The 70,273-nt window shown below is 50.8% G+C and overlaps 3 protein-coding genes and 1 pseudogene across 3 annotated transcripts in view; 1 reads left to right on the top strand and 3 right to left on the bottom strand.

The window, feature by feature from the left end:
* Window positions 1–16,125, bottom strand: part of Megf6 (multiple EGF like domains 6) — an 89,486-nt gene extending 73,361 nt beyond the window's left edge. Inside the window, 3 exon segments of the mRNA XM_037203359.1 lie at window positions 4,452–4,561; window positions 8,986–9,120; window positions 15,756–16,125. Of these exon segments, the coding sequence (XP_037059254.1) occupies window positions 4,452–4,561; window positions 8,986–9,120; window positions 15,756–15,874 (364 nt within the window). The 5' untranslated portion in view covers window positions 15,875–16,125.
* Window positions 16,126–30,304: 14,179 nt separating this feature from the next.
* On the top strand, window positions 30,305–33,705 carry Tprg1l (tumor protein p63 regulated 1 like). Its single transcript, XM_028860251.1, has 4 exons — window positions 30,305–30,644; window positions 30,737–30,913; window positions 31,697–31,850; window positions 32,528–33,705. The coding sequence occupies exons 1-4, from the start codon at window positions 30,370–30,372 to the stop codon at window positions 32,720–32,722; spliced, it is 801 nt and encodes a 266-aa protein (XP_028716084.1). The 5' UTR covers window positions 30,305–30,369; the 3' UTR covers window positions 32,723–33,705.
* Window positions 33,706–34,262: 557 nt separating this feature from the next.
* On the bottom strand, window positions 34,263–47,695 carry Wrap73 (WD repeat containing, antisense to TP73). The gene is made up of 12 exons (XM_028860250.2): window positions 47,541–47,695; window positions 44,072–44,224; window positions 43,143–43,259; window positions 40,973–41,045; window positions 38,931–39,034; window positions 38,297–38,383; window positions 38,026–38,160; window positions 37,850–37,927; window positions 36,430–36,535; window positions 35,414–35,539; window positions 34,794–34,985; window positions 34,263–34,567 (listed from the first exon to the last, which is right to left on the bottom strand). Exons 1-12 carry the CDS (start codon window positions 47,607–47,609, stop codon window positions 34,425–34,427), a joined length of 1,383 nt encoding a protein of 460 aa, XP_028716083.1. The 5' UTR covers window positions 47,610–47,695; the 3' UTR covers window positions 34,263–34,424.
* Window positions 47,696–66,260: 18,565 nt separating this feature from the next.
* LOC114685623 lies at window positions 66,261–66,380 on the bottom strand (annotated as a pseudogene).
* Between the last annotated feature and the right edge of the window lie 3,893 nt (window positions 66,381–70,273).

The raw sequence follows: 70,273 nt of genomic DNA, 5'->3' as shown, positions 1-70,273 counted from the left end.
GCTGTGTGGATGCCCAGGGTCTGGTCAGCCTTCTGAGACCATGTTGGTGTCTGAGGGCCTTGCTGTAGCTGGGGTCAAACTGATCTGGAAGGCCTGTGCTGCCACCAGGGCCGGGGTGACATACCAGCTTGAGCTGGTGCCGAGGACCATGTCTGGGTCCATGTTCCTGCTGCAGCTAAGGTCTGTGTTGATGTTCAAGGCATTGCCACAGTAGGTCATAAGAACCATGTATGTTGGAATCCGAGAGCCATGCTGAGCTGGGCCCGCCCCTCACCAGCCCTGGGATAGCTGGCCCTGCCTCCCCCATCACAGCAGCAGGAGAGCTGCTCTACCCCTCACGGGAGAGTTGCCCCCTCAACCCCCCACACACACTTGGGAGAGCAGGCCCCACCCCTCACCTGGGGGCGGGCAGTCTCAGTGGCCTCCACCAACCAGCTCAGCTACCACCCAGACTCCGGGCATCCACATGACATCCATCATGACAGCTACCCCATCTACGTAACCTGCCGGAGCGTGTGAAGGTCCTGCGTTCCAAAGGACCTCCATGACTCAGGGCAACAGCAAGGTATCTGAGAGGAGTTTCGGTGAGGGTCCAGTGATGATGGTGTGACAGAGGCCTTCAACCAGATCAATGACTCATTGCAATGAACATTTTGTGGGTGGAGCTGATTGGGCAAAAGGGTGTCACCACAGCTCCCGGTGCCACTAGGATGAATGAAGAGATGTTAGAAAGATGGAGGAGCAAGGTGGCTTTGTCTGTTTTGTTTTTAATTAATTTGTGGGGGAGTTCCTCTTAGAGGGGACACTGCAGGGATGGGGGGCAGATATGGAGGTGAATGGGACTGGGGTACATGACATGAAATTTCCAAAGAATCAATAAAGAATTATGTGGGTTTTTTTTTTTTTTTTAAAGAGTGGAATCAGAGACATGGGAAGCAGGAGGCAGCCCAGCAGAGAGCCAGGGTCCAGCCGCACCCACGTCACAGGGCCACAAGGGCTCTCGGGAAGCCTGGTAATTATCCCTGACACCCCACCCAGCACTTTTTCTTTCTGGTCACCTCCCAGCCACAATCCCATAAATGGACCTGGGAGAAATCACAGCCCGATTAGCAGCTTCCTGCCATTCTCTGGCCTCGATCACTCCATCAACCCTACACAAATACCGTGAGGTTCCCCAGCACCCTCAGGCTGACACTGTCCTCCTACAGTTTCCAGGTCACACGAAGCAAGGAAACTTCACAATGGCTGGGGAAGGGCTGGGGTTAGCAGCCAGAGCACTGCCCTTCCCTGTGGAGGGAGCTAGAGGTGATGGAGGAATGGGAGGCATAGCTCAGCCCTTGAAATAAACGAGCATCTCTCTCTCCTGCATGAGGACTTCTGGCCCCACCTAGTTCTCGCCAGTCCTAACTGGCACACTGACTGGGAGGGACTGTGGACAGTTGCTATGTTCACACCTGACCATGGGAGTCAGGGCCTCTAAGGGTTCCAGACACTGAAAAGAATCTGAGACCTCCGCTCTAAGACAGAAGCCCTACCCACCCACACCTGTCCTAGTCTCTCGCTCACAACTGTGGAAAGCACACAGCAGAGATGGAATGAGGTTCCCCGAGGTCTCTAGCCCACAGGATGGAGAATTGCAGGGCCAGGTTGCTGTGAGGGAGCCTGTGCAAGTATCTGAGATCAGTGGACCTCACAGGAGGGAGGAACTATCCTAAGCAGCTAAGGCATTCTGTCAGGCCGTCCCCAGACTCCATCCCTGGAGGTCACAACTTGACACAGATCTACCTGAACCCTCAGCAAGTGACCCTGTGTGCTATTGCCCCTCTGCCAACAGGTATCTGGACCTCTTATAATAATAGCTGGACAAGTGGACACTGCTTGAGCTCCTACTGTATACCACCAGTAGTCTCTACAAGGAGTTACTCATTGCATCCATGGTTCTGAGGTGGGCATTGTCAGACCTGTGTCACCAGCCCAAGCCAAGGCCTTGGGGACTGACACACCATAGTTCACAGGGGTAGGGAGGGAACTAAGCCAGGGCTTCCTGCCTCCATTCCCTGGCTCTCACGGGGGAGGTGTCTAGCCCATTAGTAGCCACTTGTCCCACATTCCTGCCTGGGTCAGGCAAAGGTTACAAGACCACTCACTTAAGAGAGGCCCCAGGCTCTGCCCGGCTCATTGTCTCCACAAACACAGCCTCAGAGAGGCTGGCATGGTGACCATGAGGCTGTGTCTCACAGCGTGATGTCAGCTCCCAAAGGACAGCTGTGAGAGGGTAACACAAACTTGATGCTGTGGGGCAGACACCATGACCAAACCCCACCCTGCCAACCAGCCACCCCAGGGTTCCCCTCACCTGCCTAGCCTCAACGCTACACCTCCTCTCATACTAACTACAACATCTGTGTCTACTTACTATTAGCATCCTCACCAGACCAAGGGCTCGCAAGGCAGGTGCTGTCCCTGCCAGACCCCAGCCCCAGCCCCAGCAGTGAGCAGCTACTAGAGACAGCCCGAGAAACTGGCAGACCAGGGAAGGAGTATGTGGCCACCAGGGAACATGCTGTATCTCCAGCCCCTAGGGAAGGGACAGGCAGGTTCACACCTACACCAGCCCCTCAAGGATGGGAACCAGACTGTGGTAAACAAGGAAGGCCAGGGAAGAGCATCCGGAGACAGAGATGCTGGATCATAAGCTCTGCCGCGACCATTAAATAAACAATGTCAGACACGTAACTAAGAGTCCTTCATTGAAAACAAGCCTCAAAACAAACAACTAAGGAAGCCCGGGCTCTGGGTGGAGATCCTGTGATGGCTCACACGCCATGTGACAACCAGGACCCCATTGTCACTACTAGTTGCCCAGGGAAGGTTCCATAGAGGCCACAACCTCACCAGGGCTGGGCGGCCCTGCTCCCATACCCTCTTCTGCTACAGACCAGGAGTTACAAGCAACCCGCGCTCTCTACAGGTCCAAGTATGGGTGACAGCTGACAGGACAGGCCCAGCTCTCCCATCAGCCAGACTGGGGAGGGAAGAGTGGTCACGGCCGTGCTCACGGCACTGCTACACTCTGGGTCCACTCTGTCACGATGACCTCACTTCCCATAGGAAGCTGCCACCTATGCCTCGACTCCACCACACAGCAGGGGGCAGGCAGCCTGTGCAGATGGGGCGAGCCTGGCTCGGCCTGCCTCTGCCCACCCTCACCCTGGGATGTTCACCAGACCTCAGCTCATGACTCAGAGGGGACATGGGGCTACAGGTTGTCCCGTTCCCTTTCCCCACCCACCATCCTGCCCAGAGCATCCCTGTCCACCTGTGCAGTAAGCCTCGGAGCCCCATATCCCTCCCACCCAGCCATGAATGCTCTCTGCTTCCCTGACGTCTCATCCTAATATTAGCACTTCCTCTGGCAGACCCAGGGAACCCCCAGCTCAGAGCAGAAACCCAGGGGCCCTAGACTTTGGTATCTGTGCCCCATTCATTATAAGCCACAGGAAGCAGGGGACATGTCAGATGCCTTCAGAGAGCCACCGAGGGAAGGGCAATACTGGTATTGGGCCAGAACACCCCAACCTGGAGTGCTGGACTGCTTCCCAGGCTTGTCACCTCCAAGCTGGCCTCCTGTCCTCTTCCCTCTGCTCCCTTCCGGAGAGTGACTCACTTCCCTCCTGGAAAAAAAAAATCACCAAGCATCCCTTCTCTCTTCCCTCTTTCTCACTGGAGTTCACCTCAGGATGAGCAGCTAAGTCTCCAATGGTAAAGCCCACCACTCTTAACCTTCAGTGTGGGGAGTGTGTCTCCCAGCCACCCCAGTGACTTTAGGAAGCATCTTTCTAGAGGAACCACTCTTGCCTGCTGACCACCTGTCCCCACAACACCTGCCGGCCACCTGTCCCCACAACACCTGCCGGCCACCTGTTCCCACAACACCTGCCAGCCACCTGTCCCCACAACAAACACCTGCCGGCCACCTGTCCCCACAACACCTGCCGGCCACCTGTCCCCACAACACCTGCCGGCCACCTGTCCCCACAACACCTGCCAGCCACCTGTCCCCACAACACCTGCTGGCCACCTGTCCCATACCTGCGGGCCAAGGCCTCTTCAGCAGCCGCCATAGCCATGCTCCACGGGCCTGTTCCTTTGTCCCTGGCATTACCTTCTTCCCTCCTGTGCCAGCACCAGGCCAGCTGCCTCCCACGGTTCAAGCCAGACTATGCTGGGACTCCACTGCCCCTTCCGTCTGAATTCTATCAAACAGTCTTTGGCAGACAAACTGTGGGGCTGAAGGTCGCTGGGCATCCCTAATGTGGCTGAGGGCAGGGGCTAGGAGTATGGAAGCCATGGGTCGGCACCCAGAGAGACAAGGCCAGGCGGATGCTCCCTATTGGACATGCCTCTGTTCAGAGTCTGCCCAGTACCAGTTGAGAGAGACAGGCACTCACCTGAGAGGCAGCCCTCCTGGCCAGGCTTCTGCCTCCACCCTGGGCAGCACCTGAACACAGTGCGGGCCTCCGTGGCATACACTTGCCTATAGCTCATATAGTAGACAGTCCTGGAACAGAAGAGAAAGGATGTGTTGATCATTACAGGGCCAGCACTTGGGCTCTCAGAACACCCCCAAAATAGGCCCTCACTAATGCAACCTGAGCAGGCTAAAGTGCCCAGGGAACTGATACCCCACACACCAGTGCCTGGCTCCTTCTGTCCCTCAAAGTCTCTGCCCTCTTCACAGTATGGCTTAGTAGCCCATAGGGCTACTGGAGGCTCCATCCTATCTAGGGAGGACTCGTGTGCCCACCTTTACCTGCCACACAGACTCCCTTCCTTGCTCTAGTGACCAGTAAGGTAGATGGCTGCTGCTCCCAGCTCCCAGCTCCATCTAGGCTGACATGGTGCCTGTCACTTCTGATACTGAGCTTGAACACTGACTCCCCCAGGGTTCTGGGGGCTCTGAACTCGTTTTTTGTGCCTGTATGGCAAATACTTTACCAACTGAGCCATGTCCCCAGACTCCTCCAACATCACAACAGTTCTAAGAAATGGACACAGAACTCACAGCCTGGTAAGTGCCCCTGAGCCTAATGACTGTGAAATTTCTGTTTGTAGGGACAGACCAGGAGTGAGACATAGACCAGAGACAGAGACCGCGTATGAGAGGCAGGTAAAGAGAAGATGGCGACTCCAGTCTCCCCAACTGGCCTGCAGCCCGCGGTGTCAACCGCCCTTAAGGCCGTAGGGTCCACCCTCCCACCCAGACGCCAAGCCAACAGCCACCAGGTCAAGGGCCCTTAAGGCCCTGGGAATGGTCAGGTGGCCCAGGCTGTGTCTCTAGGCAACAAACTAGGCTGTGCTTTCTGGGGCCAGTACATGGGAAGCCATGTGGCCCTGGGCTCTGCCCAATAAACAAGGCTGAGGCCACTTCCCGGAAGCATGTGTTCCTGCACAGGCTCTGCACACAGAAACTCTGGGAGTGCTTTACAAAATACCACCTTGGCAGGACATGAAACCACTTGCCTGGACAGAAACCGACCACAGTGTGAACAATATTTGGCAGCGACAGCACACTAGAGCCTGGCCATGGTAAATATTTATCCCCTTGCCTGGGCCGCAGACAGGGCTGGGCTGTGTGCGGCTCCCCTGGACACTCCTCCACAAGGCCCCCTGAAGGAAAAGATTCTTGGAGAGGCCAGGCAGCCATGCGAACCAAACTCTGCTCACCTTCAGACAGCACCAGCTCACATGGGCTATCTGTAGGGCTGGAGGCTGCTGGGACCATGTCAGAATGGGGGCCACTATACTCCTCACTCTGGGCTTTCCAAGAGGGTCACAGGCCCTATGATTTGAATGCAAGCCACCTTCCATTCCTTCTCTTTTCCTTCCTTTTTCTGAGTGACTCCTCCTTGCCCCTCAAAGGACCTCTTTATGTAGCTAGAAAGCTCTTGATGTAGTCCAGAGAGTTCCTAGCCTGGTGAGTTGGTTGTCTGTCTAGTCTGTCAAGACTCTCACATGACACCCTTGAACCCCCTCTGGCCTCTCAGGTGTCACCACAGCCTCACCTGTTATTGATGAGGCCACATACTACCACCAAATGCCCATTACCTCAAGACAAAAGATGGTGGCAAGAGCCACCAGGTAATGGCCACATGTGGGGCATGGCCTCAGCAGTCACCGTAGCCTTAATAGAGATGGGAAAACTGAGGTCAGAACTAGTTCTCAACCTGGCCATGAACACTCAGACTGAGGGCTGGAATCCCAAGTCCATCCTGTGATGTTCTGCCTGGCCGGCCACACAAGAGCTCAAGAAGAGAGCCCACCCCCACCCACTCCCCAAAAAACTAAAACAAACAAATCCCCAGGGGTTAGGGAAATAGCTCAATGGATAAGAACACTTAGTGCACAAGCAATAGGACATAAGTTCGAATCCCCAACATCCATGTAGACAGCTGGCCGTGGCTACTTGTAACCCCAGCACTGGAAGAGGGGGTTAGCACAAGGAGCTCGCTGGTCAGCCAGTCTAGCCGAAACAGCGAGTTTCCAGCTCAGTAAGAGAACCCACCTCAAGACAGTAAGGAAGAGCGGGATAGACAAGGACATCTCTGACCTCCACGTGCACAGACGGTCACACCCAACCATAAGTATCCTGCACACTCACATGCATGCACCATACACACATATAACATATCAGAAAGCAAAGGACAGAAACAAAGAGGCCTCCATACCAACATAGCCACACCACGACCAAAGCCGGAGGTCACAATGTGAAGTGACGTCCCTCGGGGCTTGGACACCACCTGAGCCTACTGTTGGCTGAGTTACAGGCTCAGCCTGCTGTGGAGCCAACAAGGCTGACAATAGAGCCCACTAGCAAAGTCTGTCCCCTGTCCCAGAGACCACTCTGTTGTCCCCCACATCCCTGCAGTTAAACTTGATGGTGAGGTCCTATTCTGACTTCATTCCCATATTAAACACCTGGGCCACTCAGACCAACCTCAGACTACATCCCAATGTGGGCTCTGTTCATGAGCCTAGGGAGAGGGACAGGTCCTATGGTTCTGGGTGGAGGAAAGAAGCAATATCCCACTGGGTCAGGCACACTGGAGGAGGGAGGGTAGTCTCAGGGCTGCTTCTTAAGCGATGTGCGGGGGCCACCACAGCAGGACAGCACTGGAAGATGTCCAGATGAGGACTGGGGGAATTTCCCAGGGCTTGGGAGGGACAGCAAGGACTTCAAGACCTCAAGCATGCCTGTGTTTGCTGTACACTGGGAGCTGAGGTGAGCCTGGTTAGTGTGTGTACTGAGTTCTGATCTCCATGAGCCGGTGGGACCCCTCATCCTCTACAGGCACGACTCAGGTACACCTCAGAGCAGGATGGGTGAAGGAGGGAGGCAGGCCTGTGTCCAACAAAGACGATGGCCTCAACCATAGTAGACAGCTGCTCATCCACAGAGCTCTGGTCCCCACCTGGAGCCTAGAACCCAAAATGCCACATGGGACCCCTACTCCCACCTGGGGCTGAACTTCTATGTTCTAGGCCAAAGGGTGGGTGACAGGTACCAGATGCCTTGAGCTGGGCAGTATGATGGGGGATCCCAGAACCTGGACTCAAGCCATTTTGAGATATCCAGAAAACCCTGACTCAGACAGTAGGGCAACTGCACCATCCCCCATACCCACCCACCCATGTCTGTCCCCCCAACACACAAACACAGTCAGGGAACTGGGGCCCTCCCAGATGTCAGGACTCTTGAGGACATCATGCCAGGAAACTGGAGGTCCTCAGCCACTTAGGAAACCCTGCCACATCAGGTCCCTGCCAACCTATAGGTCCCTAGCCTCAGGGCCCCAGTGGCTTCCAGCTGCTTCCGGAAAGAGTGTCTTTCACAAGCTATGGACAGGGAAACACAGCTTTGAGTACCAAACCCTGCGTCACAAACATGTGCACCCATGACCATGTGAAGGCCGCAAGGAAAGGTACAAAATGGGGACCTCTGAGAACGGGAGACCTCGCCTTCCCCTCAGGGTCCCTCAGTCTCCTGACCTGCAGCCTGTCACTTCACAGGGAGGGACTGTGCTGTGTTTGGCAGACTTGAGCAGCATGCCCCATCCAGGTCAGCACTTCACCCCTCACACCTCAGCACCTACTGCCTCAGACATTACCACGGTTGTCCCGGGCATGGAGATAACAGTCCCTGAGAAACAATGATTCTCCACTGTACTTTTTCCATCTCTGTTCTGCTCCAGCCCTAATGGACAGCAAACAAATACTGAATTCTGGAACAGTCCCTGGAGCTCCTAGATCAGGCAGAGCAGGCCCAGGTGCCCCATAACCCCGGACCCCACATGAGCAGCAGCAGCAGGCAGCTCATGAACTCCAGACCCCACACGAGCAGGTGACATTAAAGGCTGCTTCTCCCTGCTGAGCACCCTGCCCAGCTCAGGACTTATCCCTTTCTTCCTCAGACATACACCTCCACCTAGCGAGGGCAGCAGCCAACTCTATCATTCCCTTACCACCCAATGTTTCCACTCCCATACCGCTCCCTACCACGGCCCAGTTTCCCTTCAGCCCTGCAGAGAGAGCTATGCAAAGGCACTCCTTGAGTTTGATTTTTAAATAAAACATTGAGCAATAGTTTTTTGCAGGCTTGGGAACTAGGCCCAGGGGTCAGGTGGCAAAAATCTCCAGCTGGGACCTCAGCTGGCTGAGCAGGGCTTCTACCTTCTGGCCAATCAGTACTCCTCCTCCCCTGCAAAGCCCCACCACCACCAGGGCTCCTCCCCACCCTCAGAAGTGACCAGGGCCTGCCAAGCAGGCCTGCTAGAGTCTGGGGGTAAGAGACCATATCCTCGGTGAGAGGCCTCAGGTGGAACCAGGGTGGGGCTCCAGCCCTGGCTGTCTGAACCTAACGGTCACTGCTGCTGTGCTCCTAGCCGAGAACTGTCCGCCCATTAGACCAGGATCTCTGCCACATACCTGCGCTCTTGGCCAACACACCATGCCTGCTGCCCACAGCCTGATCTCCACACAGGCACTATGCGGCTGAAGGCTTGCACACAGGGCTGACGGTGGCCCACCAGGGTCAGCTTCTGCTCGGCACACACATGGGGCCTGGAAAAAAAGGACAATGACATTTAACTTCTCTACTACCAACAGCTGGCTGTCACCAGCCATGCCTCCACACCTACACTAAGTATCCAACTATGGCTAGGCCACAGCACAATGCCCACCTGGCATCCACTCTGGACTCCAGGACAAGGGGACTGAGAAGGAATGATGGTCACAAGCATCTTCTGCCGGGATCCTGTGCTGCACAAGGCACTGCCCCAGTCCCTAAGAATCTTCAAGGTAGGTAACATCACCCACTCCCTTTAAACAGCCCTTTTTGGCGCTCAGGCTGGTCCCCAAGTCCAGGTCCCCAGAATAATGCTCTCTCTACACCCTCCTTCACTCCTGCCACCCCAATGCCTCCCTTGTATCCTCAGGATACACAGGAGTATGTGGACATGACCCAGGAGTAGGGATGAGGACAAGTAGGAATTCGGAAAGAGAAAACCAGAAAATCTGGTCACTATATCCAGCCATACCAGGGCAGTGACTCTTTTTATGACTCTGATCTCCACTTGTCCCAGAAGACAGCCTTGGGGAGCACAGAGTGCTAAAGGTGGGCAGCCTAAGACAGCCCTCCAAGCCCACCAAGGGTAGAAAAGGCTCCAATCCTGTGAGGGAAAGTCAACTGGAGAAGCACTCTGGAGGTGCTCATCAGGTAATGGACACAAAGCTCAGGTTCACTCAAGCCTGTAGCCCTGAGGAACCAAGTTGTGGGACAGAAGACAAGACCCACTACTATTGGACCAAGCCTGGGAAGCAGGTGAGGATCCCATATGTCCCAAGGAACAAAAGGGGACATTCAACCTGCATGGCCAGACTCAGAGCACAAAGGGTTACCAGTACACACACATGGAGCAGAGTCATTTTCCAATCTGTTGGGTACCACAGAGAGCCTGGCAATCCTCTGCATAAAGCCCTTCCTTCTTCTCGGGTATACTCACGCCCACACTAGCTGAGGTCCCTACTCCACCAGGGGATATAGTTGAGTCCTTAAAAGGATGTGTGTGTGTGTGTGTGTGTGTGTGTGTGTGTGTGTGTGTGTATAGATGCCCCTGACCTCTGCCTCCACCCCATGCCCAATGAGGCACTCCTTCCCCAAATGGCCTCAACATTCCCAGTGACTGCTGGGTGCTGTCCAAAGATCACCACTTAAGAGACCACAGCCAGGCGGTGGTGGCACACGCCTTTAATCCCAGTACTCAGGCGGCAGAGGAGTGGATCTCTGTGAGTTCGATGCCAGCCTGGTCTACAGAGCGAGATCCAGGACAGGCACCAAAACTACACAGAGAAATTCTGTCTCGAAAAAATGGGAGAGAGAGAGAGAGAGAGAGAGAGAGAGAGAGAGAGAGAGAGAGAGAGAGAGAGAGAGAGAGAGACCTGACCACACCAACCAGCAGCTCTGACCCCAGACCATCCACCCCCAGACGGATGTTCTGACCGAGAAGCCTTTATTTTTTGTTTTTCCCCTGGCTCTGCTGTGTGGGAAGCCACCTCCTTGGGGAAGTGTATGGACCACCTGCAGACAAGATGAACATAGAAAAATAAACATCAGAGGCTCCCAGTCTGGAGCATAGAATGTACCTGCCCAACCATGGCATCAAGAGCTCCCAGCCTGGAGCAGGGTCTGCATCTGCCCAACCATGGCATCATTAGGGGCTCTGTTGTAGCCCACTAGGTTTCCTAGTGGCTGTACCAGGAGGACGGTATAAGAGGTTGTTTGGACCACGAGCCTGAGTATCAGGTGTTTTTAAGGGTCTAAACTTGACTGTAACTAGCAAGGGGGGTGTGTCTTTTGCTCCACTCCTTGGCATTGTTATAAACAGACCTTTGGAATAATGTTCTGAGCTCATTGGAATAGGTTCTAGGTCCTCTTGAGGCTATCCTGTATTTTCTATCTGTTTCTCCCCCCTCTAATCCTTCTATTTAATATTTCCTGCTGCTCCTACTCAAGAGCACTCTGGGGAAATGTGGGGGTGGTGGGTAGCTCCCCCCATGGGGCTCCCAGCCATGGCATTAGGGGCTCCCGGTCATGGCGAGCAAGGTCTGCACCTGCCCAGCATGACACCAGGCCATCTAAACCCTAACTTTCCATCAGTCACAGGCAAGGCAGAGTTAGCACCACAGCCATAGGCAATCCTAGGCACAGGACTGTCATTAACATGTCCTGAGACTTCCCAGTCCCACGACACCTTCCCCAGTCTCCCAAACTTCCTATCTAGGGTAGAAGCTAGCCTTACCAAGTCTGGGGTGACTGCAGGACAAGGACTCTTGGGTCCCAGGACAAAGCAGTGGGATCTGGAATATGCTGTGGACCCCACATGTACGCTAGAACTGTGAACTCAATTCTCCATGGCCCGGTGGAACCCCAGACAGGACTGAGCAGCTGTGAAGTCCCAGGGCCAGATTTGAAAGATTTTTACCACCTCATAAAGACATTTCCCCAGGGGGACATGCGACCACGGTGACCATGACAACCAGGATGGCCACAACCACCCCACATGACACCTCCTCCCCCACACTGCTGTCAGGCACCTTTAAGCATCACCCCATGGGGATGCCCCTTTCACCACCTGAAAGGAGGTGACAGTGATTTTTCCTGAACTGTCTTAAGATCACCTGCTAACCAGACGTGGTACCTGGACCAAAGACCCCACCTCTTCCTGAGCTCTGCTTAGATTCTGTGCTTCTCAGATGGCTAGCTAAGGAATGGGGGACCCTGATTTCCAAGAGCCTGTTGTGGGCCGAGGATCCCAGGCTGAGAACACAGGGACAGGCTAGAGTAAAGGTTTGTACAAGAGCAACAGTCCCCACACAGGAAAAGCCCTCCTCGGCATTCCCTGGCCAGGGTCCTGGCCTTCACTTTGCTGTGTGCCTATAGGAGAATGCCCTCTATGGAACCCCTGAACATATGCAACTTCCTTTGAACACACACCTGCCCCCCCCACACACACACACACACACACGTGCCCTCTGGCTAGTGGTAAGTGTAGCTGACTGGAAGACCAACAGGTGGGGCCTAGAAGGGACACTGGGTGTCTGTCTCCCAACCACGTAGAAACCTCCCTGTCGAGCGGTAGCTGCTCCACTGTGGTCACACAGAAGCCCTTACTGCATGTTCACTCTGCTCACCCTCTGACCCCCCTGCCCCTGCTCTGTGCAGCTCTAAGGCCCGAGAGAGCAACACAGCTGGTATTAGGACATCCGTGACAGGTAGAGAATGCCCCCAGCCCCAACCATGTGAGGACGGTCTGCAGGAAGCCACATGGACAGAAGACCAGCCCAGAGGCTTTGAAGCTCTTACAAGGGCCCGATAGGGTGGCTAACTGACACTAATGGGGGCCTGGGGAGGCACATGCAGGACTCAATGCCTCTCCTAGGAAGTGCAGGCAAAGGTACGTGGTGGAGGATGGGGAACCTAGGGGAAGGGGAGTGAAGGAAGAGACAAAGAGAAGCCTCAGCTCAGGCCCCAGAAGAACCCAGCAAACACTCAAGCTCCTCTCTGAGCCGAAGGTGTCTTTGTGTTTCTTGTAGTTGCATGCAGCTTCTCACCAAGGTGGGAAGGGCAAAGCCCAAACCACAAGGTAGACCCAGGGCCAGCAGAGGGAGGGGACGTTAGCCCAGCTGAAGAACCATCTGTTGAAGCATGGAATGGGGGTCCGAGAAGCTGGCAGTCTTTGCAGGAGCTAGAGGCCAGGGACGCTCATGGCAATGGCAAAGCACCCTTTACCAAGGTGTGGAAGTGGGAGGCACACTGTCTCTATAACCAGCCTGGCACGTCTTCAGGAGGATGATTTGTCTATACCTCCCTCATTTGGCCTCATGGCTCACCTCTGAGCATACTTCTCCTGGGTACAGCTGGCACACTGGGGTAGGAGCCCAGTGGCTTTCTGGGTCACCGTAACACTGTGTGAAGGCAGGTCGGAGACCCTCAGAGGCCTCCCACCAGGCACAAGACCGTCCACTGTGACCATCACAGGAGGTCCAGCACACATGCACTTTTTCCACGCTCTGCCCCCACTGCACCTCCTGTCTTCTGGGGCATCTGGCCAGCCACCATGTCAGCTTCCCCACACCCTGAAGAGGGGCATCAGGGGCTACTCAAGAGATAAACTGGAAAAGGCCTCAGCCATGGAGAATGTGGGTGTTTAAGCCCTCAGGGCCAGTAGGCCCAAAGAGCTCCTTGCAAGATAGAACTTGAGCTTGGAAGGGCCTACGACCTGCCTGGGTTAGGAGGGTCATCACCATTAGCAGGTTTCTCAGCACAGCTGCCCAAAGGGGCTCCAGCCTGGGAGAAGCCCTGTGTTTTGAAGCTGTGTGTGAACTGTGGTGCAGCTTCAGCCAGGGCATCCCCTCTCTCCGTCCTCAATGGGGCAGCAGGAAGCCCTTAAGCAGCCAGGTCAACTTCACAATGCTCGGCAATCATTCCCATCTCCAGATCAAACAGGCAAGCCATGCTTCCACAAAGCTAGAAAGTCACTCAGAGGCAAAAAAACCACAAGCAGGTAGCCAGGCTCTGCCCACTGAATCTGAGCACCCCCAGTCAACAGCAGCCAGAGAATCACCCACATTGTTCCAGCACATTCGTGAGGGTCTACAGGTAACTGGGGGTGGGAGTCAGAGCTGCCCTACCCCTAGAAACCACAGTGACTTACACACCAGCGTAGGGCTACGGGCAGGAGGACAAAGTACTACAAAGTCAGCAGCTATCACTTCAGGAAAACTGGCCAAAGGGGTGTGGCAGCCGTACCAGGCCCTGCCAGCTCATCAGAACTCCTGGGGGGGGGGGAGGCAGCAGGACAGAGAGGGTCAGCCAGGAAGAAGTACTTTCTAGGGTCCTGGCTGCCTTCCCAGCCCTCCTCCCCTGCTCCTCTGAGTGTTGAGAACTAGGAGTAAACCTGCAAAGTCACTTCTGGAAGCTGGTCCTTATGGCTTCCACCTGCCGCCTGCTCAGCAAATCAAGAGCTCCTTCTCCAAAACCCAGCAAGATATCTCCACCAGTGTGGCCAAATGAAACTCCCCCGCACTAGCCAGCCAGCTAGAGCCCATGTGCAGACGCCGGAGAGATGCAGTTCTTTCTGGGGAAGACAGGCAGGACTTTCGACTAAGCTGGAACTCAGACTCACCCAAAATGGACAATCTGAGGACAGGGGCCTACTGGAACACAAGAGCCAGGAGGTGGGGGCACAAGCCCCAGAGACGCAGCTCCCACCGCGGGAAGAAGGGAAGGTGGGCTCTGGAAAACGCATCAAGCAGGAAGGGACAGGCTCTCCTCCCACCCATTCACAACTAGTTCCAACAACTTTTTCAACAGCTAAAGACTTCCTGGGCCCAGGTGAGCAGGACACAGGCAGCAAGCCCTTGGCTCCACTCCCAGGGAGATCAGCTGGAGCAGACAGAGCTGGGTGGAGAATCCATAAAGGGCGACGGACAGTTTCCATATGTTCCAGATTGCATCCATCCACCCAGAACCCCAGGAAGGCTGTGCCTGCTGCCCCTCTCAACCATGAAAAGGGACAGGCAGGCTGGCAACCCTAGCCCACCATGCTAATTGCAGTAATCGTTCTGAGGCTGAAGCTCCTTTTGGGCAAACTCACAGTTAAGAGAAATGAGCAGCAGCCAGGGCCGCAGGCTGCTTCCATTCACGGGTGAGAGGCCCCAGCTCAGATCAGTTCTCCTATGTAACAGCCACAAGGACCAAAGCAAGACCCAGGGTGGGAGTCCTGAGAGCACCTGCCCCAGCGGGAAGCTTGTCCTCTCATTCTCCCAGGGAGCCAGGGCTCTGTCCTCAAGGCCAAGTACATGGTGGATCCACTAGTGCCAGCCCTGGACAAGGGCAGCAAGTCCCTTCTCTGGCTGAAAGGACACTCTAATTGGCAGAGAGGAAGCCCCAACTCAGGCCTGAAGGGTCCCCGTCCACTCCCCATGCAGCCCCAGCAGCTTTGCCAAATTTACAAGGCCCTACCTTACATCTTGCAGGGAAGGGCCGGGTGGGGGCCGCCGGCCCTCTCATCCCTGCACCTCATCCACTTGGGCTCAGTTCGCACCGGTTTTCCTTTGAGGCCAACAGAGGGATCGCTTTGCAGTTTAAGAGAGACCGCTAACCGGCCTGTTGGGGAATCATCTTTCAAAATTAAATCCGTCGCCGCTGGCTCCCTGACCCTCTCTTCCTGCCCATTCTAGTACTAAATTCCTTCTCCCGAGGCCCCAGAGCGCACGTGTTTAACACACAAACCAGTTCTGGCAGCCCCCTCTGGGCACCCCCGCCCCTGCGCAGGCCCCCAGACCCCAGGAGACCAGCTTGGGGAGGAAGTGGGACCAGGCTGCTTCCTCTTGGCCGCCTCCAAGCCGGTTCCCCAGCTGGACCCTGCGCCGCAGGGGCTTGGATTCCTCACCTCTCCAAACTTTGGCATCCTCCTGCCTAAGTCTGCAGGACCCTCACTGCAGAGGCGGGAACCGGGAGGCTAGGGGCTCTGTGGCAGTCTCGAGGGCCCCAGATCCAACCCGAAACCCCACGTCTAGACCATCCCCTCCTAGTTAAGGCAAAGAGCCCATTGTTCTGGGGCCCCAGGGACAAAGCCCCGAGCTCTGTCCGGGTCAGCGTCGCTGCCGCGAGCCTCGCGACTCGCGCTACTCACATGCTCGGCTGCAGCGGGCGCGGGGGTCCAGGCGGAGCGGCTGCAGGCACAGCGGGGAGCAGCAGCAGAGCCAGGGCCACCGCGCGCCAAGCGGCTTTCGCCTCCGCCCGGACAAGCATCGTGCGCGCGGTCGCGCTCCCACTCGGTCCTCTGCTCGCCGACTCACAGGCGGTCCTTGCAGCTGCGAAACCCCGTCTTCACGCGCGCCATGCCCTGGAGGACAGCGGGCGCCGCAACCGAGCCGCACCAGGTGCGGGGCGGGAGGTCGCCGCAGGTGCGGATGGTGCAGCTGCCCTGAGCGCTGAGACCTTCGCGCTCCGTTCTGCAGACACTTGCCAGCAGTGATGGAGAGCGAACTCGGAGCGGGACGCCCCAGAAGTCAGGCCCGCCCGCCGCACGCCCCCTGCCCGGACCCCAGCCCCCTCCCGCCCCGGCTCCCGCCCCTTTTCGGCCCCACCCCCAGCCCAGGCCACGCCCGTTCCGCCTTCGGCCCCGCCCAGACCGTCCCAATAGAGGGAGCCCACTTCCAGCCCCGCGCCAGCCCCTAATCCAGCCCACAAGACTAAGCTCGTTTCCCTGTGCCCGATATCTAGCTTCATTCGAGCATCCTCTTGGCGTTCCCTGCGCACCTCCGGCCAAGAGTCCCAGGTCTGGTCCCATCCAAGTGACCAGTCCTGTCCGGTCTGAGCGTCGCACACCTCTCAAACACGGCTGAACCATGACCCTGGACCTCGGCAAACGCATCCTTGGCTTCTCCTCTCCACCGACTCTGCATTCACCTTCCCTTGGCCCCTCATTCCGCGCTCTGCCTCCGCTGCCTAAGAAGCAGGGAGGAATCTGGGCACCTCCTTTGGGTACTGACATTATTGGTAACACACGGCCTGGGCATTTGTATTCCTAGTTCTGTGCTGAGTGCTTTGGGACGGCGGCATGGGGTGGAGTGGGCGTGTAGGTCCCACCAGGCGGCTGCACAGGGGTCTAGCAGGCGAGGCAACTCCCTGCTCCGGCCTATTTGCTGTCCTTTAAGCCTGGTTTGGGTTTGATGTGACTTTCTCCAGGGCTAGGGCCAGACTGTTCAGCGCTAGACATGGTGCCTCTGAGGCTAGGATTTACCAGACACTCAGAGGGACTCCTTTTCAAAGCTGAGCTGGGAGAGTCCCAAAAGGGGACCTCTTTGTGTGAAGATCAGCCCCTGCTTCTCTTCCTGGAGAGATGCGCCTGCCTTTACACGATTGGTAGGCCTAGCCTGCCATTTTTTGAAGACCTCCCTCCTCCACCATTCCCTGGGGAATGAGGTGGGTGTTCCAACCACCCCCTCCCCAATGGCAAGTGCTTGAGGGGATCTTTGGCCAATGGACCTGGAAGAGGAGATGCAAAAGCGTCCCACTCCCGATTCAGAAGGCTGCAGTTGCATTAATGGGCGTGGGAACTGTCAGCTCAGACCTGCTGCTAACCCAAGTGGAGAACCACAGGGCAAGGGAAGGGGCAGAGTCCCCTGCCTCAGCTTACAGGACTATAGACTGCAGATCTGAGCACTAACCACAGGAGCCTGGCCTCAGGGAGGGAGGAAGGGGAGAGAGAGGGGTGGGAACAGGGAGAGAGGGGGAGAGAGAGAGAGAGAGAGAGAGAGAGAGAGAGAGAGAGAGAGAGAGAGAAGAGGGGGAGGGAGGGAAAGGGAAAGAAGAGGAGGGGAGGGAGAGAGAGAAGAGGAGAGAGAGAGGGAAAGAGGGGGAGGAGGGGGAGAGGGAGGGAGAAGGAGGAGAAGGGGGAAAGGGGAGGGAGAGAGAGGGGGAGAGAGAGAAGAGGAGGGGGTAAGAGGGAGAGGGGAGAAGGGGAGGGGGAAGAGGAGAGGAGAGGGAGGGAGGGGAGGGAAGGGAGAAAGAGGGAGAAGAGGAGGGGAGGGAGAGAGAGGAGGAGAGGGAGAGAGAGAAAAGGGAAGGAGAAAGAGAAGAGGAAGGGAGGGAGAGGGAGGGGGGAGAAAGAAGGAGGAGGAGGAGGAGAAGAAGAAGGAGAAAGGGGGAGGGAGAGAGAGAATTGGTCCTGGAACTTGCTACCTGATTCCCCAGACAGGACCCTAGCTTGCCCTTCACTGTTCTGTTCTGGATCTTGCCCTTCTGCCCGAACTCATCACCGGACCCTCCCTGGATCTCAACAGCAGAGGCTGACCCAAGCCCTCTGGGTGACTCTAAAAGTACCAGCCTCCCAAGTGTCTGCACCCAAGAAATCGTGGAATGCCCCACCTCAGCCAGGGGCCTCCCCAAGCCAGAAACTGCTGCAGGTCCATCTGCTGGTCCTTCTCTGCACCTCTCTCTCCTGGAGCTGCCTTTCATGAGTGCACAATCAGTAGGGTGTGCATGCATGGATTAGGACCCTGGAAAAGATCACTGTCTCCTCTGCTAAACCGTGCCCTGGGGCCAGGATCTGGGGGTGGGTGGGTGGGCGAAAGATGCCTCCACCTCACAATCTTCTCTGCTCACCAGAGGGAAGAAGGTGGTCCTGTGTTAGAAAGAGAATCTCTAGGTGGGGCAGGGTCTGCTCTTTTAGTATCCTGAATCCTATGTGGGGACCTTATTGAAAAAAAAAATTATACAAAAGGAAATGATTTTGCTATTTTTACAAAAGTACATGGCTTCATGCATAAATTTCTAGACCTCCTCAACTTGACGATTTCCCTGGGTCAAAGCTTTATTGACCTTAGGTTATTCCAGCTCTGCTCATGCCCTGTCCAAGCACCAACTCCCTGCCATGTAAAGAGTCCTGGTAGGTGTCAGGTGGTCAGTCAGACATGAGTCAGGTGCATCCTGTTGGAGTCCTTGTGGTTAGGCTATGATACCTGTACACCTTCTTCCATGGCAGATGTATCCATTCCCAGGTGTCATTTAAAGTAGGAGGAATATACATAGGCAGAGTGGGTCTGTCCATTATCCCCAGAGTCCTTGTTCCCAGTCAGGTGCAGGTAGGTGGACCCTGTAGTATGGAGCTCACATCTTCAAGCAAAGCCCATCACATAGACTGGTGTTGGCTAGAGTCTCACCCTGGCCCCAGAGACCCTTTCCTTGTCCATTCTGGCTCCTATGAGAGTGTATGAGCATCTGCTTGCCTAATGAGTGTCTAATTCCCAACACAATGATGGAGTAAAGAGGACACGTAGAGTCTGTCATTTTAAACGTAATCAGAACCCAGGGATACACTCGGTTAGCAGAGTGCTTGCCTAGCATGCATGATTTTCTGGGTCCAATTCCCAGCGCTACACAAACAAGGTGTAGTGCTACACACCTGCCCTGGGGAGGTAGAGGCGGGGAGAGCAGAAGTTCAAGGTCATCCTTAGTTACGTAGCAAGTTTGATGCCATCCTGGGCGACATGTGACCTTATCTCAAAACAAACAAATAAACAAACAAACAAACAAACATCAAAACTCCCACAAAACTAGAAATCATATGGCACATGTTTCATACACTTTTATAACTCACAACAAACAAATTCTTTTTACAGCTACTAAATTAAACATAACAAATATTCTCCAAAAATTAGCTACCTTGTTGCTTTTTCATGAAGTGACAGCTTGTAGGACATAATTGTTTCAAATGATGGGCTGGAGTGATAGTCAGAACACAGTTGATGAAGCAGCCTGGCTCCATGAGCTGTGGACTCAGTCTGTCTCCACATCACTGAGAACTAAGCACAGGAGCGAGGGGAAGGGTCACGCTCCAAGTTCATTAAGTACTCGCATGGTAATATCCTTACGTAAATCTGTGTATAAAAATAAATGAGCGCAGGCAGCGGTGGCGCACTCAGGAGGCAGAGGCAGGCAGATCTCTGTGAGTTCGAGGCCAGCGAGCTCCAGGACAGGCACCAAAACTACACAGAGAAACCTTGTCTCGAAAAAAAAAAACCCAAAATAGATAGATAGATAGATAGATAGATAGATAGATAGATAGATAGATAGACAGATAGATAAGCACTTGGCTTAGAACAATGGCTATGTGTTCTGTTGTTGAATCTGCTGTGTGTGCAGTCCATTCCAGTGTCTGCCGTTAAGAGAGAATATGGCCAGCTACCCAGTTACCTGGCTACAACTGATACCACATTCTCTCCTAGCTGGACACAAACAGCACCTGTTTCTGAGTGTTTCCAATGATTCCATCCCAAATTATTGTACCATTTTTCTTCTTTGCTGGAACAAGACAGCATAAGAGCTGGCCACTGAGATGCCCATGATAGCTCTGGGCGAAGGCTTTACATCGTTGTATGTTAGGTCCGTGAAGTGTGTAACTTGGTTTTCCCTGCAAACAATATCGGTATTCTTTTTCTTAATTTTTATTAGACTCTTTCACTTATTGGGTAGCACATGTGTCACAGTGCATGAGTGGGGATCAGAGGACAATTGGATGGAATTGGTTCTCTATTATGTATGTCACAGGGATCAAACTCAGGTCATCGTGCTTTTCAGCAGTCACCTTTACCTGCTGAGCCATCTTGTTGGTCCTATAATGGTCATTCTTGGTCATCCTTCCAAATTAATTTGGAGGTTAATCTATTCAGTTCCTGTCAAATTGCATTGGAATTTAGCTGCACTTGCCTTAAACCTGTTAATTTAAGAACTTCAGGATTATCTACAGTAACTGGACTGTCGACACAGCACCCCCTTGTGGGTATTGGACATATTGAAGACTACAGTGCTGGCTTCAGGAGGCTGGTGGCTCACTCAGTTCTAGCCTTTATTGAAACTAGCCACATGACACTTTGCACTTTAGGGTCTGCTTGGTCCATTCATGGGGTACAGACTGGATTTACCTATCAAAATCCCGAGCTTCTGGGGCTGGAGAGATAGGTCAGTGGTCAAGAGAGCTGAATGCTCTTGCAGCTTCCCAGCACCCACACGGTCACTTACAACCCTCTGTAACTCCAGCTCCAGGGGATTCCATGGCCTCTTCTGAGCCTCTGTGGACACAGGCACACATGTGGTACACAGATATACATTAAGATGAAACAGTAATACACACACACACACACACACACACACACACACACACACGGGCACACACACGGGCACACACGGGCACACACACACACAGGCACACACACACACAGGCACACATATATATTTGGTTCTGTTCGAGATAGAATTTCTCTGTAGCCCTGGCTCTCCCAGAACTCTTTGTAGACCAGGCTGGCCTTGAACTAAAATATCCACCTGCCTCTGCCTCCTGAGTGCTATGACTAAAGACGTGCACCACCACACCCTGCCTACGTATATATTTATTCAACCATGAGCTTTCAAGGAGTGTTATGTAGCATTTACATCCAGGCCAGAGCCCGCTGCCACAGCACACACCTCCTGGGATCCTAGATTTTTCCCTTCCTTAGCCCACCCTGTCACCACACCTCCCATCCAGCAGTGTGCTCAAATGTCACTGAGTCATAGCTGTGGTGACACTGAGTTGGACTTTGTTTGGCGGTCCATCCCAAATAGACAAGAGTCGTGGCGGTAGTTCCATTTTTCACACCTAGAGAACAACTCCTCTCATTTTCCTAAAAGCACTTTTCCCCCTCACTAGCCTTGGCTGTCCTGGAACTCCCTATGTAGACCAGGCTAGCCTTGAACTCACAGAGCTCTGCCTGCCCCTACCAGCTGCTTGGATTAAAGGCCTGGAGCATTGTGCCCCGAGGAGACAATACTTTTCATTGTTGTTATTTCATTCTCTGTTGGAAATAATTAAAATAGTCTTTGGCTGGAGGAAAAATAATGTAGGGAGGGAGAGGACTCAAACCACAGTGCTAATTTCCAAAGCAAACCGCTCCCTCCTTTCCCAGAGCCATGCTGGCCGCCCTGCTCTGCAGCCTGATGCATCTTGCAGGAGCTAGAAGAGAGAGCCCGACAGACAGCAACCCAAGGCATCCCCTGCAGTTACAGAGACATCAGCTGCTGAGCCAAAGGCCATCACCCCAAGAAAATAAGCTAATGTCTCATCTGAGTTTTCATGGCTTTTTCTAACAAGTGCAAGGCCAACCTAACTGACATCAGAGGTTGTCTCCACAGCCGGACATAGTGACACCTATGTGTGATCCCAGTGCTTTATGAAGGAGGCTGACGCAGAAGGATTGGGAGTTTGAGGCTAGCCTGTGCAACATGGTAAGACCCTCTCTCAAAATGCAAAAAGAAGCAAGTGCCCAAGGTATCTTCATGTACTCAGGTGCAACATGCTGACCACAGCCACCTATTTCTGAAGATGACATCATTAGTGATAACCAAAAATTTGGCAAAAGCCAGAGACAGACAGGGATATTCTCCAGAGACCAAAGCATACACCTGGTGCCTGCCCAAATGCCAAACAACTCCTTTAGAAGCCTGTGGCTCACCAATTCTCACCTCCATTTCTAAAGCTCTAAACCTACTGTGCGAGAGAAATATATGCCACTCGCATGGGCTGTGGCCCAGCATGGAGTTAGGGCGTGGGATTCTGCCGCACGGACCCAGGCTGTCTGGCTTGCACCAGTCACTCTATTTCTGTGCCTTCTGGATCGTGAGCATGATATGGAACACAACAACCTTCCTGGAAGCTGGCTCCTGCTCAGTCATTGAACCTCCAGCCTGCACAGCTTCAATGAGTATATAGCTACTGTCTTAATTACGGTTTCTACTGCTGTGATTAAAAACACCATGATCGGGCTAGAGAGATGGCTCAGAAGTTAAGAGCACTGCTTGTTCTTCCAAAGGTCCTGAGTTCAATTCCCAGCAACCACATGGTGGCTCACAACCATCTGTAGTGAGATCTGGTGCCTGGCCTGGAGGGGTGTGTGCAGACAGAACACTGTATATATAATAAATAAATAAATCTTTAAAAAAAAAACACCATGATCAAAAGGAGAAGGATTTATTTCTACTTACAACTCTCAGGTCACACTCCATCACTGAAGGTCGGGGTAGGAACTCAAGGCAGAAATCTGGACACAGGAAATGAAGCAGAGGCCATAGAGAAAGGCTGCTTACTGGCTTGCTCCCCGTGGCTTGCTCAACCTTTCTTATATAACACAGGACCACCTGCCCTGGGGCGGCACCACCCATAACGGGCTATACCCTCTCATCAATCAAGAAAAAGCTGCACAGGCTTGCCCACGGGCCAGTTTGGTGGGGCCATTTTCTCAATTGAGGTTCTCTCTTCCCAAATGACTCTAGCTAGTATCACTTGGAAAGAACACTAGCCAGAACTGCTGCATGTGGTTTCTGAACATGGGTGTGCCTGACCCACCCCAGGCCCTCACTCATCACCTTATCTTTACCCTTTACCAAGGGGCAGTGAGCAGGATGGAGGAAGGTCCAGGGTGGCAAGAGTGTTATTAGCCATCACTACAAGCAAGAGCGACATCCATTCACATGACAGACTGAGGTATTGGGGAGATGATGGCTCATCTGGATTGAATAGCTTCCCTAGGAAAGTCAGACCATATCCTCATCCCCGAGTGAGGCCTGATTTGGAAATAGGGTCTTTGGTGAAGTTACCAAGGGGTTTCAGATTATCATCCTAGATTATCAGAATGGGTTCCAAACCCAACAGGGATCCTTGTAGGGCAGAGGAGACACGAGAGGACCTATCAGGGAGATGACTGGGTTGGTAGGGACTGCAGAACCACCAACGCTGGAGAGAGGTCTGGCTGTCCCAACCTCAGGCTTCTGGGGTCCAGGGTTCTTGTGCAATGCACCTCCGAGGGCTTAGAGGCTGGCCTGGGGTCACTTGTACAGCAGCAGCAGAACTCTACCTCAAACTGTACCCTGGGCAGACTCTTCTGTGGAAGTCTCACTTGAAGAAGAGATAGATGTCCACAGAGGGCCACTGGCTGCCTGCCCTGGGGCAGACAAGATACCCAACCTCTCTCTACAGGGTCTTTCCTGGGCCAGCCAAGGTTCCTTCTGAGGCCACATGGGGGACATGGAAGTCTACTGGTAGACACACCTTACATGTACAGCCCAGGCATGTCTTAGGACTCTCAGCCTTGCCTGCCATGTCTTTCAGAATCAGAGAAGGTGCCTCAGACCCTTTCAAGATTTCAGTGTGGACGTGGGGCTGTAGCTGTTGGCAGAGTGCTTGCCTCTCATACACAAAGGCCTGGGTTCAATCCCCAGCCCTAGATAAAACATGGGATATATGAGAATTAATCTAAAAAAATAAAATATCTCCAAGCCCAGATTCCTCCCACTTCCCAATTCCAAAAGGGAAACCCACAGAGGTTCCTTCTAATGCCACATGGGGAACATGGAGGTCTATTAGTGGACATACCTTGCATAAGACCAGGCCTCCTCATTAGACCAGGTGGACACTGGAGCTCTAGTGGTTCCAGAGAGCCCCTCTTGGACTCAGTGGGACATGGAGCAAAAGCATCATCCTGGTGGCATGGTGGTTGTGGGAAAATTACCACAGAAACACACCGGGGGCAGTAGTCAGGCTGACTGCCCATAAGGCCACACTGTCTGGAGCTGGCGTCTGTGCCCATAGCCCTGTGTCTTAGTTGTTAGGAGCTGGTTTCTCTTGCGTGTGTGCATTTGACTAATTTTTAAATTTGTGTGTGTGTGTGTGTGTATACATGCACAGAGAGTGTGTGGAGGTCATGAGACAATCTGCATGAGCTACTTCTCTCCCTTCCACTATGTGGGATCCAGGAACTCAGGTCGTCAGGTGTGCAGCAAAGACCCTTACCTGCTGAGCCATCTCTCCAGCCTGGGAAGAGTGGGTCCTTTGTCAAAGTTATCTCTGCATACACTGGGGATGCTTTGGGTCACCGTCAGAAGTGCCACTGCAGAGCTTGTGACAGTGCGAAGACCGTCTCCTGTGGACAACTTCCAGTGGTGCTTTTCCAGGAGGGCAGACCCAAGAGACGTCCCCTGTGCACAACCCAAAGTGCAGCTGGTGTAGGAAGGACCCACACGCACAAACACATCAACCCTCCAGGCTGCCCACAGATCTCTATCTATGGAGGAAGGTGGTACCAGCTCCTGGAGGAGCCCTGAGAACCCACCTCAGGATCCTCACGGGCATCAAAGGTGGGGTTCAGTCTTGGGGTGAAGCATCCCAAGTGGCAGCATGTGTGAGGCCTGAGATCCATTCACAGTACCTCAAAAAGGTGAGGGAGGAGACCCATTGATATTCCAAAATGGTAAGTCACAGCGTCAGGAAACCAAGATGAGAATCCACTCTTTAAGGCTGGGGTTCTGAGTCTTCCACAGGAAGATAATGGCTTCACCTAGGGCTTTAAAACACCCCATGCCTGCCAAGCTGTGAAGCTATGGCCTCTCCAGGAAGGCTGAGTGTGGGTAGTTGCGCCATCTGCTGACCACTTTGAGAACAGCCTCTTAAAAGTCCCAGGAAAAAGCTCCTGGGCCTCAGTGTCAACCAAGCTCTGGAGCCCCCAAATCATATTCCCCTAGTCAGTGACTGGCCCTGCTCCTGACCTGTGTGTACGTGTGGGTATCATCTAGATGTAAGCTCCTGACCTGTGTGTACGTGTGGGTATCATCTAAATGTAATGCTTCATCACTTGCACCTGCATGAGGCCACCATTACCAGACGAATTAGGTACCTTCTAAAGATACATTCAAATCTGTGACTAATCAGTCATCTTTGGAAAAGTCTTTGATGATGATCAGGTAAAGAAGAGGCTGTTAGGGTGGGCCTGTGCCGATATGTCAGGAACTCTTACAAAAGACAAAGTGAAGGCAACTATGGAAAGACTGTCAACAAGGAGAGGCAGCCACAGGCTGAGGGACACACAAAGAGGCTGGCCACACCAGAAGCTGGAAAGGCAAAGGAAGACATGTGTCCTCAGATGTCAGAAGGACCCCCCCCTCGCCCCTGCCCCCCCACTGTGGTTCTGGTCGTCTGGTCTCAGGCCTCACTGCATGCTTCTGTTGCTTCCAACAAGCCAGTTTGTGGTCTGTCCTGGCAGCCCCACATGAGATATAATGGTCCTTATTCACAGTGAGAATACCGGAGACTTGGTAGTAAAACTGAGACATTTATTTTCACTTCTGCAGAAGCCAGGTGTCAGTGTGCAGATCTGTCACGCTGTGAAGCCATGGTTTTTGTAGTCCCCAATGTAGAAAGATTCCTCCCTTTCCCCCCATAGTCTGGTGTTGCTGTCTCTCCTGCTTGTCTAGCATGGGTCCCCCTCCCCCTCCTCCTGGGGCCAGGGATTCGCCTCCTCTTTTCTGATACATGGCCTTTGTATTATAGAAGATTGTCTGGTTTTTCAACCTGAAGATGAACTGAGGGGGCTAGACAAGCAGGCTCCAGCTGCTTGTGCCCTCTGCTGGGGACAGGTGCCGAGTACCTGCTTAGCTATGCTTCTTTGAAGAGCTCTAAATGCCTCATACAGAAAATGGATCGTGATGATTTACCTCTTACACCTAGGATGCGGGACACAGAATAACATGTACTTATCTTCTTATATGCACTTACTTAATCATCTGCTCCTCCCTTGTCAGCTCTTGGCTTTTCGGATGCCCAGCTCATTCCCCATATCCAAAGAGACAGGATCTTGTGTAGGACTCTTATGTCATCATGGCTGCTCCTACAGTGTCCCAGAGACCTCAGCACTGTGAACTGGATTCTTTGGAGAAGCCATACTATAAAAGGTCTTGCAGGCTGACTGACTAGCTCTCACGACTATTAAGACAGACTACAGGTCCTGAGCTAAAAAGGTGTTGGGCTGTTATTCACTCCTGAGTCTAATCTAGGCCTTGGTGACTATTGGCCCATATTGTCTTAGCAGACCATTGGCTCCACCAACCCAGGCACACTGCTGGTAACCCTGTGGGAACAGCTCAGGGACACCTTACAGGGCTTTCCTCCGTAGACTTCTTCCTCTCTGACCCAGGAACCTGGGGGTTTCTACCAACACCCACATACCTGTGCCAATCTGGCCTGCTTCTGCATTAGGGGGAATGCTCCTGGCAAATGCTCCCTCAGGGACTATTGCTGTATCCCTTGTGTGCAGACACCATGGCCCCAAAACAAACGTGCACACACACACACACACACACCTCCACACTGTCCCTAATCAGTATCTCCCCCCCCATCCCTTTCTTATTCCCTGCTATTCTAAACCATCTTTACCAAGCCTCTAGCCCCCCCCAGAACCCACAGGGCAAGGGTCTCTGGATGCTCCTCACTCCTCTCCATATCAAACTGCTCCCAACCTAGTCACTCTGCATGTTGTCCTAAGCAGAAGAGGCCATTTTCCCCCTCAAAGCTAGTCTTAGCCCTTGCCTCTGGGTCAGGATGTCCTGAGTGTCCACATCCTGTTGTCTCTCTAGCAGGAAGGAGTTCAGGGTTGGTTTGCAGGTGGCTGAGCTGGAGCTCGGGCTCGGCTAGCCCCTTCCCTGCAGACTTGGCCAGGACTGGCTATCCCTAATCCCACAACCTTGGTCCCCAAAGCTCAGGGTCCTTGTCCACCCAAACACTCAGGCCCGGGCAGAACATTCTCACACACATTCTCAACTACCCCCTGCTGCTAGTGTGTGACCTTGGGACAAAGGCCGCCCTTCTCTGGAGCTTGGGTAGAGCACATAGCGGCTGTCCCCCTGCCGTTCCTCCCTAGTGTGTGGCACTCAGGAGCCGTGTTCACTGCAGGTGGCAGCTCTCCTTCCCACTATCCAGGAGCCCAAGGCGCACTGGTTCAGGAGGGTCGGTTCTAGCTAACCCTGTGTTGATAGGACAAGACCTGCCCACAGACCTTGGTAAGGATACTACCAAGGTTCAGCTTAGCAAACCAATGGATTTACTAGGTTAGAGGGCTATGGGTGAGGGGTTACTAGAGCATGGGCAATTCACAGGCAGCTGCATCACTGAAAGACCACCCTCACATGGGTGACGACTCCGAGAGCTGGAACCCTGGAGCTTTCTGAATGGTTTGCAGGCAGCCAGGCGGATATGAGTTTCCTCTCTTCGGCAGTTTCTTATGCTTATGTAACCTTGTGAGGGACAGAGCTTTACCTCTGGTCAGTTTCAGGGACTTTCTGAGTGTTAATGAGCTTCCCCCCAGATTCCAGAGGGAACTGCTCCACAGCAGCCCCCGCCCCATGAAACATGGAAGGAGGGAGGCCGTCTGGAACCTTGCTGGACCACGGCAGAGGCTCGGTTAAGACTGTAAAGCCTAACAATGGGCACAGGGTAGCCCAGGCGGTACAGAGTACAGAGCAGGCGAGGTGTGGATGTGACTCCCATCACCATCTTAATCACTACAGCTGCTATCCCAAGAGACACTCGAGGACCAGCCTACTGAGCGCCCCATACTGCGAGGAGGTGGGAGAAGATAGGTCCTTGGAGTCTCACCCTAGATTCTGGCCAGAGCCTTCTGGGCCTCTCTCTGCTGTATTCTGTCCCAGCTTTGTTTCATCGATGGAGGTACTACAGAGTGTGTAAGGTAAACTGGGGTGGGGGCGCTTCACCCATGTTGGGGTGGTCTTTTTGGTGATGCAGCAGTTTGGGGGTCATCTACATCCCTACAAGTAACCCCTCATCTCTGCTCCTACAACCAAGCCCAGGAAAATCATTAGTGTGCTCAGCTGCACCTGTGCAGACTTGTTATTCTGCTCCGTCATTAGTGCCCTATCTGGGGTGAGCACACCCCAGGAAAAGTTACAGCCACACAGTGCTGGTTCACTCAATGCTCCCAACGGCCACTGAGACCCCACTGAGACAAGGACACAGAGGTACAGAGAGCTGATGGGAGACAGAAGCAGAGGGCCAGGGTTCTACCTGCCTCTCCATAATGAAAGGTGCACAGGAGGCTGGCAATGCTCACAGCCCCACTAACTCAGGCTGCCCAGGCAATCGCAGGAGCTGGTCTGGGGGTACTGGCTGACAGAGGAGGGCTGGGCCTACAGGGAGAGGACAGGTGTGTGGGTGTGTTTGGGCCCCCATCTGCAGGAGGAAGCGGCAGCTCTGTCACACTTTTCATGGTGTGCAACCTTAGCACCTCTTGTTACAGCCAAGTCTCTAGTAATGAGTGACTATGGGGGAATGCTGTACGGTCTCCAGCTCCACGAGGACCCAGGGACAGAAGGTCTGATTGGTCCATGTACTCTATATGGAGGGACTCTGCTCGTATTGGTGTCGTGTGGCTGCAGGCACTTACAGGACTGCTCCAAAGCTGTCTCCCAACCCTAGCATGCACAACAGCGGGAGGAACTCTGCCATGGTTAGAGCTGGAAGTGCCAGTCGTACGCAAGGGGCTAGATCCACAAACCTCCCTACCGTGTACAACTTCCACACATACCTGTGCACACAGACAGACGCGGAGCAGAATGCCGGGTGCAAACAGGACACAGCAAAGATGGTAACAAACGCAGAGCCCTGGCGAACTGAAATCTCTCTCAGGGGCTGTTTTGAACCAGGAATCCATAACTGAACACAGTAAAAAGGCTTTGAGGGTGAGGAGGAGTAAGCGGGAACATGAGAGGGACAGTAAGTCACAAGTGACCACTTAGGTGAGCATTTAATCTGTCACAGCCCTTGGAGCCTGTGGAGACAGTGCAATGGAGGGTGGCATGGGGGTCAGGCTCTCGGAAGGACAGCTGAGTCTAGGACTGTGTCCAGCATCTGGACAGATGGAGTGCCCTGGGTCAAGAGCAGGCCAGGAGACATGCCTGTTATGAAGTGTTTACACACACACCATCCACTTAAAGGGAGCCATTATCCCACCAAGAACCTGCTGGATCTGATGAAGTGGGCTAAGAAGAGCTTCTCTCCCAGGGAGAAGCTGCAGGGCCCAAGAGCATCCAATGGTGTTTTCTTCCAAATCCCTCACAGCAGCACTAGTCTGTGATGTGGTAGCTTACTTGTGTCCATCATGCCCAATACGAGCAAATGCCTGACGTCCATCTGATCTTCACACACCGAGATGTAGCCCTGAGATATCCAACCACCACAATGTGCATACCCTAGAAAGCCACACACCCAATGTGCCCCTGGATGTCCATGTCAACACCTTAGGTACCAACATCCCCAAGGTGCCCACATACCTGAGGTGCCCACACACAAGGCATGCAGCACACGCTGAGATGCCTACATCTGAGGTGCCCACACCGAAGCACCCACAATCCCCAGATGCCAACACCCCTATGACCACATTTCCACACCCTCCAGACACGCACACCTCCTCAGCGCGCCGTACACCTCTGCAGAGCGCCACACTTCGAAGCGTAACATAACCTTGGAGAAGGTGAAAGGCATAGAGCCAATGCGCGGGCACATTGTAGGGGCGACGCCCCTCGCGCGAGCCCCGCCTTTCGCGCGACTCAGTGGCTTCCCTTTCCTCCATCCTCAGCCAGGAACCTCCCCATCTACCTGCACCTTTCCCGTCGAGTAAACAGGAAGTGGCTCCGCGCGTGGCGGTTGCTTCCGGCCGGGGCGTCAGTGATTATGAACGGCAGCGCGCTGGGGCCAATCGCAGAAGACGGCTGGGGAAAAGCCAATCGCGAGGCGCGGTCGACAGAGCCGGAGGCGGACCTAGAAGGAGGGGTCTGCACGGTGCAGCCAATCGCGGGCAAAGGCGGGGCACGGCCGGGCTGACGCCGGGGCGGCGGCCGCGTCGGTGGGGCCGGCGGGTGGCGGCGCAATGCTACAGCTGCGGGACACCGTGGACTCGGCGGGCACAAGCCCTACGGCGCTGCTGGCAGCCGGCGACGATGCAGGCGCGGGCCGGCCGGGAGCGGGCACGCCGCTGCGCCAGACACTGTGGCCGCTGAGCGTCCACGACCCTACACGCCGCGCCCGTGTCAAGGAGTACTTCGTGTTCCGACCCGGCACCATCGAGCAGGCGGTGGAGGAGATCCGTGCCGTCGTACGACCGGTGGAGGATGGCGAGATCCAGGGGGTGTGGCTGCTGACCGAGTAAGCCTGCGCGAGCGCGCGTGGGAGCCTCGGGGCCGCCGGGCGTGTTTTGGGCGGGGGCCTTGGTGACAGGCGGTCTCTCTTCCCTCCAGGGTAGACCACTGGAACAACGAGAAGGAGCGGCTGGTGCTGGTCACCGACCAGTCACTGCTCATCTGCAAATATGACTTCATCAGCCTTCAGTGCCAGCAGGTGGTCAGGGTGGCGCTCAGCGCGGTGGACACCATATCCTGTGGAGAATTCCAGTTTCCTCCGAAGTCGCTCAACAAGTAGGTGCACCAGCGCACTACACGTCAGGGCCCCTGCGGACTCTGTAAGTGGTTTTGTTCCACTCTTGTGAGCTAAAGGCCCCAAGGTCTTGAAGGACCAGTGAAAAGGGCCTTAAAATAGAAGCTGGTGACTTCAGGGCGGCCCACTACCTCCTTAAAAGGGAGGCTGGCACAGTCGGCTACTCTGCCAGCACTAAAAACCATTTACCTGTTAGGATATGTGGAAGCCTCGCCCACTGTTAAAAGCTATGTTGAGTACTGAGCACTCCCCAGAGTGGACATTTTACTTCCAGCAGGATCGGAACAAAGGTTATGTATTCAGTCTTTTACTGGTGGTTGTTTAAAAGATAAGCAGATTGACTGACTGAACGTACTAAAAATTGGATACATCTGAAAACTAACAGCCAGTTTTCAAGTACTGGTCAGCTTGCTATAAAAGAATTATTTTGAAGCTTAAGAGGCCCACACCCGAGCCCACAGTCTGTGGATATTTGAATAGGGAATCCAGGAAGCTAATGGTTGCAAGCTTAAACATCATTCAATAACACATTAAGGAACAAGCACATCCATAATTTGGCTCGTTTGAACTGTATGCCTGTTTCATAAGCTGTAAAGATGAGGCTTAGCATCACCAAGATATTAACTTCTTATACTTCGAAAGTACTTGAAGCAGCTAGTGGAGACCAATGTTTCACTAAACCATGGCTTTCCCTGTCATCCCTGGTGCTGGCTGCAATGTTGTACTCCTGTGGTAAGCAAGGCTTTCTTCCCCTCTTCCATCAGGCGAGAAGGCTTTGGGGTTCGCATTCAGTGGGACAAGCAGAGCCGCCCTTCTTTCATCAATAGATGGAACCCCTGGTCCACAAACATGCCCTATGCCACCTTCATAGAACACCCGATGGCTGGCATGGATGAGAAGACCGCGTCTCTATGCCATGTAAGCAGATCCAGGGCCCTTGGACCCAACAGTGACGGGTGGGTGAATCCTGGGCTATACGGTCCAGTGTGAGCACTTCAAGTGCAGCTCCTAATAATGGGAAACTGGTTAGCAGGGCTGCAAAACAGGAGACCCATCCCGCTGCAGGATGCTCAGTCTGGATTGGCTGAGTTAGCGTGGGAAAACCCCAAAGTCCTGGTGAGGCTCTGCAGGTGCAGAGGTGTGTACTTGGGAGGTGCTGAGGGAGCTCTGAGGTTCCTCAAAAGGGTAGACATAGTGCATTGCTTACCCATTCCAGACAGGCTATGGAAGGGCTGAGGAAGTCCTGTCACTTGGTGACATCACAGTCCTCGTGAGTCCATCCATCTGTGATGCTGCTGGTCCCTGAGCACACAGCACACCAGTGTGTACAGTGTGCTGATGGTGCTGTTAGAGGGCCACACTGCTCAGTGCACTTTGTGTCACTTCAGAGCATGTGCGTCTGTGTAAGAAAGATTTGCATCTTAAGTGACAGAGTGGCACTATCTAGAGTTGAAGGGCTTAACGCCTTGTTTGCAAGGGACGAGTTACCTGATGACACCTGCTTGACCTGCTGACCTTCTCCCCTTGTTTCCCTGTGAGGTGGAACACTGCTGTCTGCCTTGAGGTTAAGGCTCTATTTTATTCTCTCTTTAAAGTTGGAAAGCTTCAAGGCTCTTCTAATCCAAGCCGTCAAGAAAGCCCAGAAGGAAAGTCCACTGCCAGGGCAAGCCAATAGCGTGCTGGTGCTGGAGCGCCCACTCCTCATCGAGACCTACGTGGGGCTAATGTCCTTCATTAACAACGAAGCCAAGCTGGGTTACTCCATGACCAGGGGCAAGATAGGCTTCTAGACAGCTGTGTCTCCAAGAAAACCAAGGTGGTGGGGACTGGTGTGCCACCTCGTGCTACACTGTGGCTGGAGAGAACATGGGCATTGTCACTTTAAGTATCTGATTAGAATAGTCAAGTGAATTATATATATTTAGTTGGATATTGGACACCTTGGCAACGTGATATATGAAGGCAGAAATACTGGCTGTCCCCATGCCACCGTGTTCCTTCTGTAACTCCACATAAATGTTTTTTCCAGTGTCACTACTGGGCTTGTTCTTCTTGCCCTGCCCTTCCAGCATGCTGAGCAGAATGTCCCCGCCCACTTCTGCTGTGGGGACTGTTGGCGACAGGGTGGAGCGCAGTGGCTCCAGTGCCTGCACTGCGCATCTGTTAATACCCCCCGTCCAGTTTTGTATTTTGAAATTCAGCCCATTTTTTAAAAGCTAAGTACAATAGCAGTCAGCAGACTAGTTACCAAGGAAGACAGCCTGCCTGGCAGTTCCTAGTGAAGCTGCCCTTCTGTGACTATGTTTGACCTAAAGTCATACTTTGTAAAATTAATCCAGGTTGTGTTAATACTGCAATTTTCCTAGGTCCAGCAAAGGTCAGTCTCATGACATAATCCAGCCCCTTCTGGATGTCATGGTGGTGGGTTTATATCATCCTGTCTCTGTTTAAAAGGGACTGAGTGGTTTGGTTTAAAAAGTGCATGCTTGTTAACAGACAGAGCAGCCTGCAGCCCCACACATCCCAGGTGCCATCAGCCCCACTGAGCTTTGCTGAGCTTCAACCGCCAGCCACACGCAGCTGCCCCTGTGGCTCTAGCTCTTGTCATTCATCACGCTGTAGATGCTGGCCTGTCACTCGCTACCTCTGCTTTACGTTAGCCAGCATGGATGTGACCAGAGTGCCATGGCCTGCCCAAGAGAAAAGGTAATCTCAGATGCACCTGGTCTTTACCCAGTGCTTTGGTCTTGTAGTAAAGACATTGAAAACCAAATGGAGTCGCTCCTTTTTGAAGTTACTGTCACAAAACAGGTATGCCAACCAAAGACTTTCTTGAGGCCCAAGGGATTGAACCTGCTGGCTGGCTGTGGACCTTCCCTAGTAGTCCTCTTTACAAAAACTCAGATGGGTTAAGTACACATCCTGGTTTGGAAGTCCCAACATTCTGGTCTGGCTGCTTTCAAGGCTTTTGTTAGAGATACGGACATATGCTGGGTGGTCTGAGCACTTCCACTATGCCAGGTTGAAACCCAGGACTCCTGCTGAACTGCCTTGTTGGGCCAGAGACCTGCCCACCTGCTGTGGGACTCCCACCCCACATGGGGACTAGCACAGGTGCTGGACCTCACAGCACGTCTGAGTACGTCCTGCTGCAAAGGGGCTGGACAGGTGGGAGAGCAGTCACCCTTGTTCAAAGCACTCTGAAAACAGGGCTCACGAAATAGCAAAGGGTCAAAAGGGAGCTAAGTGATGGTACTTCAGGATTCTTCATCCTCCCAAGACGGACCTTGAACCTGTGACCTAAGGCCTTGAGGAAAATGATCACCCTTGTTCCGTGAATTAACAAATCCTATTTTATATTACAACTTTATACATATTTACAGAAACACCTCACTATAGAAAACTGAGCATCCCGTCCCCTGTGTACAGCCTGTGCAGCTGTTGCTTATGTTGGGACCAGCAGGGCCTGCTGCCTCAGTTTCCACTCAGGTCCTAGGCATGGCCATCCGGTAGTCCACAGGCTGTGCCAAGCCCCTCCTTGGTCTCCAGAAAGCAGAGACAGAAGTGATCCTTACTAAGGAGGGCCAAGGAATCCCCACTTAAATGCCAGCACAGTCCAAGCACTGGAAAGTCACCTAGAGAGAGACAGGTAGTCAGAAGGTTAGAGCAGAAACCAGGACCAAGGAGGGCAGCCTGTGGGTGAGTGAGGAGCCTTGTGAAGCCAACACCTATAAAGCTTAGGTCCTCTGTCAGGTGCACACACTAGGCAAGGTCCTCCAAGTCTGCTGAAAGGTGTAGTGTGGGAGGTTTAAGTAGAGCAGCCTGTGCTGAGCCAGTGTGTCTCTGCTGGGATATGCTCACCTTCCCCAGGTACCTGCACTGACACACAGCCTGCCGGGGACCACAGGTACACCTTGCTCCCTCCTGTACAGATGGCCAGCCTTGGCTGCTGTGGGTCCCACTGAAAGGAGCGCACTGCAGACATGTGCTCTAGTACCACAAACAGCTTCAGCTTCTGAATGTCCCAGATCCAGACAGCATTAGGGACATTGTCTGCAAGGAAACAGAAATAGGGCACCATGTGAGCGCTGGCCCCCTTCAAGCAAACCCTGGCTCAAAGGGTGTACTGGGTTTCTTTCTCAGGGACTAGGACCCATAACAAAGAAAAGGCCTCCAAAGGCCACAAACCCCTCTTTTCCTGTGGTTTTTACATTTGTAAATGTAAAAACATGCAAACAAAGCCAGACCCATAAAGGCCAATGCTGGACCCGTTCTTGCAGTGAGAAGGCCTGCAGGGGGAGAGGGAATCAGCCAGGGGTGGACAGACTAGCAAGGAGCTGCTGTGCAGAATATCCACTTCAGCAGAAAATCAGGAGACGGCACACAACTACCCTCCTGAGCTTTGTTTCGCCAATCATTTCTACTCTTGGCATCAAAGTGTGCAGTGAGCAGCTGACCCTGCTTATGAGTATGACACTGACCGTTTCTTGTTGCCAGGAAGTAGCTGTCAGAGCTGAAAGCCAGCATCCCTACACCCATCCTAGGGTTCGCTCTGTCAGCTACTGGCTTCAGAGTCTGCAAGGACACTGGCCCGGAGGCGATCTCATCTGGAACACCAACAGGGAAGACATGCTGAGGGTACTGGTTACAGTGGAGAAGGGGTGAGGAGGCAGGCAGACGGGAAAACACGCCAGGAAATGTGGGACAGATTTGCTGGGTGGAGGGCTTAAAGAGCTGAAGCTGTGGTAAGAGGCCTGTTCACAAGTTCCCTAGGGGACAACAGTTTCACTGCCTAGAGGGCCCCAAGTGGGGAGCGGACCATGCAGTTTGGAGCCCCAGTGAAAGGATATAAGCATGCTTAGGTCTGCTTTCTGAGCTAGTCCCAGCTACTTGGACATCTGGCAGGTGTATCATTTCCAGCATCTCTGCACAGATGGCCACTCCTTTCCAGCTGGGAATTAAAGGAAGACTATCAACCAGCAGATGTTAGATAAACACCAGCCAGCATGATGAGCAGCACCTCTCAAGCCTGGTTGCCCTCAACCATCTAAGGCCACACTGCCCAGCTGATGTCCGTCCCCTCATATCTTCAGTCTGAGGTCCCTGCCCATTTCCCTGCAGGGCAGGAAGTGGAAGCTCAGGGTCCTATTCCAGAAAAGGCTAAGCCACCAAGTACATGTCTGTTCCTGTTCTTTCTGCCTCCCAAGTCCCTCTGAAGTCCATTCAGAGAACTGTCTAAAAGACACCTTGGAGGGCCAGGACTATTAACTCAAGCTGTTGTGACAGATGGGACGAGGGCATGTGGAACACAGGGCTGTGGAGGAAAGGAGAGCGTCCCAGGAGAACACCTGTGATCCCTATGCTGCAGGAGGATTGAGACCACATCTCAAAATCTCCCCCACCCAAACAGCACCTGAGATTCACATGGACAGAGGACTCTCATCTAAGAAAGAACAAGCTTTCTCCCATGCATGGAAGACAGCCCTCTGCTGCTTACATTTGCTCTCTGAGGTAGAAAGGGCACCAGCCATTGCACGGGGAGGTGGGAAGGACAGGTGGCCCAGCCCCAGCTGTGGGATCTTCTCAGCTTCCTTATATACAACCTGAAAAATAGGATGTGGCCACTAACCAGTTAGTGACAAGAACCAGGGACTCAGGGGAAGGTGGTCTAACTTAAGTGTCAGAAACCACTATTACTGGGAAGCAGTGCCAGTCTGACCCCTTGCAGTGAAGGACAGCTTAGCTGCCATCTCAGTCCCACAGGCCAGGCTGTCCTTTAGAGATGGGCACCGACCTCATCACATGGCTGTGTTATGGTGAACAATGTCACAGCTATGCAGAAGTGACGTGGGTGCCAGGCCAGAGGCCAGTGAGCAGCAAACAGCCAGGTCTGACTTGCTGCTAGTGTGGGTCTTAAAGGCCACGAGTTGGGGTTGGCTGCCAGCCTGTGGCACTACTGGGAGCTGGCGGTAACTTTAAACAGTTTGAGGTGGGAAGATGGGTCACTGGAGGTGTGTCTTTGGAGCCCACATTGAGACCTGTTCTTCCGTGCGTCCTGGCCACTGTAAGATTAGCTCTGCTCTGCCATTTGCTCCTTACCACAATGTGTTGCCTCGATACAGGCCCAAAGTAACAAGGCAAAGGAACCATGGACTGAAGCTTTGGAAATTAGGAGCCAAAATAAATCCCTCCTCCTTTAAATTGGTCCTGTCTCGGGCATTCTGTCACAGTGACACACAGCTGACCCATACACCACAGTCCCAGGCAGAGAAACCACAGACACATGAACCCAGGCAAACCTTGGCATCCTGCTATCCCTCACCTGGGCTCCGGCCAGGTTCAACCACCGCTCCTGGAAGAGCACCCTGACTAAAGCTAGCCTGCACCCAGCTCCTCCTTCCTCCAGGGTTCTGGCCTGCAGCCCTGGCCCTTCCTTGTCCTCCTCAGGTCTAGCACCTTGACCTCTACAAGGAAATCAGAAGTCTGTCCTTGCTGCAGACATTGACAAAAGACAGCGCGGACTCAACACTGCAGAGCTACAGAATATGCCTTCAACTGTGGTATCTCTGCACTTCCTAGTTCCTGGACCCTGGGCTGCTCCTACCCAGGTCTGCACAGAACAACTCTCCTGGCCCTTCCCTGCTTGTCTACTGAAGCCCAGAGCACAGTGCCTGGCAGGATGGCAGATGCTCAGGATCCCCCAGTCCCCTCTGCAAACACCAGGGACCTGCAGAGGACAGAGCATCAACACAGCATCTGGTTAGGACAGAGGAGCCTGGACTAGACATGCCCCTGACAAAGGAGTGTGTGAGAGTGCAGGGACAGGGAAGTCAACATCACAGCAACTGAGAGAGTCAAGATCAGCTCACAGCACCGGAGAAACCACTGTGCTCAAGTGAAGACATATGCAGACTTACTGTCTTGGGATTATTAATGGCTGCAGGGTGCCCAAACTCGGTGATCATCTTCCAGGTCACATGATTAAGGAGGCGCACCTGGGGAAGGAACCGTGAGAATGACATGCAGACAGCTCACAGAGCTGTCAGTGTCCTACAGATGATGGAGTTGGCCTGTGCCCTGAGCCATTTCCCACCTTTCCATCATAGCTCCCAATGGCCAGGAACTGACTGCTGGGACTCCAAGACACAGACTTGATGCCCAGGGACCACTCATAGGCACAGTATGCTGAGAGCAGGCGGCCATCCAAGGAGTACAGCAGGATCTTGTACTGCAGATGAGACATTAGACATGTCAGGCCCTGAACACATGCTTCAGCGCCCAGCAGCTCGCTGCACTGAAGCGCACATAGGTGCCTGCTGGTGAATGCTCTTGAGAAAGAATGTGCTGCTGGCCATGTGCTATACCTCCAAGCAAGTGTCCCACGCTGCTAGCACACAGCCATTCGGGGCCCACTCGATCCCTGTGAGGTCCTGCGTGTCTGTGTCAAAGTGCTTCCAGACGAGAGAAAAACATGACAATTTGGAAACATTTCCTTAGATAAGTACATTTATTTTATAACCAATGCTTCTGGCACATGCATCATTTTATATGCAGCAACAGACAAAATATCTGCATGCTGTCTTGGTGAACACCAACCATTCTGGGCAAGGCCCACATGCCCTCATCTGCCTGCACCCTGCTCCCCCAGTGTGCCCCTCAGATATCCCTTTAATACTCTGACACTGAACTGTGTTCCTGGGTGTGAGTGTGTAGAGGGGCAATGTGCTCAATGTCACAGCTCCTGAGCATTCTTCCCAGGGAGGCATTCCCTTATGCAAACAAGAGGGTTCAAAGGTCATGCCAACTTCTAATGTGCACCAAGTATGCACCACGAGGTCTGGATCACACTTGGTGTGCACTGCTTAAAGGAACACAGTACCCCTGCCCTCTGGCCATGGAAATCTCATCATTCTCTCTACACTGGGGACTGCAAGGCCCCTGGGATCATCAGCACACTGGCTGTACCTCTTCCCCGCCAACAGGAAAGGATTACCCTACCCTGAGGAGCTGCCAATCACTGCACACGAAGATGCTCACATAGTCCCTGCAGTCTCGCCTCTCTGCCAAGGCCAGGTAGCGGCCATCCCTGGTGAAAGTTACTCCTGTGGAAAGAGAAGGTGACCTGGAACTAGAACGTGGACAAACACCAGAGCACAGCAGAGTCTTTAAAAGGGGCATGGGAAAGAGCCAACCAAGAGAGGGGGAAGCCTCACAAGTGTGGAACACTACAGTGCCTCTGGTGAGCAGGACATTGTCACACAGGAACCTGACAAGCAGAGGTCTCACCCCTCCTGCAAGTCAGGTGGTGACACACACAGGGGCCAGAATCAACCCGAGCACCTGACTTTCATGTGGCACAAATGTCACTGACTAAATGCAGGGCCCAGCTGGTTAATATGTTTCACAAAGAAACTACAGGAGATTCTTGGACAAAAGCCAGCTTGCTATTGTGTGTGTGTGTGTGTATGCTGTGTGTGAATCCAGGCACACCTGTGCCATGGCATATGTATGTATGAGGGTTAGAAGACAATCTTAGGTGTCTGGACTCCCCCTCCACCTTGTCTGACACAGGGTAACTGGCCTGCGAGCTCTGGAATTCTCAGCCTCCAGCTCCCATCGTGACGTAGGAGTCTGGGATTACAGACCTGTGCCCCTGTGCCTGGCTCTTGGGTGGATGCTGGGATCTGAACTCAGTCCTCACGCTCGCACAAGCACTTCACACCCTGAGCAAGTTCTGTAGTTTGCTACTGCATTTCTCTTTTGTTTTTGGATTTTTTAAAAAATGTTTAATTAGTGTAAGTATGTGTGTATTTCTGTGTACAGGTGTGCGCGCAGAGTGCAGGAGTGCCTGCAGAGGCCGAAGAGGCCAGAAGAGTCCCATCCCCTGGAGCTGAAGTGACAGGCAGTTGTGAGCATGGTGCTGACATGGGTGCTGGGAACTGAGTTCGTCCTCTGGGGAAGCATTTCTTATTCTTACTTTTGAACTTATCATTTCAAATAACTAAAATTAAGATGAATATTCAGAACAAACTTACTTAAAAACATTAATCAATTTTTCCTGTATTATAGTAGTGTAAAAAGCCCTAGGCCAAGGTTGCTGCTTCATGAGTGACAAGAACATTTCAAGTAATAGAGGACTAAAGGCCCACCACTCAGAGTCAGACGGTTGTTTAGGTACAGTAACACTTAGACTACAAAAATCAAAATGAACCTGCAATGCATTTCAGTCCAATGCGGTCTGCAAATTGCTTATGGCAACAAAGAAAACAGTGAGAGGCCCACAGTGTCTGGCCCCCTCTGCCGTACGTAGTTTCTGGGTTCGAGAGCTGCACACCCACCCCAGCTGCATACTCTGCCCAGCCTTCTCCCTTCTCCCAGGGGCAAGGCTCCTGTCTCCTTTCCCTGTTCTGGGACGCTCAGATGGGACAGGATGTGATGCCCTGACAGAAGAGCTAGTGAAATGAGCTGGAGACGGCTCAGGAGTTAAAAACCTATACTGCTTTTCCATAAAACTGGACCCCAGCACCCAAGACAATCGGCTCACAACCACCTGTAACTCCACCTCTAGGGAATGTGATGTCCTCTTCCGTATTCCGTGAATACTTGCATTCACACACACACACACACACACACACACACACACACACACAACTGAAGATAAAAAGTTAGTGAAGAGAGGCTAACAGCTAGGTCCCGAAGGCACGTCCCTCCACACTCTAATGAGAGAGAGCCAAGTGCCAAGTGCCCTGTTTAAACAGGTGAAGAGTCTCGCTCCCAGCATACCATTCCTCTCTGCTACTTTCCACAGCATCTTGTTGTCAAGGAAATGGCATGGAGAGGCTCTTGCTTACAGAGACAGGGAAGAACAGGCACAGAGTGAGGAGATCCAGGGGATATCTGAGGGCGCAGAGGAAGGAACAACTATGGAGGATGGCTGGAGGGGGTATGCTGCTGTAGCCACGTCTATCTGTCTCTCCATGACAGAAGGACATCTCCAGACAGTTACAAAGACTGTGTGTGAGGGGCGCTGGCAGACTCACCCTGCTGACAGGCTTTGGGATACTTGATGTAAGATACAGATTTTGTGCACAGGGACCAGACGGTTATTCGCAGCTGCCAGGGAGAATGGGAGAGAGAAAGGGATTAGGATGCTTCTCATCTTTAGAAAGACTTTTGAAGCTGAAAAAGATAAAGATGGACTCACACTACACTCACATGTAGTTTATAGCATGTCTGCATAAAGCAGCTGTGAAAGCACTGACTATCACCAATCACCAGAGGTGAAAACTGACACCACAGTGACGGGCTGGGGAGATGCTCAGGGGAAAAGCCTTTGTGCTTAAGTAAGGAGTGGAGTTTGGAAATTTAGCACTCTTCCAAATGCCAGGTGGGTATGGTGGCCTGTCTAAAATCCCAGGCATGTGCAAGACAGGCAAGCTGGCTAGCTAAACTAGCAGAACTGAAGAGCTCTGAGTTCAAGTGAGAGACATTGCCTCAAAATATAAGGTGGAGAATAACTGAGGAAGACACTTGAGATCCACAACATGTGAGCTCGCACATACAGGAGTACATGTCCAACATTAACAAAAACCCCACGATGCAATGTCACTTTAGTGCTCCTAGACTATTAGCCATTTAAGATCCCAATGCAAAGCCTCGGAAAGATGAACACCTCCATCTGCACTAGCCAGCAGGATCCTCTCTAGAAGAGATACAGGGGAAAGACCAAAGCCACAGGGCTCCCTACAACTCAGATCCCAGCAGCAGAATGACAGTTGAGTATGCCCCAGCAAGCCTTTCCTTGTAAGGAGGGGCAATGTCCAGGCATATTCCAATAATCCAATAACCTGTGAACTACTGCAAACACAGTGCCATAGGCATTGCAGACCCCAAGGCCCTCCAAACAATGGCTATTGTGCAGTGCATCTGCAGGTGCCCTTGGGAGCCAGCAGGCTCTCAAGGCCTGGCGGTGTTCTATGAAGTGTGTAGGTGAGTGTCTTCCACTGCTCAGACACTAGCCTAACTCAACCCTCCTCTTGTTGTCTCATGGGAAGCAGGGCCTCCTTCATTTTGCTGCACCCTCATATGGAGATCCTGCCCCGAAAACAGTAATCAATGATCTAATAGTCCCGAGTGGAATGTGTATGACTCTCAGTTATGTGTCTACTCTTATTAACAGACAGGGTCACCTCCTGGCCACCAATCATACCTGGTGGGAAGTGAAATCTGTGGGATTTTTTAAAAGCTAAAACTTAAAAACTAGGAATAAGGTAGGACATGGTGGCACAAAGCTTTAATTAATCCCAGTTGTCAAGAGGCGAAGGCAGGCAGATCTCTGAGAGTTTGAGGCCAGCCTGGTCTACACAGTCAGACCCTGTCCCAAAATATAACAATGTCAGTCAAAGGCAATCTGTACACTTTACTCTGTTCAGATGTTCCTTTCCATGTCAGTGTGTACGTGACTGAATGAATAAAGTTACATTTTTTAAATGTTTCATAAACTTTAGAGAAGGTAACTTTCCTTTGGGCCATTAACTGAGGGTCTGAGATCTGGAGGCTGGACTTCAGTCTGCAGAATTCTAAGCATGAGGAAGGGCTGCTGACTAAAGCTGTCTAGAAAACTCTCAAAGGAGACTCTAAAAAGCCCAGGCCACATGTCCCTTTAAAATGTTAGCATTACAAGTGCAAAGTTGCCTCTACTAGCCTGTAACAGAAGACATAGACTTTTATTTGTTTACATTTATTTTAGGGTTCCCCTTCCAGTGTGTGCATTCACAGGATGGAACTCAGGTGGTCAGGCTGGGTGGCAAGAGCCTTTAGCCACTGAGCCATCTTGACAACCCCTTTTAATGTTCTATTATTCTTTAAAATAGGATTTAAAGGGTCTAGAGAGATAGACTAGTGGTTAAGAGCACTTGACTGTTCTACCAGATGTCCTGGGTTCAATTCCCAGCAACCACATGATGGCTCACAACCATCTGTAATGGGATCAGATTCCTTCTTCTGGTGTGCATGAAGACAAAGCACTCATATACATAAAATGCATGAATAAATAAATCTTTAAAAAAAAGACATCATGTAGAAAAATAGGGTATAAAAACTATACTGTTTATGAACTCTGACCTGCATATTACTCCAGAACCCAGACTTTCACATTCCCGGGTTATTTTAGGCAGGCAGGACAGGATGGGCCACATTGGGCCAGCTTACATGGAATTCAGTTGTATTCAGAATGTGGCGGCCGTCCGGACTCCAGCAGGAAGCCACCAGCCCTGCAGAGCCCTCGTCGATTTTGCAGTGCCATTCTGGCTGCTCCAGGGACCAGACCTTGATTCATGAAAGAAACACAGGATTGCAAACCAGTCACCCCACCCAGCAAACCTCTGTGTGGGAGAGGACAGTACCTGTTAGCTCAGGTACTGAGCTTTTTTTTTGTTTTTCGAGACAGGGTTTCTCTGTGTAGCTTTGGTGCCTGTCCTGGAACTCACTTTGTAGCCCAGGCTGGCCTCGAACTCACAGATCCGCCTGGCTCTGCCTCCTGAGTACTGGGATTAAAGGCGTGTGCCTGGCCAGGCCTCACTTCTTGGTGACTTCCTTCTGTTGTACCTTTAAAAGGGTCTGCTCATGTCTCTATCCCTAGAACCTCATTTAGTTAGGCTCTGTGAATGATGAACACTGCCTTCTAGCTTTTCTTCAGACACCCTGTCCAAGGTGCCCCACTGCTATGGCAAGTGCCGCCCACTCTAGAAACCATGCTCAAAGATTAACAACATTTTAGTGGTTTTTTTCACATCAAAAGTGATTAAACTATTAGAGAGCATTATGTATTTAAAGAAAGAAACTTTAGAGTTTCATTGCATTTTTTTTTCAAACCTGAAAGGAGGATACAAAAACCCCCTACTCCTTCCTAGTTACACCCCTGGTAAAGTTTCCTAATTGTACATGCTACATTAACAGCACAGACCAACTACACATGCCATGCACACCATCCACACATGAGACACACTTTCATGAGCCTTACCTGTATGTGGCATGGGCCTGCCTCACATACACCCCGTCTGTAAGTAGCACACACCTGAACAGGGCCCACAGATACATAGCACCCAACTGTATAAGCTCCACTGACACACGGTACACACCTGCACAAGCCCCCGTCTGTACATGGCACACAGGATGAAGAGGGAGTCTGCCGACCACTCTATGTGCTGGATCTGGTCCAGACATGTATACAACTGAAGGATCTGAAGGGTCTTCACATCCCGGACCACTAACCGGTACTGGGCACAGGAAGCCTAAAAAAACGAGACAGAAAGCTCTTGACAGTATCTACTCTGCAGGAGGAGCTCTCAGACAACAGTGCTGCCTCCGTGGCCATCTCCTTCCCTCCCGTCTGACGAGTTTCGGGCTGAGTCACGCGGACCAGTGACTACAGAGCTCATTCCAAAATTAGTTAGAAGATAAAGTTGGTGCATATGAAGATTTAAGTTTTACCACCCTGGTTTCATCATCACAGTGTACATCTGTCAAATTATCAACTGTAACCCCCAGATGTGTGCAAGTAAATTTTTTTAATTAGATTACCAAATGGAGCCAGGTATGGTGTACATGCCTGTAATCCCAGTACTGGGGAGGCAGAGACAGGCGAATCCCTTAGTTTGAGGCCACCCTGGTTTGCAGAGTGAGTTCCAGGACAGCCAGAGCTACACAGAAAAATCCTATCCTGAAACCCCCCCACCAGAAAAAAAAAAAGGTTTTCTGTTTGGGTGTGATGGTGTATACCTGTAACCCCAAAACTGGGGAGGTGCTCAGCTACTTTCTAAGTCTGAGGCTAGCTTTGCATATTCTACTATAGCTTGAAAGCCAAGAACTTGCATTTTCCTCAAAAGGATCCCCAGAAGCCACATAAAATTGGTTGCACTTGTTTATAATCCCAGTGTTCCTGTGGTCAAAGGGACTGGAGCTCATGGGCCAGCTAGCCTGGTGTATGCAGCAGAGAACAGGAGACCTTGACTCAAACAAGATGAAAGTCAAGCAACAATATTCCAGGTTGTCCTCTGCCTTCTGTGTGTTGTGGCACCCATGTACAGTTGCACACTAACACACTGACACACGTGCATGTGGTGTACACACAGATTTAAACAACAACAACAAAAAAGGAAACCTAATTGGTCGAAAAGGGAGCATGAGGACCAAGTGCAGATTAGAACAAGGGTCTATCACAGGACTCATGTCTTCACATTATAGCTTTGTAAGCTGAGAATTACAAAGTTACCAGTCAACAATGAATTCCTTATGAACCACTGAAGACACTGAAACTGGAAACATGAGCCTGCTCTGCACAGTATGGCAAGACTCCCAAGAAACAATTATCAAGAGTTCCACAATATTTTGATGAGTGAGCAATCCCAAACATCAGATAACCAAGTGACACCTTTTTGCTGTCCACTAGAACTTTCAGAACAGTAAAACAACCCTAATCTGTAGAGACACTTGGAAAAAGGTAAAATACCGAGGTAGGAGTGTGTGTGTGTATGGGGTGTGTGTGTGCTAATTCTCTCCTTCCCCCTTTACATGGGTTCTAGAACTCAAGTTATCAGACTTGCATGGCAGTAAAAGGTAAAATATATCAAGGTAGGGCGTGTGTGTGTGTGTGTGTGTGTGTGTGTGTGTGTGTGTGTGTGTGAGAGAGAGAGAGAGAGAGAGAGAGAGAGAGAGAGAGAGAGAATGAATGAGAATTCTCTCCTTCCACATTTACATGGGTTCCGAAACTCAAGTCTGTGGTGATATTTTGTGTATGATCTAACAAATAAAGTTTGCCTGAAGATCAGAGGGCCAGTCACTAGTTAGCCATAGAGGTTAGGCAGTGATGGCACACACCTTTAATCCCAGCACTTGAGATCTCATGCCTTTACACGCTCCTAGTACTTGGGAGGCAGGCGCGCACGCGCACGCACGCGCACGCGCACACGCACGCGCGCACACACACACACACACACACACACACACACACACACACACACGCCTTTAATCCCAGCACTAGGGAGGTTGAGACAGGAAATGATATGGTTGGGCAGAGAAAAGGAATGTAAGGTGGGAAAAAACAGGAGCTCAGTCTTTGGCAGCTGAGGAGCTGGTAAGGTGAGAGGTGGCTGTTGTTTGTTTTTTTTTTTGGTTTTTCAAGACAGGGTTTCTCTGTGTAGCTTTGCACCTTTCCTGGATCTTGCTCTGTAGACCAGGCTGGCCTCGAACTCACAGAGATCCTCCTGCCTCTGCTTCCCCGATATCTGGCTCCAGGTTTTTATTAAGACCAATTAGGATTCATGCTACACAAACTGTCAGGCTTGCAGAGCGTATCTTTATCTGCTGACACTATCTCTATCCTGACATTTCCTACTTTCTTAGAATGGTACATGAGGCGGGTAAACAATGTCTCAAAGACCTGGATAAATACAGCAGGAATGTGGATTGAGAACCAAGACAGCCAGGTGGTGGTGCACTCCTTTAATCCCAGCACTCAGGAAGCAGAAGAGGGTAGTTTGAGGCCAACGTAGTCTACGGAGTGAGTTTCAGGGAAGCCAGGGCTGCAGAGAAACCTTGTCTTGAAAACTAATAATTTTAAAAAAGGTATGTCAGTTAAAAGAAGATGATAAATGAATAAAAGGAAGCTCATTAAAAATTATGATTACACTTGTATGTGGGAAGGGTCATACACTAGCTGTGGCTTATGTGGGGGTCAGAGGACAACTTGCAGGAGTCAGTTCTCCCCTTCCATTATGTGGGTCCTGGAGATGGGACTCAGGTCATCAAGTTTAGTGGCTGGTACCTTTACTGGCCAAGCTACCCCACTGGCCCAAAACCATAGTTTTTTTTGTTTGTTTTTTTTTTTTTTTTTGTTTTGTTTTCTGATGGCTTCCTAATGTCAAATGTTTGCCTTCAGAGAGTGCACAATGGTCATATTGGTGTATTGAACACTATTCTGTCACCCATAGAATGGACAACTAACATCCAACGTTGGGACTGAAAGCTAGTTACTTAAATAATCTGCATGTGATGGAGGAGGAGAGGTAGTGAGGACCACAAAGGAGGGCACCTTTTAACCAGCTTACAAGCGAGAAAACATATACTATGCTGTTTGTGACAAAATAACAATGAGCTGGCATCCCCTGTGCCCTCACATGTGTGAAAGCATCATCACCTGACCTAACTCTGATAAAGGGAAACTGGAGTAGGGAGGCTGGCATCCGCCCAGCCCGGGCCACCTGCTCCAGGTCCTCCTCCCCTACCCTGACCACCTGTCAGAATATCAACCTATCCCCAACTCCATCCCTGTCCTGCCCAGGCCACCCGCTCCACATCCCCCTTCCCTACCCTGGCCACCTGCCAGGATCCCGCTAGCCCGGCCTGGGTCCCTCTCCCCTACCCTTATCATCTACCTAGATCTTCCCCCGTCTGGCCCAAAACTCCTCCGTCCGGAGGACTGACTCGAGTCCCCCTGGCCGCCCCCCTCGTCCCGCTCGGGCCTCCTTCCCGCCCCCCTTCGACCCGCTCTGGCCCCCTGCACAGGTCGCGCGCCCACGCATAGGCTCTGCCCGGCGCACCGCGGCTCACCAGGTACTTGCCGTCCGGGGAGAACCTGCAAAGCAGGCCCGAGAGCTTGAATGACTCCGAAAAGTTCATGACCGCGGCCAGCCGGGGCCAGCACCGTTCAGATGTACGGCCCGCAACCGCCGCGGGCCGCGGCCGGAAGTGCGGAGGCGGAAGTGAACTGCAGCCAATGGGAGCCTCGAGCGGCCGCGCGGCATTGTGGGGCGGGGAGTCCGATCTCGCATCTTAAAGGCGCCGAGCGCCTTTGCTCAATAGAGGATCTCGGTGCCGCGGAACGCGTGGCTAAATTCTGACTTCAGATAAGTCACAATATAAATATGTTACCAGATGTTACATGGGACATACTTAAACTAAAAAAACTGTTATCTGAAATTCAGTTTTAACTAGACCTTTGTATTTGTAAACATACATTTATTTAGATGTAAATACGTATTTAAGTATACAGACATATGCAGATACATCTATTTAGAATGTAACAAGCCGGGCAGCACTCGGAAGGCAGAGGCAGGTGGATCTCTGTGAGTTGGAAGCCAGCCTAGTCTACAGAACAAGTTCCAGGACAAGCTCCAAAACTACACAGAGAAACTTTGTCTTTGAAAAACAAACAAACAAACAAAAAACAACAAAAAAGAATGTAACAAAGTTTCTGTTACAAGGGGTAGGAGTGCGGGTCAGATGGCAGAGCGCTTGCTTAGCGTATATGAAACCCAGCACCGCATAAACCAAGCACGAGGCTGCACACCTTTAATCCCAGACCCGAAGGTAGAGGCAGCCGCACTTCAGTGTCATCCTCCGTTAACTATAAAGTTTGAGGCCATCTTGGGCTACGTGAGACCCTTTCTCAAACAAAACAAAGCAAAACACAGTATCTATTACAATTTATTTTTTATGTAATGTACAAGTATAAATACAGGTTTGCTTTGAGGTTTTGTTGAGAGCGACCACCTGCAGCGTGACCCCGTGATGCTCAGGTGCTTCACAGTTCTAAGGCGAAACAAAATCGTAGGCATGTGGGTCAGCTCGCCTTCCTGGAGGTACTGGGTTAGAGAGTGAACTTAGAAGCTCTTGATTCACCGGGGTTGGCAGCCCCACTAGGTATCTGTGGGATAGAGCACCAAGTGGGCTTCAGACCCCGCTCGCTCCCCAAAGTGCCCTGTTCCTCACTCAGGAAGCATCCCAAGTCATCTGCCCCAGAGGGCTCCCCTTCCCCGCTCATTCAGGAGGTTGGTTGTTCCTGTTTGCACCCAGCGCCTCTGAGGATCTCCTTATCGAACAGCCGCTGCCATCGGCACTAGGTCCCGAATTCTGAAAGCCGAACAGAAGCTGGTATTGTTTGGTCCAGCTCATAGCTCCGAACCTCTTCCTCACCAATAGACACATCTAACTTCTGAGAATGAATGAATGAAGGTACTTGCACTGTCAGGAGAGTGCGCGGAGTGCTGGCTTTTTCTGTTCCTAACCAGTCCCAAACTCTTGCTTGGTATTTGTCTTTGTCCCTACCCTGCACCTAGCAATCGGCCTGGTTCATGGTGAGAGGGGGAATCCGGTCTGCACCAACCATCCATCTTGCAATGCCACTGGCGACACCAAAGCGACTTCGAGGGCGGGTGGGAACATCTTGGGCAAGGACCACCCTGCGGAGCCACTAAGGGGTCCCATAACCACGCAAGCAGGGCACATCTAGTGCCTGAAGCCGACTCCAAAACTCGTTCTGTGTGTCAGGTCTTTCCCAGGGCCCAAGCGCTGAGGTGAGGGAACGCTAGACCGCTCACTTGCCCAGCGGGGAGATCGCCAGTAAGTGCAGTAGACCTCTCGAGCCAGAGATGAGCCCCCGCCTAACTCCAAGCCGCTGTGTGAGCAGTTTGTGGGCATCCATTGGGCATCGCATGTGCACTTTCGACTAAGAAAAGACTGATGCCCAGGGCTAGGAAACCCAGACGTACACAGGAGGGAGGAGAGTGCGGCCAGTGGCCCGGGTGATGCATAGGTCCAGGAGGCACAACCTCCAGCTGAAGTTTGAAGAGTCAAATCCAGATGGACTACACTTAATACTCTTTCGAGGCAAGCTGTGGTCTCCATCAGGCAAATCGAGAGGGCTTCGAACTGTTCTCAGAGGAGAAGATGCGCTGGTCTGGTCGGTCGACAACAGTTCTCCTTCCCGGCCTTCAGTCTTGAGTTTCGGTCCCTCCTCCAGGTTTACTCGGCTAGGACGAGCCCCTGAGGAGGCGCAGCTACCCCGCTGAGGACGCTCCTGACCCCCTGGGTTGCAGGCGCAGGACAGTAGGGGCAGCGAGGGGGATTGAGGGAGATGGGCGGCTGGGGAGAAGGCGGAGGAGAGAGTCGGAGAGTCCAGGGCATCGGGTGCCCAGTCTACACCTGTGTCCAACCCCTCGGCGCCTGCGCACCCTTCCTGGCGCCCCGAGCCCCGCCAAAGGTCGCAGTCCGGTCCCACTCCGCGGAGGGCTCGGGCTACTAGCGTGCGGCCCGGCAGGGAGACCCCGCTGGGGTTCCACTGGGCGACGCGCGCCAAGCGGTGGCGGGAAGGAGGCGGGAGGAGTGGGGCCCGGACCCCGACTCGGGCAGAGCCAGCTGGGGAGGCGGAGCGCGCGTGGGAGCCCGGGGCCGGGGTGGCCGGCCCTCCTCCCGCCACGGCTGAGTGCCCGCGCTGCCTTCCCGCCGGTCCGCTGCGAAAGGCGCTAAGCCCTTGCCGCCGCCTCCTCGCCCGGCGCCCATATAACCCGCCGTCCCGCAGCCCTCCCCGCAGCCCAGCGAGGAGGCAGCGGTGCAGCCCAGTCCTCCGCGACGCTGACGCCCGGCCAGCAGCAGGTAGGCAGCGCTGGGACCGGTGCGAGAGCCAGGGATCCCTCACGCGGCTCTGAAGCTGGGATCGGGGTGAGCGGCAGTCGGCAGCTGGGGTGCTAGCCTTGGGAACCGCCCCAGGGACCTCGCGTCAGTGGCAGGAGGGGCCGGAGTGGGGCTACCAGTAGATCCAGTTGGTGCCTCGGCAACCCGTGGGCCTGCCTCCTGCCCACCCTGTCCACCGCAGGTAGCAAGTGATCACCATCCCGGGGCTTAGGTCTGATGCGAGTGGAAGTTGGGAGGTGCAGGGGTATCCTATCCTGCAGAAATGCAAAACCTGAAGGTCTTCTAGTTCCTGCCCTGGAAGCAGACTAAGTAAGAGATGGCAAAGCTAGATGGCCACGCTAAGCTGGCCCCAAGATGTGGGTTACCTGGAGGGTTACTGTGGTGCCTCACCTGTTCTAGGTAGAGAATCCAGGCTGCCTGCTCTCTCTCCTGTTCCAGATCAGGCCTTCTGAACTGGGCAGCTGTTATGACCGTCTCACGCTTAGGAGATGAGAGCATCTGTGGGTGCCTGTCCACATACATAGAGAGGTGGGGGGACAGTCAGGAAACTAGTACTGACTTCTGACCCCCACAACACTTGGTTCCCTAAGTGTGCTGTGGTCTGTTGATTAATTAAGTGGACACCACGTGTGACCTGGGTTGCAGCAACGTTTGGGGAAGGTTGCTGTTGTTCTTGTTGGTTTTCTTCATTTAAAAATTAAATTGTGTGTGTCCGTGCCTCAGTGCACTCACTGGTCTGTCTTGGGGATTTACCTAAAGTGTGGAAGCTAGGCAGCAAGCGCCTTTGCTTGTGACTCTCGATTCTCCTGCCCCGTTTGGTGATGGTTGATGTTGCTGCCTTTGTTCCTGTTTGCTGTTAATTAGCTTTGAAGAAAATCAACAGAGACAAAATGAGTCACAAATCTTGGTGTGTTGCAAATGTCAACCCACACCTCCATCCTTTGAATTATTCAATAAAAAAATTAAAACATTACTCTGTGGACAAAAGGGAAGTATTTGAAATTTTGTCATCCATGATTGTATGGACTATGTATGCAATTTTAAAAGTAAGATAACGTGGCTTCAAAGATGTTGCATTCCCACTAGTCTGGCGGGTTTGGGCTACTGGTGGGCCTAAGTGGGAGACTGTGTGTCAAGCACAGGTACCTGTGGGATGCTAAGCAATATGGTTCTTCAAGTGAAGGCTCTGTGGAACAGGCATGGCTCCATCATTCCGATGGGTACCGCATTTGAAAACAGAAGTCAGACACTGAATTAAAATACCTCTCCATGCCCTCGGACCTTGGGCAAACTTCAGTTTACCCACTTGCAAAACAGTCATAACAGTGCCTTTCTCAAAGGGTTCAGAGAAAAGGAGCCAGGATGCTGTATCCAAAGTGTTTGGAAGAGTGCTGATATCCATCAAGTGGCCCCCAAATGTGGTGGCTTTTAGTCCTAGATTTTGGCTCTAGCCCAGGGAGAGGGCCAGTTCCCAGGTTTTGAAGAGATGGTGGCAGCTAGGCAGGAATCTGCCTCTGACCTGGGTGCAGGCTGTTGGCGTCTGTCAGGAGTAGGTCCTGTGGTAAAGATGCTTCTGATTCAAGTTTATTAATAGAGCATGCCCAACCCAGGTTCTGGAATGGGCTCCCAGTGCTGACACATTCAAAGGATCACAGCTAAAGTGGAGATGAAGAGGGGAGACTGAGGGCCGGAGGGAGCTTCAAGGACGCCCGCCCAGCTTGTATCCAGGGATGTACTAACCTGAGACTATCCTAGAACTCCAAAGGAAAACCGTTTTTGTCATTGCATTTAATACAGCTGCATGTACATCTCATTTCCAGACTGTGTCTGTCACCAAATTTACTGCCCAGAAGCAAACACAAATGACTGTGCACATGGTGAATGGTGTTAATAAAAAAAGAAAAAAAATCAGAAAAAAGGGGGGAAATCCTCAAAACATTCTTGTGTGTTCCTTCTAACAAGCCAGCATTTGAGGCAGCCTTTACTTTCCAGTTCATCAAAGACTGAGCTGGTATATTGAAATGTTATTGATACCAAATTCTACTTCAATATCAGAGAAGAAACGGTGATGAGTAATTCTGTGACAGAAACTCCTAAAACACAGATCACTCAGTGTTGTTTCTGTTTGAGTATGCAGCAAAGAGTTTAACAGATACATTTTGTCCTTTAGTCCAGCTACAGACAGCTGGGATCCAGGCAGCGTCCTCTCTGCCTCCCACCCTGCAGAGCAACCGTGTGGTCTGTCTGCCTTTGCAGACACTTTCTCTTTAAAAGAGTTTGCTTTTTCTGAACTTGGTGCTCCACAGGGAGGACTAAAGAAAAAAAAATTGCTTAGCAAAACTACTGCTTATGAAGTATCTGTGGGAATTAGCGCCCAGAAATGGCTGTGCTCTGGTATTAGGCTAAATAAATTAGGTTTTTTTTTTTTCTCTGCAATTCTCCAACATCCCCTTGACGTAGGTACTGTAATTATGCCCATTTACAGTGGAAGCAAAGGAGGCTTTAGCATGGGATTCAAGGGTCCTGGAGTTACATGTCTTCACACTGCAGGAGCTGAGATCCTAGATCTGACCAGCAGTCCAGGACAGGAGCTTCTGGGTGGTTTTCTCCACTGTAGCTGGTGTGGGCTAAGCAGCCTAGTAAATGTAAGACAGAGTCACCGCCTTCTTTTGAAAGGACTCTTTGGGTTAGGTGACTAAAATTAAGTCAGGTGAACTCATGTATGAAAAAACGAAACATCTTTATTTGCATCAATACCTAAGTGAATTGTCTCATCTTCCAGTTATGAATGTATAAACAAACCACAATTTTTACAGTCCACGGAATTTGTATCATCTGTTTCAATTTCTGACAGTTTTGCTGACTGTCTCTGCACCCCCCCCCCCCCCGTGCTAGGATTGTAGGCATTTGCTGCCATGCCTTTTTTTGTTGTTGTTTAATATGGATTTTTTTGTTGTTGATGTTGCTTTTCTTTCTTTCTTTCTTTCTTTCTTTCTTTCTTTCTTTCTTTCTTTCTTTCTTTCTTTCTTTCTTTCTTTCTTTCTATCTATCTATCTTTCCTTCCTTCCTTCTCTCCTTCTCTCTCTCTCTCACTCACACATACACTTTTTAAATGTGTTTTATGTGGGTTCTGAGCATCTGAACTCAGGTCCTCACACCTTTCTGTCTGAACCATCTCCCCAGTTACCCCATTTCTACCAAAGTTAAGTGGTCATGTAAATCAAAGTCCCAGAGCAGACCTCAGAAGCCTGTGCTGGTGGCCGAGCCAAGTCAGGGTCCCACCCTCTGAATCCAGCTGCAGAATTTCTCCCAGGGATCCCCCAATATCCTTAAGGATGATGGTCCCTCCAGGGAGTAACAGTCCTTGTCTATGACAGCCCTTGTAAGTCAGGTACATCTTTAACATTTCTCTCTCTCTCTCTCTCTCTCTCTCTCTCTCTCTCTCTCTCTCTCTCTCTCTCATGTGTGTGTGTGTGTGTGTGTGTGTGTGTGTGTGTGTGTGTGTGTGTGCCTGCCACAGTGCATATATGGTCAGAGGACAATGTTCTCTCCTTCCACCACATGTATCCAGGAATGGAACCCAGGTAGTCACTCTTGGTAGTAAGCAACCTTACACACTGAGCCATCTCACAGACTCAAAGCCAGTTTTTTTTTATTTATACAAATAACTCTACCTCTATGGAAATGAGCATCTCTGTACTACATGCAGGCAAAGCATTTATACACATAAAATAAAATAAAACAGTTTTTTTTTAAAGAAAAGAGCTGGGTGTTGGTGACAAACACCTTTAATCCCAGCACTAGGGAGGCAGAGGCAGGCAGATCTCTGTGAATTCAAGGCCACCCTGATCTACAGAGCAAGTTCCAGGACAGCCAGGGCTACAAAGAGAAACCCTGTCTTGAAAACAAAAAAAAAAAAGGAAGAAGAGGAGAGGGAGGAGGAGGGAGAGGAAGAGAAAGGAAGGAAGGGAGGGAGGGAGGGAAGGAGGGAGGGAGGGGAAAGAAAAATTAGAACTATGATTTATAGAGAAGAGGTCAGATTTCTTGAGGTTTCATACAATTAATTAAATATTTATGCAAATGTCTGCCAACAAAGGCCAAGTGTCATTCATTTGGCATTGAGTTCTGTGCAAATGTGGCAGAATTCATTTTGTTTTTGTTTTTTTATTATAAGGGGAAAAGAACACAGTTTTTGAGACCTTTGAGGGGTTGCTTCTCAGCCTCTAGGGTGAGAACTCAGGGAGAGTTTTGTTGTGCCCATCTGCAAAACTTCAACAGAAATCTTAAGAAAGTTGATAGAGAATTTAGTTCTGGAGAGTTCTTGAAATAGAGCTGGAAAGAAGACTCAATGGTGAAGAGCACTTGCTGCTTTTCCAGAGTTGGGTTCCCAGACCTGTGTTAGTGGCTCACAGCTGCCTGTCACTCCAGCTCCAGGGGGTCCAACATCCTCTTCTGGCCTCTGTAGGTACCCACACACACGTGTAAACACACACATAAAAACAGTAAAATTGGCCAGGCAATGGTGGCACATGCTTTTAATCCCAGCACTTGGGAGGCAGAGGCAGGCAGATCTCCGTGAGTTCAAAGCCAGCCTGGTCTACAAAGTGAGTTCCAGAACAGGCACCAAAACTACACAGAGAATCCCTGTCTCAAAAAGACCAAAATCATAAAATAAAATAAAGTAATAAATTAAACTTTAAAACTTTTTTTTTTAAAGAAAGTTATCAGCTAGGCGTCCCAGCAATCAGAAGGCAGAGGCAGGGGGATCTCTTGTGAGCTTGAGGCTGGCTTGGTCTATATATAGAAAGTTCCAGGTCAGCCAGGGACACATATTGAGACTGTCAGAAACAAACCAAACAACAATAACAACAACAAAATCCCTACAATGCATCCAATTTTAGACCTCTTGAGCCCAGAGATGCAGGGCACTCCTGTGATCACAGCACTCAGGAGGCTAAAGTAAGAGGGAGACAGAGATAGGAAGAGAAAGATCAGGAACTTGAGGCCAGTCTGGGACACACAGTGAGATGCTGTTTCAAAAACAAGAAAAAAAACATAAATTCTGGCAAGTTTTTATGTCAACTTGACACAGGCTAGTCATTTGGGAAGAGGAGACCTCAACTTCAGAAATGCCTCCAACAGATTGGCCTGTGGGCAAACCTGTGGGGCATTTTCTTGATTAGTGATTGATGCAAAAGGGGCCAGCTCACTGGGGGCAGTGCCACTTGTGGGCAGGTGGTCCTGGAAAGCAGACAAGTGAGCTATGGGGAGCAAGCCAATAAGCAACTTCCTCCATGGCATCTGTCTCAGTTTCTGCCTCAGTTCCTGCCTTGAGTTCCTGCCCTGACTTCCCCAGATGATGGCCCACAAGCTGTAACATGAAACAAATCCTTTCCTTCCCAAGTTGCTTTTGGTCATGGTGTTTTAACACAGCCATAAAAACCCTAACCGAGTAGGTAGCTAAACTTGACCACCAATATTCTTTGTCTCTGTTATCTCTTTCCTACACTCTACATCAGTTTAGGTTTTGTTTTCTCCCTCCCCAGCCTGCCTCCCTGCCCTTCCTCCTTCCCCCATCCCAGCCCTTTTACTTTATTCTGTGCTGTTTTTTGAATTAACCTTCAAACTAAGTGGGTTCTTTCTCTTGAACCTCAAAGCATCGCCTCTGACTTTCCTCACTACAAGATGTCCTTGCCTCTTCTCATACAGTTTCCACTGGTCTTAAACACACAGACTGAAGAATTTTAACTCTCAATAATTCCAATTTCCAGAAGAAATCAGAGATAAACAACAGTGAGGCTTCACACCAGTGTTCTACTCATGGATAGCAAATATGGGAATGCCCATGTAGGCATTTCTTCAAGGCACCTTGTGCATTTTTCCAGAGTAGCACTTGTAGATAGACTTTTCTTTCCAGCTCACTAGTTCCCGGATAACCAGCATGGAGACTTAATATTAATTGTAAATGCTTGGCCGATAGCTCAGGCTTGTTGCTAGCTAACTCTTACATTTAAATTAATCTATATTTCTTATTTACTCTCTGCCATATGGCCATGGCTTGTTACCTCATTTTCTACATGTTCTGCTTCCTCTGTATCTGCTGCCATCCCCCAAGACTCCTCCCTTCTTCATCCCACATCCTTAGTTTGGTTGTCCCTCCTATACTTCCTGTCTGGCTACCAGCCAGTCAGCTTTTTATTAAACCGATTTGAATGACAGATCTTTACAGTGTACAAAAGGATTGTTCCACAGCAGGCACAGAACATTTTTACTGGCTGCTCTTTCAGAGGACCTGGGTTTGATTCTTCACACTGATATGGTGGATCACCGCCATCCATAACTTCTATCCCAGGGGATCTGACACCCTTTTCTGACCTCTTCAGATACCAGGAACACACATGGTGTACATACACACATGCAAGCAAAACACGCATACACATAAAATGATTTCAAAAATTAACTAAAAACATTTTAAAAGACTTGGGCAGCTGTTTTTAAACCAGGCACATTATGATTCCTAATTATTGTGGAAGACTTTGCTTATAGTTTTATTTTTTCTGAGATCCATTTACTTTTGTTTTTTCTAACAGCTGTGCTTGAATTATAAAAACTCCAGGAGAAATTTTGTAGGTGCTTCCTGTCTTAAAAAAGGTTTACTTTATTTTAAAAGTTTATTTTTTTTATTTATGGGTATGTGTGTGTCTACATGTGGGTATGTGCATGTGAGTGGAGGCACCTGCAAGCCATAGGGGTATCACAGATCCACTGGAGCAGGAGTTACAGGCACTGCCACATGCCAGTTAGTTCCTGAGTTACTGCAAGGTTAACTGTGCAGGGCTAGGAACAAATGTGACCTCAGGAAGAACATCAGTTGTGTATCCGACTCGTTTTTGGTATGGACAGCCTGAAAGATCTGTGTATTTAAATTAAACCTGCAAACTTGAACTAGATTTATTTACCAAAGATTATTGCAGTTCATGTGAACAGGGAAATCTTTTGAGTTATGTTTCTATTTTTTTTTTAGAGCTTTAGGAATACCTAATTATATAAGGGTATTTTTCTCTTTAAGCAATTAAACAGATACATTTGGCAACACTATCTGCAGCTAGAAAAAGTCACATATATGGATACTCACACATGCATAGCATGCACAGTGAAAAAGGCCGTACCTTCCATGCTGAGTTGTGGTTTTTTTCCAATTGTTACATTTTTACTTATTTATTTTGTGTGCCACTTGCAAGACTTGGGTCTCTCCTTCTAACCTGTGGGTCCTGGGAATCAAACTCAGGTTGCCAGGCTTGGTGGCAGGTGCCTTTACCTGCTAAGCCATCTTGTTGGCCCCATGCTGAGGTTTGAAACCTGGTAGTTACACCCAGACCCAGATTATGTCTTGAGTAGATGGCATAAATTAAGATTAATAGCACTTTAGAAACTTTCTATTCAGACTGCGGGTAAGGAAAAATTTAAGATTTCTCATTTGTCAAGTTTTGCTGTTATTGTTGTTTTTTGTCTTTGAAATAGAGTCTCATTGTGTAGCCCAGGCTGGTCTGGGACTCCTGTGCCTCTGCCTTTCCATATTCCCAAGTGCTGGGCTTATAGACATGCACCACTATGTCCTTTGCCAATTAAATTTATCTTATTTTTTAATTATGTGTCTGTATGTGAGCATGTGCATGTGGTGCAGTTTCTCAAAGAGACCAGAGAGGGTGCTGGTCCACCTGAAGCTGGAGCTGGAGTTACAGGTGGTTGTGGGTAGCAGGCACTCTTTCTTACCAGCCATCTCTCCAGCCCCTTTGTCAGCTTTTCAACAGTTTTTTTTTTCTTCTGAGAAAAATCATCTCTGAAGTTTGTACTTCCAAGGGATGGTCTTCAGATGAAGTAGCGAAGGAAGTTTACTTCTCAGAAGTACAAAGAAAGAATGCAAGTTTCCCTACGGGGTCTTGGGGGGCACATTTGACTATTGTGAGTCTCTCAGGAGAGTCCTATTTACCTCCTTTTTCCTGAGCATTTCTAGCTCCCTCATGTGTCCTCTTTTCCAGTCCTCAAGCATCCTAAGATGAAAAGTGAGCTTTGGGGCTGTTTCCTGTTGTTTGTTTGGGGACAAGGTCTCCATATGCAGCCCATGCTAGCCTGGTGGTCATAAGTTTCCTGTCTTGGCCTCTGGAGTGATCCATGCCTCAATATGAAATTTTAAGAAGCTTTTCTGCACAGCCCCAGATGCTTGCTTCCTCTCTCAGGAGACAGTTCTGCCAGCCTCTGAGTCCCAGGCTTCTGTGAGGCCAACTTCTGATAACAGAGTTCTGAGAAAGAAAAAAAAAACTTTCAAGTTTATTATCAGGTTTCAGCCAGTCAAATAGTAAGTGTTCCTGGAAGTACTGAGTCTCTCCCCCCTCCCCCTTCCTCCCTCTCCCTCCCTCCCTCTACTCTTCCTTCCTTCCAACCCTCTCTCTTCCTTTTTCTCTCTCTTACACACACACACACACATACACACACACACACACACACACACACACACACACACACACACCACATTTCCTGGTGTTGGTATCTCAAGATTTTTAGCAAGACTTTTATGACAACCATGAATATAAAAGAGTCATGTTCAAACAGGGCTTTTTAATCCTGCAGCCCCTGTGATCCCTCAAGTTCACTGTTAGACAGTTGGGTTGTGACCATGTATACAAACTCTCTGGTCTCAAGAGGAATGTGGGCTCAGTCTTCACTTGCTGTTCAGTGATGGATGTAGGACACTTGCTGTGGGACTGTACCCGACCAGCACTGACCACACACAGAGGATGACGGAGACAAAGAGGCCCCCCACAGACCTGGGCCTCTTCTCTATATAGGATCTACTGAGCGCAGAGGCCATGGTTGAGCCATTGAGCTCTGCCTGGTGCAGGCCAGTGCTGAATCCCCACCTGAGAGAGGGACAGAGTGGCTACCAGTCACAGAGCCAGGTTCTCAGGACTCAGGACAAACTAAGGGGAGGGTCTCATCTGGTTTGACCCATAATAAAGCTGGTCTATGCAGACACCAGTCTGGCCAGGACCCTTAAGTCACTAACTTAGGAAGCAGTGGACAATAGCCTTTCAGGGCTGGGGTCTGTATCCTGCCTAAGATGCTGCTCTTTCCACAGTGACATGAGGAACGGTGTGTGTGGGTGGGGGAGAGAAACAAGCTTTCTCATACAAATAGATCCAACAGGTCCCAAGGCTCAGTGTTAGATACTTGTCTGGTGTCCCTGGGCTCCATCTCCTGCTCCCCTAGAAGGCCAGAAGAGTCTCTGTGTGAGAACTCTTTTCCACAGGCTTCCCTCTGCTGAAGAGAATCTTAAAAGGCAAAGACCTTTTCTGTTCTTATTTACACCAGACCTAGGGTGGGGAGTGTGCCTCAGTTGGACCTCTTGCCTCTGGCTGGCTTCCTGTTAGTGTTCCAAACCCCACAGCTGCTGTGATAGTTCCAGATGAAGCGGGTCCCAGCCACTGAGGTCCTTTCCCAGTCACTAAAGTATAGAGGAAAAAAGATCACACCAGATAGGGAATGGGAGAAAACGGTTTTGGTTGTGCCTATCCATATGCACAGGTGTTCCACAGGTAAAGGTTGGACCCCAGGTAGGAAAGGGGCCTGTGGTTAGCAGAGGCCTGTGTGGGAATGTGAGAGGGAGCAGGTGAGGACTATGCAAATACAACATGGTGTGTGTGTGTGTGTGTGTGTGTGTGTGTGTGTGTGTGTGTGCCCACATGTGTGTATGCATACACATGGGTATGGGGGTCAGAGGTCAACTCTGGGTGTGTTCCTCAGGTGACATTCACCATTTATTTGAGATAGAGCCCTCAGTTGTACCTGAATCTCTCCATGGGGGCTCAGGGATCTCCCCATCTCCATCTTCCCGGCACTGGGTGACAAGTACTTATAATCATGCTGGGTTTTGTTTTTAAAGACACCGCTGCTCTCTTCTCAAATTTTAGTGTGATGATGATGGTGAAGAAGAAACAGCTGTGGGAACATACATGTCACTGTCATCAGAGGACAATTTGGGGGAGTTGGGTCTCTCCTTCTATCGTATGGAGTCTGGGTTTCAAACTCAAATTTCACGCTTAGCTGTAAATGCCTTAACCTGCTGAGCCATCTCAATGACCTCTCACATCCCACTTTTTAAACATGAGTTCTGGGGATCATAATCAGGTCCTCATGCTTATGGCAAGTGCTTCAGTGAGCCGGCCCCAGATGTGTTCCCAGCCCCAGACGTGACTTTGGTTTGATGATTGTCCAGAACTTCTCCTTCTCAGCTGGGACCCCTTTCCTAGTGTATGTGTCCTTCAGAGCTGTGCCATCTGCCCTCACACAGAGCAGCTTCTCAGTGCCACTGTGGATCTGTAGTCTCAAGGCCACTACCTGGACACACCAAGGGTGCCCAACAGGTATGTTCTGGGATCACAGGTCCTAGTGTTCTGCAGCTGTGTTTAGGGGTTATGAGTCCTCAATATAGACTGTAGAACTGTGGCTGAGGCAATGGGGTTGTGAGGCTGGACTCAGTTTACCCAAAGAGCAAGTGTAGGATGGAGGTGATTGGCACCGGCTCAGGGCATGCTTCAACAGACTGAAGGGTGGGAGGGGCCCTGGGGTGGTGACACCTGGTTTTTAGGACCTTCTGTGGGTTCTCAGCACAACCCCCTCTTCTACCTCTGTCTTCCCAGTGTGCTTGGGGTACAAGGATGAATAGCAGCCATGGCTAGAGCATTTGTATGATGCTTTCTCCACTATAACTGCTCACAAAGGTCACAGCTTTGTCCTCTTGGCTGCAGTAGGCTTCATTTCCTCTGTTTACAGATGCAGAGGCAGAGGACTGGGAGGTCCAAACTACAGCAACTAAGAGGAGGAGGGATCTCATCCTAAGGTGGTGAGGCTTCTGTCATAAAGACAGATAAATTCAGGCCTGGGCTGTAATCCCAACCACTGGGGAGGCTAAGGTAGGAGTACTGAAAGCTTAAAGCCACCATGGGCAACAAAGTGAGTTCAAACCCATCCTGACTGACTTAGTGAGACCCTGTTTCAAAACAGAAGGTAAAAAGGGTTTGGGATGTACTTCTGTGGCACAGCACTTGCCTGGCAGGGACTGAGTAAGAATAATGAGAAAGAAGAGTCTCAACAGGAAAGTTCACAATTGATCTGATGCTAGGTTTTAATTTTTAAGTAAGATTTTTTAATTGTATGGGTATGAGTGTTTGCTTACATGTATGTATGTGCAGTGTGTGTGTGTGTGTGTGTGTGTGTGTGTGTGTGTGTGTGTGTGTGTGTGTGTTAGAGGAAGCCTGCCCAGCTGAGCTGTGACTAGAGGACAAGGGGTAGAACAGGAATAAGCCAATCCATAGTAAGGGCTCTACGTCCCTGTGGATTCCTGTCCTGCACAGCAGGGCACAGAAGGTCTCATACTATTCAGGGTCAGGCTGAGAATTCTCTATTAAAGGTTTCATTGTATGTATTCATTGTATGTGGTACTGTGTTACATAAGGACAATTTTGTACAGGCATGTATTGTACAGTGAGTGTACCCCACGCTTCTTTTCCTCCCCCCTCCTCTCTTATTAGTCCCCTTTATTCCTTTAGATGACTTATTTCTACTTTCTTGTCATGTATACCTATGCGATTTTGTGTATATATGTAAAAGTCTAGTTACCACATATGAGAGAAAACGTATGATGTTTGTCTTGCTGAGACTGGCTTAATTCACTATGTGAATATTAGTATGATCATCTCCAGTTGCTTCTATTTTTATGAAGAAGATGTAACTTTGTCATTCTTTATGACTGAAAAAATCCATTGTGTTTTTTTTTTGTTTTTTTTTTTTTTTTTTTTTTTTTTGGTTTTTCGAGACAGGGTATCTCTGTGTAGCTTTGCGCCTTTCCTGGATCTTGCTCTGTAGACCAGGCTGGCCTCGAACTCAGAGATCCACTGCCTCCCGAGTGCTGGGATTAAAGGTGTGTGCCACTTCCACCTGTTGTTGGTTGGGTTTGTTTTTTTAACCCTTTGGCTCTTTGGGGGCCTGCCACCCAGCTCCCAAATAAATACACACAGAGAGACTTATTCTTTCTTATAAATGCCTGGCCTTAGCTTGGATTATTCCTAGCCAGCTTTTCTGAACTTAAATTATCCCCATTTACCTTTTGCTTCTGGGCTTTTACCATTTTCTATTTCTGTATATCTTTTCTTTCCTTCTTATTTTGTGTGTTTCTGTGTTTCTGCGTGGCTGGCCCCTAGCTTCCTCCTCTTCACCTTTTCTCATTCCTTGATCTTTTCCTAGATTTTTTTTCTCCTATTTGTTCTCTCTGCCTGCCAGCCCGCCTGTCCTTTCTCCTGCCTTGCTATTGGCTGTTCATCTCTTTATTAGACCATCAGGTGTTTTAGACAGGCACAGTAACACAGCTTCACAGAGTTGAACAAATGCAACATAAAAGAATCTTTGCATCATTAAAACAATATTCCACAGCATACACAAATGTAACACATCTTAAAATAATATTCTACAACAACCACCTGTTATTTGCTGTATTTTTATGTATGTGCAACACATGTGTGCAAGAACCCAAACAGACCAAGTGTCAAATTCCCTGGAGTTGGAGATATGGGCAGTTGTAAGCCACCTGATACAATTTCTAGGAAGTGAACCCAGGTCCTATGCAACACCAGTGAACCCTTTTGACTGCCGAACCATCTCTGTAACCCATGTAGTTAGTATTTTGAGTTCTCTGTATATTCTCTTATATTATGGGTAGGGATATTTTGCCTCCATGTATGTCTGTTCACCACATGTGTGCCTGGTTCCCATGGAGAGCAGAAGAGAGTGTTAGGTCATCTGGAACAAGAATTATAAATGGTTGTGAACTACCATATGGGTACTGTGAGTTGAACCTAGCTCCCAGAAGAGCAGCCAGTGTTAACAGCTGACCCACTCTCCAGCCCCTCTTTGCATACTCCGTATATCAATCCCCTGCCAGATGTGTAGCCAGCAAAGACTTCCTTCTGTCCTGTGCTGTCTCTTCGCTTAAGTAGCTGTTTTATTTTCTGTACAAAATCTTTTGCATTTCACAAAGTCTCATTTATCAATGGTCTTCTACAGGGGTAAAGTATGAGAGACAGAGAGCATAGTCTTCCTACTTCTGCTGTTTTCTCAAATGCTACTGTGTCATGTGTTGAGCTAGAGCATCCCAAGTCCCACCCTGGGAGTCATGAGTCATCTACCTGCCTCCACACCAGGCTCTCTGGAGAAGCTGAGGTTGCACCCCTCCTGTGATCTTGCCTGAGCCACCATGGACCACACCTGAGAACCCCTGGGGGGCAATGCAGGGATATCAGGTACCCAGGAAAGTTTGCACAGCCTCTCTGCAACCAGTTCCAGTATAGGTTCCTTGGGCACCACCCACCACATTACCCTATCTTCTTGCCAACCAGGGGCAGGGCCTGGAGGAGGCAGGGTCTGGGCAAGAGACCCACGAGGGCAGGCTTTGTCAGCCTGCTCAGGGTTGCTGTATCTAAGAAGGACTGTCCCCATGTCCCTGCCAGGTGCCAGATCCCTCCCAGGGGATAGCAGGGACTCTTAATTGCTCACCTGCTGCTCAGAGAAGTTGCCATCCCTGGGAGGGGGTGTCTGGGGAAGCTGTGCTAATTAGGCACGTGGCCTCCCCCTTCTGTGGGCAAAATGCATGGTATACACCTTTCAGTGGGTCCTTCATAGAGGGTAAGGAAGCTCCACTCTTCCATCATATCCTGGACTTTAGAAATGACTTCTGAGCTGTCCCCTCCTCTGGATTTAGCTAAACCTGGGACTTGGATTTTGAGACCTCCAGGCTCACCCAGCAATGTCCACCTTCCAGGTGGAGGCTGCCCTGCTTGAGAACACCCCTGGAAACTCTCAGCTCAGCTGACCTCTTGGAATCCCTGGCCCTTGTGGGGATCAAGGAGAGCATCCCTGGTGCCAGGGTTGGGGAGAGGACATGCAGGATCTTCAGGGCATCTCACCAGCAGCAGAGGCACGGGCTCATACTAGAGAGGGGGTCTCTCTTCTGCAAAAATTCCAGCAGCCCTTGCTAGAGGCTGTAGGACCACAAAGGGAAGGTGAGTTTCCCAGTGGCCATGGGTGCTTCCTGTTATCTGTGCTGCCCAGACCATGAGCAAGACCCACTCTTTTTCCAAGCCCTCATTTCTTTGGAGTCCCTGGGACTCTTTACCACAACATACAGACTAGACTCAGCTCCCATTCTAGAGAAGGAAACTCTGCTAGTGACTGCCATGTAAGTTAGGTATGGCGCTTTTTTGATCTGCAAGACTTGGATCAGATGATGTGGGCCCCCCTCCTTCCTGCCACTACCAACCATCCTTGGTCTCCCCGTGGTCAACTACCATCAACAAGCCTTTGTAATTGCAACAGCCTCCTATCACTTCTTTCTTTCGGAATAAGGCATGCTCCAGCTTGCTTCTGGGCCCTTAATTTTTGATCAGGGACACCTCCTTGACTAATTATTTGGCAGTAATGAGGGAGGAGAGACAAGGTTGTGAAAGTGTCCCTGAGCTTATAGAATGAAGCTGCAAATTAAAAAATGAGGCATTGGTAAACAGGGCGCTAATTGGATTAATGTGAAAATGATAGATTAGGATAAAAATAGTGAGGTAGACCACAGGAAGATTGAGGTCAGAGTAATTCCAAGAACATTGCCCAGGCTTTGTGTGACAGATGTGAGTTTCAAAACACGACAGAGCTACAGACAGGGTCTGCTCTTGATACAAAAATGTGCCACTGTAGCTTCTTCTGTGGGAGACAGGTCCTCTTACCTGGGAGAGCAGGGCTTGGGAAGTCCAGCCCACCATTCAGAAGAGGGATGTTCCCATCATAACTTTTAACAAATGTGAAAAACACATTTGAGTCAGCCCAGCCTCCTTGAGTCAATGCGTGCAAACCACTTGGGAGACACGGCCGTTTCTTTAAGGTTGTCGTATCTGATGCTTGAGTTATTTTTAGAGACACTGGAACTTTCATGTGCCTACTGCCTTCCTTTCCTCGGTTGTAATAAAAACTCCTGTTTCTTTTTTTTTTAAGTTTTGTTTTAAATTATGTGTATGTGTATGTGTGTGGGTATGTGCTTGTGAGTGTAGGTGCTGTGAAGGCCAGAAGCCTTGCATCTCTTTGGAGCCGCAGTTACAGGCCGTTGCGAGCTGCCTAGTGTGGGTGCTGGGAGTCAAATTCCCAAGTGCAGTATGTGCTCGTGAGTGCTGAGTCAACTCCCAGGCCCCTCGTTCTGTGTCCCTTTGGCCCTATGTGTGCTTTTTAATTCTTGAGCCAAACTTATGTGTGGGCTACCTAATGGAATTTTATTAGAAAGAAAATTGTGTCAGAAGGTGATAAAAGTTATGGTGGGAACATCCCACTTCTGAATGGTGGGCTGGACTTTCCAAGTCCTTCTCTCTCAGGTAAGAGGACATGTCTCCCACAGAAGAAGCTACTAGTGAACTCTGACCAAAGAGCTCCTCACAGGGACAGGGTGAGTGCTATCCATGGCTTCTCCTGGTGTGCCAGCAAGGTGTCAGGTTTCTGTAGAGCTTGTAGGGTATCTGAAGAGCCTTGCAGAACAGATGTGTCCTGCTCTCGTCCCCTGGCCACAGTGATACTTTATAGTGTGAATTAACTCTGGGCTACTAGCCTCACTCCCAAGTCCTGGCTGGCACCTAGACTGTGCAAGAATTAACAGTTTCCAGAAAATATTCATTTAGACAAATAACATAGTACTTGAGCCATGTATATTTTTAAAATGATCAAGTCTTTATTCTTGGGATTAATCTTATCACATCATTACTTTGCACTGTCTTGATTACCATGGTTATTATGTGGATCAAAACTCATACCGAACAATAAGTTCTGAGTTGCAAAAGAGGACTGATTTTTACCACCTTTCTCCAAGTCCACCAGTTCAACACCAACGCAGGTGATACTTGAACCATGTGTTATAATTCTACCAAGGGGCTGATAAAAACACCCCCAGCCAGCTTTACCAGAGTGGGGACAAGCCTTTGGTGTATGAGCTTCCTGAATTTCTAAATTCAGAACAGGATTGTAGAGGGGGCCAAAAAAAGTATTTCACTTACGACTTCATTTACCTACCCATCTACCTGTCCATGTATCCATTCCATCCATCTACGTATCTATCCCATCCTTGTATACATCTGTCCACTGTCTATCTATTCACTTATCTATCCAACCACCTATGACTCATCCACCCATCCATCCATCCATCCATCCATCCATCCATCCATCCATCCACCTATCCACCTGTCCATCCATCCATCCATCCATCCATCCATCCATCCATCCATCCATCCACCCATCCATCCATCCATCCATCTACCTGTCCATCCATCCATCCATCCATCCATCCATCCACCCATAAAACCACCATGAAAACATTCATCTCTTGCTGATTGTTGAGTACCTGCTGTATACTAGGCCCTGCTGTGGGGCTAGAGAACCCAAACTTTATAAGCTAAGCCTTTGACATTCAGTGGTATCAGTTTGAAGCTGAGGTTTCTGTCCTGCAGAGTGCAGGCCTTTTGAGTAATGTGGAGTTCACTGAGCCTACCACATCATAAGATAGCCCATGCGGAGCACAGAAGCCAGTCTCCAAGGATACACTTTGTATTGTTCAGGGGTGGGTGGGAGTAGGTCTTGTAGTGGGGCAGGAGTGGCTGTTTGGATCTGCCACCCAAGGGACCATTAGAAACTTCAGCAAGCAGGGAGGCTTCTAGTGATGCCCTAGTGCCTGTTCTCTGAGGCCTCTCCCTTAGAGGACACAGCCAAATGCACTGAAAGGCACAAGGTTTGGCCAAGATTGTGTTTAGGGGACCCAGGACCTGTCTATTGATAGGTGTAAATACTAACACTCATGCCAAATGCACAGCATCAACATGAGGTATCCATCACATCTTCTGCTTAACTCCTACACACTCTTGGGACCGATTGTGCAGGGGGTGGGGCAGCTAACAGCCAGGACTGAAGATTCAGCTGAGACAAAGGAAGAATGCCCTGAGAGTCAAGCAGGTTGGGAGGGCAGGGAGTCTTCACTGTACCTCCATCTGCCAAACTCCCTGGCCTTGGCCATCGCCAGGGCAGTCTCTGACCTCTGAAAGGCATGTCCTGTCTTACTGAGCAGATATAGGGCCCACTTGAGGCAGCCCTTGGCCTCAGAAGTGAGTAAATATTAGTACTAGGGCTTTGGGGGCCCTGACTGTTGCCACTTCAGCGTGATGTGAATATCTCTATTGGAAGCTCAGAGTGGCTGAGGGCTGGCTCTGAGCACAGGGCTCAAAAGACATCTGTGAGCTAGTCTGGAAGCTAGCTCCCTAAGGTAACCCCATCCTAATTCCCCCAGAGCTTTTTCCTCCTGCTTCAGGGATGGTGACAACCGTGATCATCCTGGATTATTAACCAGGCAACCCAATGCCATCACAGAGAGAGAGAGAGAGAGAGAGAGAGAGAGAGAGAGAGAGAGAGAGAGAGAGAGAGAGAGAGAGAGAGAGAGACGGGCAGAGTTGGAGAGAGGGTGTCATGCTAGAAGCAATGTTAGACAGGTGTCTCAAAGATGGAAGACCTGGGTGTCTGGAGTAGTTGAGAGGTATGGAAGGCAGTAGTCCCTCCAGCAGCCTCTGTGGAATGGAGGAAGCCCATGTGGTCACACCTTGATTTTAGCCACCTTGGCTCCTTCCTCCAGTCCTGTGTGAGAAGAAACACGCATTGTTTGATGCCACTACGTTCACAGCGGCGAGACCAGGCCCCCTCAGCACTGCACTCACTAGCACTGCCTGTGTTCATTCAGAAGCTCTTCCACTGCCCATGGAGACCAGGGCCACCTCAGCCACACCCACAAGTGTGGCTGACCCGAGTGTGTGTGTGTGTGTGTTGTACCCCAGCTCTTGGGCCTTGGGTCCCTGAACAGAGAAAGGTATGCAGGAGACAGGATCAGTGATGGGACATCTTCAGCCACCACTTTCCTTTTCGGGGTCTGTCTGCCCAGGGCCTGTTGTCTCACAAAGCTTCTGTCACCTATTACACAATGCTCAGACTTGACCACTGGGTATGGCTTGAGTTTAGCCAGGAGAGCAGGGCCACCATCTCAGGTAACGTTTCCCAAACTGGCATTTTGTGGAACTCTTGCTTCCAGGCTCCATTATGGTCACCACCCACTGACCTTTGTAGCTTATGACAGTGTGGACGCTTTCTTATTTTTATTTTTAAAATTTTTAATTTAAGAATTTCACACATGTCCACCCTTCGTGTTGGCTTGCTTTGTTTTGTGACCAGTCATGAATATCTGGGCCGACTGCATGGCTGTGAGTTAAGAGCTATCTGCTGGAGCCCACTGTGCTCAGCACAGTGCACACAGCCAAGGACAATGGTCCCCATCTCCCAGAACCCACCAGCGGCCCACAGTTCAAGCCCTCTCCCTTCCTTGACTCATTGCTAAGTGGGCTGGTCTTGCGTGGACCTGTGGGGGTACAGTTGAGGTAAGTTAATGATTACGGTAGTTGAGTCTATTCTGGGTCTCACTCCCCCACTCCCCCTCCCGAACAGTGTTCCCTGGGCCTTAGAGGGTGTGATATAGGTGACTTGTTTAGGATCAGGTCCTCATCTGTCACTTTTCTGCACCTTGGGCAAGTGAATCTCTGCATTTTCCACTGTTTGTTGAGAGGAGAAGCATCTCCTGCTTGAGGCTGGAAGGTGCCCGTGTCTGCAGGAATACGCACAGAAATTTAGGAGGCAGTTTGCTATGTCAATGTAGTTAACTATAAGAAATACGCAAGAAAAAAAGAAAAAGAAAAAAAAAAGAAATACACTCAGGAGGCAGAGGCAGGTGGATCTCTGTGAGTTTGAGGCCAGCCTGGTCTAGGTATCAAGTTCTAGACAGCCAGAAATATATAGTTAAGCCGTGTCTGAAAAATGAGGGAGGGAGCAGCAGAGAAAAACAGACAGATGGACAGACAGGAAGGAAGGAGGGTGAGAAGGAGGAGGAAGGAAGGAAAAGAACCCTCCCACATTGGTGTACTACCTCTCCAGACCTGGCTTGTCAGTGAAGCTTGTGCCAGATACTGGTGTCCCTTCCCCTGTGGACTGGGTCTTGAATTGATTGAATTGAGTCAGTTCAAACAGTTAATCCACTGTTGCACAGGTGGGATATCTTGCTTTCCAAATTTCTTATGGTCCCTTTATCCAGTTAATCCTCCCCCATCACACACCTTCATCTCCCAGTCCCCTTCCCTCCCTCTTTACCTAAGCCTTTCCACCCCCAACATTCCCCTCTTTACTTACTTTCTTTATACCTATGCTCTGCCATCTCCCACCTCTAAAGGTACTTTTTAAAAATCTCCAATGGTCAGGAGTATGAGGTCACTTTCCCTGAGATGACTAGGTGTGAACAGGACAGGTTCCCTCACGAGCATCATGGGGAAATCCCATGATATAAAGAGTGATACTATTCTTTAAAGGAACCTGAATTTGGTTCCCAGTACCCATATTGGAGAGCTCAAAATCACCTGCAACTTCTGTTCCAGGGGACTTGACCCCTTCAGCCTCCAAGGCGACTACACCCACATGCACACGCCAACACATGCATGCTCATAATTGAAATTTCTTAATCTTAAAACTGTATTCTTAGGGTCTGAGAGAAGCCCCCCAGAAAGACCAGCAGTCACGGATGCAATTTAGCAAGAGCGTTTATTCTTTCCAACAGTTGGGGTGGCAAACAGCAACCCCAAAGGGGGCGGTCGCAAGCTCCTTTTAAGCAGAGTTAGGGGAATTCCAGGGAGGAGGGATTAATCTGGTGCTGATTGGTG

This window comes from Peromyscus leucopus, chromosome 2 (assembly GCF_004664715.2).
Source record: "Peromyscus leucopus breed LL Stock chromosome 2, UCI_PerLeu_2.1, whole genome shotgun sequence".
In the NCBI taxonomy this organism is placed as follows: Eukaryota; Metazoa; Chordata; class Mammalia; order Rodentia; family Cricetidae; genus Peromyscus; species Peromyscus leucopus.
This window is presented reverse-complemented; position numbering and strand designations above follow the sequence as displayed.

Coding starts and splice junctions, on each gene's coding strand:
- Tprg1l (XM_028860251.1), top strand. CDS start 30,370: ATGCTACAGCTGCGGGACACCGTGGACTCGGCGGGCACAAGCCCTACG. Junction 30,645..30,736: donor GGGGTGTGGCTGCTGACCGA/GTAAGCCTGCGC, acceptor TCTTCCCTCCAG/GGTAGACCACTGGAACAACG. Junction 30,914..31,696: donor CCTCCGAAGTCGCTCAACAA/GTAGGTGCACCA, acceptor CTCTTCCATCAG/GCGAGAAGGCTTTGGGGTTC.
- Wrap73 (XM_028860250.2), bottom strand. CDS start 47,609: ATGAACTTTTCGGAGTCATTCAAGCTCTCGGGCCTGCTTTGCAGGTTC. Junction 38,384..38,930: donor GTGATTGGCAGCTCCTCAGG/GTAGGGTAATCC, acceptor CTCGTCTGGAAG/CACTTTGACACAGACACGCA. Junction 35,540..36,429: donor TTCTACCTCAGAGAGCAAAT/GTAAGCAGCAGA, acceptor TTGGTGTTCCAG/ATGAGATCGCCTCCGGGCCA.